Genomic DNA, 63,538 nt, shown 5'->3' with positions numbered 1-63,538 from the left:
TGATCTGCTGCTACATTTGTGGACCACAAACTCGAAGAAAACTTGAGGCCAGCTCTAAACCCTGACAAGACAATGGAACAGATTGACGAACTTATAATTGAAGGCTTCTTCTTCTTGATCTACTGTGGCCTGGCTTGTAACTAATTTGTACCTCACTTTTGACAAAGGCATCTGCCAAATGAATAAATGTAAGTGTAAATCTATGCCTTGTCTTTCATGTCTTAAGTAAAGTACCTTTAATTGCCTTGTGGTTGAAAGGTGATATACAATCTTGCCTTACCTTGCCGCAAAAGGCCTTTTGTTTTCTGTTGTTGCTACATAGATATTATCACTATAAAACAACAATGAACCAATACATTGTGTGAGCAACACAGATATTTCACTATGCCTGCCTATGAACATTTGTTTGTGAATTTCAGCTCGTGTTCTAAAATATGTCTTTGTCCTGTGTATATTTTACTATCAGTTAGTTAGTTAGTTAGTTAGTTAGTTAGTGAAAATGTCTCCTAGAGTGAAGTGGCAGCCAGTAAGCGTGTTGTCCATCAAAGAGTAAAACAATTAATTGAACGATATAGTGTTTTGAGACTAGCATTTGTTTTACTTTTTAATAAAATCAATATGAGGCCTAAAAGAAAATTCAGAATCAATCCAAAGTCCCAAGTATTCAAATTTATCAACTTTATTAAGTAAAGATCCATCAGTAAAACTAATAGACAACTCAGCAGATGAATGATTAAGTTTATACCTACCAAAAAACATACTACAATACTTCTGTTTGTTTAATATGAGATTGTTATTTAAAACATTTTTTTTATCAAAAGAACATTCTGACTGCAGAGAGCTTTGAATTTTAGTTATATCGGAGTCAGATGTGTATATAACCGTGTCATCTGTAACTGAATAGAGCAATTAAACCAAATTTTTGGAATCATTACTGGATCATTAATAAATATAGAGAAAAGTAAAGGTCCCAAAATAGATCCTTGTGGTACACTCCTTTCAACAATTAAATAATCTAATTGGCTGTGATGAAAAGAGACACACTGATGACGGTTGTGAGGGTAAGAATTAAACCAAAATAATGCCTGTTGAGAAACACCAATAGCATAAGGTTTATCAAGAAGAAGATAATGGTCAACCAAATTGAAAGTCTTGGTTAAATCAATAAAAACTGCACCTGTAAATTGACCTTTGTATAAAGATCATCATTGCATCATTGGTAAACTTTGAAAGGGCAGCAGTAGTAGAAAAATTCGAACAAAAGCCAGACTGAAAGGGGATAAAATATTGAGATTATTAATATACAGTGATAATTGATTAAAAATGAATTTTTCAAATATTTGGTAATTGGTTTATAATTATTAAGATCTAGTGGATCTCCTCCTTTATGAAGTGGAGTTATTTTAGCACATTTCCAAATACATGGAAGACTACAAGTAGATAGGGACATATACATCCTGATACACTATACTTCTATGCCATTGTTTCTCTGTGATCAGCCATTTTTATATTTATACAGCCAGTTATTTTAAGCTTCTCTTAGAAACATATACATTCCTGATTGTAAGGCTAAAGTCAATTTTTTATTTTGCCTTTTCAAAAAAAGTCACTCTTGAACTCCCCTCCCGTCCCCGCTATGGGTGCATCCGTGATTCCGGCCTGTAGGGGGAGCACGTTGGTGAAACACGTAGCACGTACAACCACAGATAGAGAACGAGTGACGTCAACACTCGACAACAACAAGAAGCTGAAAAACAAGGAAGTGAATGATTGTAAACCGTAATAAGGCCGTGACAAGATACGCAGAGCTCAGTTTAATCCGAAATTCCTCAGCCTCCGGATCAGTCGAGAACAATGAACAACAAAGGTATTTATCCGGACATTATTTAGTCAGCTGTTCGCTACATGACGTTGACGTTAAAGCGAGACATGAAGAGTCTCCGTTATGGCCATCTGAAGCGGGCTTCACGTTTAGCTACGTACACGACAATAAACTGACGTTTTCTGCATAGCAATGTAGCATTCACGTTGAGCTTTTATTACCTTTTTTATGATCAAATACGGTAATTGTTAATAATGAACGCTGAAATTAACCGTCACTGTGTATTACTATTTGTGGCCAGGTCACTTTTCAGTTGGCTAAACATGACTAAATACAGTCAAGGTTTTAAAAGCGAAGCTAACATGATTTCACTGTTTTGGTTCACCGTTTCCTCATGTTTTGTAAGACTCAAGCAAGGGACTCCAAATCTGTGTCAGTAATGTTAATAGCATTAATCCTTATAGTCCGTTTTTATTTGCTAATTTCCACGTTTATTTGCACGGTTATCTATATGTTTTATCTTTTTACTCTGCTATATGCATCTCATTTTTGCACCCGAGTTTTGATGCACCCGTACACTTCAGATGTAGGCCGGTGTTACACCGTATTTGGTGACCCATCAGATTATGTGACCTGCAGTGTTGGAAGATGTACTTAGAGCCTTTTACGTAAGTACAAGTGGCCTTATGAATACCACAATGTACAAATACTTCATTACAAGTAAAAATCCTGCCTTTAAAATCATACTTTAGTGAAAGTATAGAAGTGTTACTAGCTAAATTTACTTAAAGTACTAATTTTGCAGAAAATCGGGATAAGACTGATATATTAAAATGCTGCCTCTGCGTTGACTCATCAGTATTAATGATGTACTTTGCTAAATATATTTAATATATCAGATACTTTTACTCAAGTAAAAGATCTGAGTACTTCTTCCAACACTGCAGGTCACAGAATCTGATGGGTCACCAAATATGGTGTAACACTGGCAATTAATAATTATTTTCAATATTGATTAATCTACCACTTATTTTCTCCATTAATCATTTGATCTATAGAATTTTAGCAAATAGATGGAAAAAAGGCCCATCACATGTTTACCAGAGCTCATTGTGACATCTTAAGAGTTTTCTTTTGTTCACTAGAAGACAAAGAAAACCAGAAATTAGTCACATTTAAGAAATTAGAATCAGAGATTTTTTGCCATTTTTGTTTGCAAATTACTTAAACGATTAATCGATCATTAAAATGGTTGCAGATTAAGTTTGCATCGATCAACTAATTAATTAATTGACTAATCATTTAAGCTCTATATAGATATTTTATAATTTCATGTTTTTCTTTTTTTTTTCCAGTTTTACAGACTGGTCCTAAATACACCACATTTGCATTTTTTATATTTGGATTTGACAAACTTCAACCTGAAGTTGTGTACAGTTCCGTCATGTTAACATTAAAGGATTTATGAAATAATTTATCTTAGGGTCCCTTTTCTGTTTTTTTGTGGTGAAAATACATGTCACTTTAGACAATAAGTAATTTAACCGATTTAAAGAAACCTAATCGGCAACTATTTTGACAATCAATTAATCGATTCAGTAATTTTTTAAGCAAAAATGCCAAATGTTCATTAGTTCAAGCTTCTTAAATGTGACGATTAGCTGTTTTTCTTTGTCATATATTACAGTAAGTTGAATATCTTAAGGTTTTGGACTGTTAGTCTGGCAAAACAAGCAATTGAAGACATCACTATTTTGTAACATTTCATTGACAAAACCATTAATTGATTAACCAAAAAAATAATCAGCAGATTAATCAACTGTGAAACTATCATTAATTACAGACCTATGGACACAGTATGTGGAAAAATTCCCCTTTTAAGATTTTTCTATTGCTGATGAATCTCTGGTATTCCTCGCTGTAGTCTGCCAGTAAACATGTCTTTGTCGTGTCCTCTTTAGCATATTTTGCTATTTCTGAAAAACAGGTCTGACCTCGAAAATTCTTGTTTTACCGCTGAAACGTTTCACAACTCTTTACCACAAAAAACGCCACCACTCACTGAAAGTCAAATCTTGTTTTGCAGGTTCATATCCACAGCAGGCTGTGTACCCTCAGCAGAGCACTGCACCTGTATACCCTCCTGCTATGCAAATGTCTCCTCAGGCACCTCCTTACACAGACACACCACCTGCATACTCTGAGGTAACTATAGCATTTATAAGTCAAACGATAACACAAGCAACAAACACCACATGAACACCATTGTAAGAGTTAAAAATATTTTCAAACCTGTGTTTTTTTTTTTCACCTCTGTCTCTGCAGATATACCAGCCCAGATATGTGCTTCCACCTCAGGTGCCTGGTCAGGTGCCTCAGATGTCCTCTCACTACCCTGGTGCTCAGATGTTTATGCCCATGCAGCCACACATGTCTGTTGGGCCAGTGGGTCAAAATGTCCCCATGGCTTACTATCCCATGGGAGCTGTGTACCCCGCTGGCTCAACAGTGATGGTGGACAGCGCCTATGATGCTGGTGCTCGCTTCACAGCAGGCAGCAGTGTTTCCATCCCAGTGAGTATCCACCCAGTCAAGTGATTTAAAGGAGGCAGATTGATCGCAATTAGGATATTGTTGAGATTGCGGTATCATCTTATCTAATGCCTGGAGGACAGAATTAGCCAAATTCGTAAAGTTGATCAGCTCTCTATCTCTTGTTTGTGCTTATTTCTAGCCCCCACCTCCTGGACATCCCCCAAACGCAGCTCAGTTGGCTGCCATGCAGGGTGCCAACGTTATGATGACACAGCGCAAGAACAACTTCTTCCTGGGTGGATCCAGTGGAGGTTATACCATCTGGTAACAGCAACTCCTCAACTCCTCCTTCATGCCTAAACCGTGTCCCCGTCCCAAATGATGCCCCGGTTCTTTCCCCATCCCATACGCCTCCCTCTTCAGGCTGCTTGGCCATGCCACAATACTGATATCACCTAACGGAATGTAATATTTTAGAGCCCTTGTGTAAGGTACAGTACTCCACTTCTGACGTAGAGATCAAACGATGAATGCCACTGCCTGGAGAGGACAAATGCAAATTTTTAATGTTGTTGAATTCATTCCATAATCCTTCATTGGGTCTAACCTTTTTGGTCATTCCAGATAGGACCTCTTTCAGGCATCTGTATTTGTTCAAGAGACCTGGTCTCCTTTTGATTGAATGGATCACAAATTTACATTGAGATGTTCTTGTATACCTGTAAAGCTACGTAAATGAAATGTTGACATATCAGACCCGCATTAACTAGTTTAGCAGCTTTATGGTGAAAGTGAAACGCAGTTACAAAGTGGCAGTTAAAACGCAAAAAAGAAGCCTCCACTTGTCTTTTTTGAAAACTTTTAGTGTAGTTAAATTACTAGATGTGTAATAGTTCCATGTAAATACCAGTATGATGATCATGAGAAAATTACTTCTCAGCTATACAAAAAAAAAAAAGAAACTCAGCATCTTGGATGCTTTTTAGCTAGAATTGTCTTGTCTTTTGCACAGTATCCAAAATACCATGGCAAATTTGTTGCATAGTGAACTGTCTAACTGACAGATTATTACATTTAAATCACTTGTAAATTAAATAAATTAAATTAAAGCAAATAGTTCAAGAAAAGATTCCATGCAATATCCAAAGTGGTTTACTGTACCTTGTTGGGCAACTTGTAGATGAACATAGTCAAGTGCCAAAGAGCACTGGGGATAGCCCTAATTTAAAGCAAATTAACTTCAGTAAACTTAAAGGAAAGAAATTAAGTAAATCCAAATAGTAAGTTGAATGGGAAGGGGTGGTTGGTGTAACATTTTAGCTTTTTTTTTTTTTTTTTTTGTCTCCTGTTTCTATTTCACAGTCGGATACCCAGAGTTTATACACTAAATGTTTTAATGTACATATTTCAAGAACTCACCACCATTGTTTCTCTTAGTCTTTACACAAAGTATAATTTGGTATCATCAAACAGAGTCTTAAAGTATTTATTCACTGTAGAAACATAGGATAGCGTTGTGATAGCAGTAGTTTCTAGTCAACATTTTCAAAGGTTGAGGAGACTTTAATAAATATTCCATTGTTTCTTTTTTTTTTTTCCTTCATTACTTTTCCACATTTAAGTGATTTACAGAAGTAGTTAGGGTAATAAATTTGTTAGTATAACCAATGAGCTGGTTGTACCAAAGATTTGGTCTACAATGCACTTGTGTTTGGTTGTGACTTGAAATTTTAAACTTCACAATTTAAAAGCAAACATATCATCGAATAAACAGTCATGAGGTTGTCGGTTAGACCTTCAGTCTGACACGACGGCAATCGTTAGTTAACGTCACTTTAAGTGAGTCAATTGCATCTTTAAGTTGTTGCATACTTTTGCACCTTTGCTATGTACAAATTTGATTAAATACTTTTTATCTGAGATGCACTGCTAAAGCAAATCTTAAGAAGTTGCAGACAAGGGGCTACTCTCTTTTTTTATTCTGGTTTCATGTCTTTTTAAAGAAAGCTGTGAGATTTTTGAACATTTTTAGATTTTAAAGATGCTACTTACACATCAAATCTAGTCCATTTAAAAAAAAAAAAGAAAAAAAAAAAAAAGAAGTAACATCAAAACGCGTCATGTTGTTCAGAAGCCTGAACGTATATGCAGACTTTTTGCAATGAGGCTATATCACTGTCAGTATAATTCTTCATTTCCAGGACATTTGTGTGCTGCTAATGAAACTCCTTTTAGAATCTTTACATAATACGTTATCTTACAAACTTAAAAGTATCTGAAAGTAGGTAAGTCCAAGTACGGATACCATCAACTGATGTTTGTAGATATTCTTCATTTTGGTGTCTGGTAGCGTCAATGTGTCACTGGGTATCCGACATACCATATCAAGTTTTAACAGCTGTGGCCCCCCCCAGTAAAGACACGCTGTTGCTGTCAACCAACATTTAGTTATTTCAGTGTTATTGAGGTCAGAAAGACCAGCTGTCTGGGAAACCTGCTTCATTCATTGGATGAATCTCCTCTCAAGCAGCGCGTATGAAAAGCTACTCTACCAGACCGCGCATTTATTGTGCCATCATTCCACACAACGCTCCTGGGGAAGAGGCCACAGCTATTAAAACTTTTTTTAAAAAATTTTGATTAAAACAAAAATATTTTCTTTTTTTTTTCCTTCCATCTCTGCTCTGATTGTGTTTGTAAAGCAGCATAATGGTGGCTTTGTCCCAGCAATATGAAGTACTGTAAACTACAGCTGACCAGTAGATGCTATGCCAACCACAGCCAGCAAAAGGATTACTCTTTGTTGAAGGATTATGGACATTTATAGTTCAGGGATTCTCTTTACAATATTTTGTAAAATAGATGTATGTACTAAAGTGATGTGATGGACTTTGGTACACATTCTATCTTTTAAGATTACTAAAGGAGACGAGCGTCACTACAGTTTGCTGAGACATGTCAAAGATGGAATACTTTGAAAAAAAAAAAAAGAACTTAGGTGCACTTAACTTTTTTATACTAAACTTAAAATTTAAAATGTAAGTTTAGAATAAAGGTTATTTTGGAAATTTGAAAAGCTGCGAGTTTGTTTAATTTTATTCATATGTATGATGTATTAAAAAAACGGGGGCAGATATGTTGTGATTTTTAGCTTATATGTTGTCTTTTCACGGTCAGATTGCATCACAGGTATTTCATTGTTCAAGGTGAGTAAGATGATGATGATGATGATGACTTCGACTTACTTGGCCTTCATATTAACATCCCTAAAGATTTGTTGTAATTTTAGTCTGTAACCTGTACGAACAAACCAACAGTCACACCTAAATTTTTTTCCACTTTGATATAAAAGGTATTGAGTCAAAAATATGGATGTTTTTTTTTTTTTCCCCCGACCTAGCTGACACTCAGTTGCCAGTTACTCGTGTCCACCTACACACATCTGTTGCTGTTTAATCCAACAGCTCACAATAAAGCACACCTTTTATAAGCCTCATTATATTCAGTTCTTGTTGACACTGTGAGAGAGGATTTGACTCACATCTATGATAATCATTTTGCAGGTGTGGTGTGTTGTATTAGGATTAATAATACTGAGAGGTGTTCATATTTTGTCCACCTGAATTTATATCAGCTTAAAAAAACTTGACATAAGCTTCATAATTGTGAGTTTTTGTATGGGATTATATTGGGTGTACCTCTGTATTTACCAAGCTGGCGACTCAGTGTAACGTACAGCGTGTTCTCTTTGTCTATTCAAAGTCAAATTGTGGGCAGCGACGCACAATGTATAGTGACAGCAGTCTGAAAACAAGTTTTATTGCCTTCCATATTCATCTCAAACAAGGAAGTCATTAGTAACCATGTCTGGAACTATACAAAACAAAGCCAGGTACAATATTCATCAAATACAAACACAAAGTTTAGCTGTCTGGGACTCAGAAAAACAAGATATTTTCTGGCAAGCTTATAAAAAGAACTGCATAGAAAAACTATCATTTTTAAAAATCAATAAAAAAAGTAACTGCCCCAAACAGCACCAGAACATCTTATAGAGGGTGCGTGAGAGGGGGAGGAAAAAAAAAAAAAAAAGCACTGAGAAATACAGTATCTCTGAATAAAACAACATAGTGCAGATACTTGAAGAGATAAACAAACATTGCTGATAAATAGTGTAGCGGATGATCTAGTCTTACATTTTATTGCTACCGGAGTATTCACTGATCCGAGCGACTTTGACATTTTCAAATCCCACCACCTGTTTTCATGCCTAACTCTGCTAATCTGTGCACACCTGTTGCTCGTCACCTGCTCCACATCCATCAATATACACTTTTCCCCATTAATAATCTCTTCTTTGGTTTTACTTTTGCATCTCTGTGTTTTTTTTTAAGAATATAAAAATCTCAAGGTGTTTTCTCTGACCAGTGTGCAGCAAGTAGATAGTGAAAAAAAACATTACTTTTTCACTCTTCAGACTTTTTTTTTTTTCCTTCCTTCCTTCCTTCCTTAAGTCCCCACATCCACCAGGTTCATATGAAGTATTCCTTCTTTTCGCTCACAGCTTGGTTATTGTACTCCTCATCTGGGTCCTCTCCTGGAGCCAGTTCCCCCGTTGTCCTGTAGTCTCCCTTGTTATGGCAGAGATACCGGTAAAGCAGGGTGCCCAAAGCAGCCACCGTCAGCAGAATGAGAACAATAACCACTGGAGAAAAAAAAAAGGCATAATTTAAGAAAAAAAGAGACATAACTGCACAGTGGGACAACAAATAGATCAGAATAAAGTGTTACCTGCAATAACTGCAGAGTCTGTACTTGAGGGGACTGCTGTTGTTACCGCTGAGAAACAAACATTAAAACAAGGTTATAACTGAGAGGAAGTGCCTCACTGGTGAGTGGACGTCTCAGATGAATCCAGGCAGAGACTGTGTTTTTTTTTTTTTTTTTTTTTACACCAGTAATAGAAAACATTAAAACAAAAAAAAGTGTATAAGTTACCCTGAATCATAGTGGTGGCTGCTTGTGTGGGAAGTGATGTTAAAGGCTCCATATCTGATGCTGAAAGAAAAACAACAAGCAATACAATGTGTTGATAAAACAGCACAAACTATAAGGTCATGATATCAGAATACTTGGCTATGATTCAGCTTTTCAAAACCAATTCAGTACATTCAGAAAGAGATCTAAAAAAAAAAAAAACCCACAGCGTACTTACCCTCTGTTGTGTTTATGCCTGGGGAGATTGTTGTTAAAGGCGCCGTATCTGGAGTCGAAAGATAAAAAAGCATGTTAAAAATGTCCCATGGCTCTATCTTCGACTTGTGTAACTGTGCATAGCCGCTGGTCTGGCTGCGGAGGGCAATATTAAGTGTTGTGACACAGTAAATCAGATTATTAAGGGCTGGGACTGAAACAAACTTGTCAACTTCTTATTTATGTCTGAATACCCTGTGATGCAATGATTTAATCAGAGAACACGTTGTGCACAAGCTGGTGATTTTTTTTTTAATAATCAAAAAATCAAGTGTGAAAGACGCAGTGGTGGAAGAAGTATTCAGATCATTTACTTTAAGTAAAAGTACCAATACAGCAAAGTAAAAATACAACATTACAAGTAAAACTCCTGCATGATAAATCCTACTTATCAGCAGCTGATATATTACTGTATATGACATCATTAGATATTTAATATTGAAGCATCAGTGTGTGAGCAGCATTTAACTCTTGAACTACTTTATATACAGTTTGCTAGTTTAGTCCAGTGGTTCCCAACCTAGGGGTCGGGCCCCTCTAAACCGTCACCAGATAAATATGAGGGGTCGTGAGATGATTAATGGGTTCTGATACACAAATCTGTTTTCAGTTTTTTGGACTTTTTCCTCTAATCTTTGATTTTTGGTGAAATATTGGATCATTTGTACATTTATTAAATGAAACTATGTGAGAAGTTTAGAGGGAAAAATCACTATTTGGTGGAGCTGTTAACAACTCATAGACATCTGAAACGTGTCCCCCGACGACACACTGCTTTTTGTGAGACGTCAAAAGCCAAAAAGGTTGGAAACCACTGGTTTCATCTTTAACAATGTGTATTTTAAAAGCTTGTTATATTAGCTATTGTGTCAAATCTTCATCTGAAAAGTAACTAAAGCTGTCAGATAAACGTAGTGGAGTAGGAAGTAGGGCTGGGCGATATGGGCAAAATCAAATATCGGGATGAAACAATACACAACGAGATTTTTGATAAATGATCATCATTGATGTTGATATAATGACTAAGTCGGTAAAGGCAAATAATAGAACAGCTAGAACAGTCTGATAAGTCCAGAAAATTACATCACTTTACAGTCATGCAGCCTTTAAAACCAGGAAAAGACAACACCTATATCACATTACAATATCCAAAATCTAAGACCATATCTAGTCTCATATCACCATATCAATATAATTAAGATTATATTAAGCCCAGCCCTAGTAGAAAGTACAATATTTCTCTCTGAAATGTGGTGGGGTGGAAGTATGAATAAGCACCAAATGGAAATAGTAAAGCACCTAAAAACTGGACTTAAGTGCAGCACGTGAGTAAATGTATTTAGTTACTTTCCACCACTGGAAAGAAGACATTTAATAAAAACGTAATTGAAGTGAAGAAGAAAGGGGAACTTACCATTCATGGTTAGTTACTAGCTGGACAACTCTGTGGCTACCTGTAAGAAACACGCAGCGTTGTGAAAACCAAGAAACAACCACATATTGTTGACATTTCCGCAAACTTCTAAATCACGTTCAAGTAGGCCTGCATGTTAGACATTTTACTAAAAATGGAAAATGCCAGCCGTTCAACAGGTTTTCCTCCATTATCACCCGACATCAAACTTCACTGATCAGCTGTTTCTTTCTTTGTCTCCTTAAAGAGTAAACTTCTGACCTTTTAAGGGAAGACAAACACATCTTCACCCTTCATGAACTTAGCTTGCTTTGACACAAACTAACCCGGAGACAAACTCCACATGTGACCTACATTTTCAGGTAACGTATCCGCGATTTGAAATGAAAGAAGAAAAAAAAAAGCACATTGAACAATCAAGACATCACAGCTGTGGAGGAAGCTTACCTGGGCGCAGCCGAGCGCGTCACAAACCAACGAATCAAACGTGCTCACAAACTAAACTTTGACGGTGGAGAAAAGAAACGCACACTTGTGTCTAAAAGCTGCCTGAAGTTTGACTTTTAGACGCCGACTGACTCTGTTTTAAAAAAAGGCGTCTGAAACTGCGTCGGTGAAATACGGTAAGCAGTTATACTTTTTTCTCTCAGCGCTCGTGAGTCATGCGGCGCACGCTCTCGATTTCCGCCCCTCCCTTTCCTCTCGGTCTTCTCCGCGCGCGTCGAAGATCGTCTATAAACCAAGATGAATCACTTCCGAGTCAAAAAATGTGGAATGTGGAGAAAAACTTTCCACTACTTTGCTTGGAAATCTTTGTTTTTTGGGTTTTTTTTAAAAAGATCCCCTCCAGGTATGTTATAAGATGTATACAAATACTACTCTGCTTTGAATTATTGTTTGTGTCTTGTATTTTTCCACCGAAAAAAGTTAAATTACCTCATGAGAATCCTTCAATCCTTAATCCATATGTATTAAGACATAAAAAATACTCTGTTTGAAACAATAAGGTATGTCTGATATGATCCCTCATTAAAAAAATCCCCCAATCAATAAACATGCAAATATGTTTTATTTCAGAAGTTGAACTACTGAACACAAGATGTCCATTCTCAGTGTTTGTGCACTGTGGAGGCTTAAAGTTTTCACATCACACCGGTGTAGGTTGAATATCGGACCACAGTTTGCTTCCAAAGTAGTTGAGAGGTCACAAATTATGCTTGTGGGTTCACCTTTTCAAATCTGATTTTCAGTGAGCACAGAGGAACTTTCCACTTTCAGCAGATGAGTGTGAAAACAGCCTTTAAATGTCAAGCTCTGCACAGTGAAGCACAAACATCCAAGTGAAGTAAACACATTCTTGAGTGGAGGGGGTTACCTCAGTAGGATGTTTGTTGACTGATTGTGACAAAAAAAGAGGGAATTTGGCACTAAAAAGACAGTAACTTTGAAAGATATTGACTTGATTTGACTAATTTGGATGACTGAAGCTTCATATTAGCTTAAAATAAACTTTAAATACATTTTTGCACTAAAGGAGGATCACTTACATTGAAAGTGTGTTATGCAAAAACAAAATTCGTCATTGTTCATTTGGGCACCTGACTGTAATTTTAAGACAGACTTGAAAATACAGGGACACTGTCAATGTAATGTATGTCATTGTAAATTTAGTGCTTTTACCACTATGACAAACTGTCTGCTGTGAAAAAAGCCTATGTGGCTGTGTCTGTGTGGTACTTGTTACATGGCAACAAGAGCAGAGAAACACTCAGAAATGGAGCACAGGTGGCATCAGAGGTGGCAGATATGTTGTTAAATCTCTATCAGCTGATAATTGAACAAAAGCAGGTGATGGAGACGCTATTGTAAACTTTAATCCAATCATATCACAGCTTTTAAGGTCAGTACCTTTTCCATTTGGATTCAGCCACAAAAAATGCCAAAATATATGTGTTTAGTCCGTATTGTTAACAATGCTGTTGAGAAATGTGCAGCACAGTGCAGTCATTTCAGGTCAGAACAAGAGGCCTTTTTTGGGTCCCAAAATTAAAACAAAACATCTTTCATACTCCACACTCAAGCAGAGATGATATCTCTAATGACACCATCAGGGTTATACTCTCAGAGTTTATGAAGCTCCCTTGAAAGCCAAACGTGTTTTCACAGGCTGATGACAAATCAACTGATCTTTGTGTCTAAAAAAAAAAAAAAAAAAACAAGTGTATGTGCGATGATGTATGTCTACCATACTGGAGGAAGTCTGCAGACACTTGCCTGGCAGTGATACCAGATAATAAAGTTAGGCATCATTCCAAAAACACAGCATGAAGATGATGCATGGTTATACTGTATACTGACATTGCCCAGTCATAAAAGCAATGCTCCTTCTCTTCTGTTTTTGTGAACAAAAAAAACATCTTCCAGTCCGCCCACTCTCTGTTGTTGGCTTTAAACTAACTGTGTGACAAGTAATACAGAGCTCATGTCACAGAACAATAAACATCCGGATGTCTTGACAGTTAAAAGAAAGGGTTTTTGAAAGGGTTCACTGATTCAAATTTGCTTAAAACTACAAAGCAGAAATGAGCTTAATAGCTGTCATTCGATATTTTTTCTACTCTGTGGTTGATTTTAGTCGGCTTAGTCAGTTGACTTCACATTTCACAGAGAAGCAGGTGTTTCACTGTCACCCACGTAATCTGAGGAAGCAGCAGAGTAGTACCATAATAAACATTTGTGTTGTTACAGCTCAAGAAGTGAGATATTCGGGTCAGTTGACCACACCAAATTTCAGGAAGCTCACACCTGTTGTATTTCTTTTATAATGAATGAAGCATAAATAAAAACATACATTATGTTTTAACATATTGATCCAGTAGAGGCTAACCTCTCTTAGCCAGACTATTCCCGACATTTTAGCTCTGGAATTTGATATTACGCTCAGTTTTGTTTAGAATTTGGTCCAAATAAACCTTAGAGTATTTAAAATGATGGATACTCGTTGCAAAAAGCCATAACTCCCAGCTTGTCCAGTAATGCAAGTTATGTTGTTGACATTTTTAGAGCAGTGAAATCTGGGCTAAGTGAGACCTCGTTTCTCATTTTAGATCTCAGTGAGCAGAGCAGCAACCTCAGCTGTTGACAAGTTTGAAATTTAATGCATTTTTATTATTTAACTGAACATATTTCACAATAATTCCTATATATATGTATATATTAACCTTATATATGCGTATTAATCAATTCATTCAAATAGAAAAAATAGAAAAAGCTTTAGTATAAACATGATTCAAAAAAGATAGAAAGTAAGTTACATGTGGATTTATCTTCCTAGTGTGCAGCTAGTTCATAGATTCCAATTTTGTGAGTAAAAGTGATCAAACATACATTTATTTCAAGCTAAAATGGCAACAGAAGTTTTTAAAAAATAATGAATCTTAAGTAAATCCCTGCTATCAACTGGTTAAAATGGCAACGTGACAGTGAAGCGTAGCTTAGTTCCTTATGAAACTGACACCACAGCACAATACATCTGCATACAGTGACTATGCTGTAGTCAGTAAGTGTTTGAATAATGTAAACCTAGTAGTGTGTTAACTAGTATTCAGCTCATAAGATAAGTACTCTGATTTTAAAATGTACCTGCTTAGTGCAGAATATGATGCAATGAGTGGGATAATCACCCTGCTGTAATGTATCCATATTTGAAAGGATAATTAAGATGAAACAGATAAAACAGATGAAAGATGAAATTAAGTTTTGCCCATAATGTATATGGTGTGTGCAACTAATTCTAATAAAAGATACATTAAAAAAAACAAACTAACAGCAACAAGTCAACACGCAACATGTATCTGTGAAGCTCTGACGCCACAGTTGGATACTTGAGTGCGGCTGTCTCCAGATTTTTTTTCTCTTTTGCAGCTGTCGGCTTCAATCTCTTCAGGGCTATCCTGTTCAAAACAACATAGGGCAGACGCAGATGCATGAAAAACATCAATTAAGAATCAAAGGAACAAGATGAATTATATTATGTGACGGATTATATGCATTAAAATTGCACAAACCTTTTTCAAAGTGTAAGAACTTTAAACATCTGTGCTTTTTGAGTCATGTTTTTCTGCAGAAGCATCCTAGAGAGGGCACAAAAAAGAGTCATGACACAAAACAATGCATAGAGGAGGCCTGTACCACAGATCACCACATCTCATCTTTGTGCCAATCAAGAGACAAACCTTCTGAGCGTCAGGGTTAAACCCAGAAACTTCACCGTTCTTCAGTCTGCTTGGTTTAGGAGTGCTGAGTGTTACTGAGCTGTCGTCCCCTTCTTCAATGTGCAGCGGGTTGTTGTCTGCTGCAGACAGCTGGAGCTCCAAGCTCTCTGAATCACAGGAGTTGTTCAGTTCAGAGCTGCTATAACTCGGTGGAGCTTTCTCAGCACTCTTATTATCAGATTCTGCAGGAGGCTTTGGCTCAGACTCTTCTTCTTTCAGGCCCTTTTCCCCTTCCACCTGATTGCTGTCTGTGTCTGGCTTCAGCTCATTTCCAGCCGCCCCCGCTGCGCTGTCATCTTGTGCAGCAGGATCGCTTCGGCTGGATTCTGCGTCCAGATCCCTGGACATGGATTTTGGGGAGACTGCATGGAAGCTGCTCCCTCTGGGCAGTGAACTATGGCGAGGTTTGTCCGGGGACTTAAAACTAAATCTCCCAGTTTTAGGACTGAGGCTCCTGTGAAACTCAGAGAAGCTGGTCCTCCATTGCCTAGGTGACAGAGTTCGTCTCTTCAGGGAGCCATACCTGAAATATTTAGCGAGAGTAATATCAGATGAAAAGCAATGATTTGGATGTTTAGCTTCTCTCCCCAAATACAGACATGAGCTTATAAGAAGAATAATTCAACCTGGAATAGAAGCAAGTTCACTGGTATGCAATTTATCAGAGGACTCAGCTCAGTGCTGTGTGTGTACAGAAACCAAAGCATTGCGAATGGGAAAAATATAACAAATTATGTAGTAAATATTGGAGCTTTGGAGCCACAGTGCAACTGTTCCGCTGCAAAACATTTGGAATATCAACATTAAATGCCTTTAAGAGTTGGAAAAAAAACAACGTGTTAACATCAGTACTTTGGGAGAGGGCTGAGAAGAGACTGTGGGAGGTAATCTGTGAAATTTAGTGGAGCTTTAACCGTCATGAGTAAATGACATCATTTTGCAGCAAACTATGTCTTTTAAATTGCCAAGCATTAAAATAAAATGACTTCAAAACTCAAAGCTAAAAAGAAGAAACTAACCGTTGCAGCCCTTTCACAGTAAACACTTTGTCTGGATGCTGGGCCTGCAGCTCCTTCATCACATTGTGTAGATCAAGGTTGAGCTAAAAAAAAAAAAAAAAAAAGGAGAAAACACACTTTTTAAAATTGAGTGCTGTGTGCCAACTGAATTTAGTTGCTCAGCCAACTAAGAGCAAAACATACCTTGCTCATTTCCTTATAGAAGATGTCTCGTACATTTGATACGGCTGAGAAGACCGACACATAGCATCCGATGCGGCTAAAAAAAAAAAGAAAAACATCAAAACAAAACATTAGAAATGAGTATATCCACACTTATCATATGTTAACAGAAACTATTCTATCAGACCTGTCATTGAGTGCAGGGAGCTCATCTTTTAGCTCGTTGTTGATGTCTTCATAAACACTTTTGGCAGCGTTCAGCTCTTCCTCTGCCTGCAAGCAAGTGAAAGGAATTCATTTTCATGTATATTTTTGAACAAATGAAGGTTTAAATACACAGTGAAATGAGTCATTTTTTTCATGACCTTGTTTATCTTGACATCATCCTTCTTCTTAGCAGTCTGCAGTGCCTCCAGGTGGTGACGGGCAGAGTCGTAGTCGACCAGCTTTCTTCCCCTCTTGGCAACTTTCTCCTACAGATCGGAAAAGGCAGAAGATCCGGATGCATTATCTGTGTGATAGCGATAGTGTGTGTGTGTGTGTGTGTGGGAGAACTACATGCACGCCTATGTTGGTTTTCTACGTGTTTGCTCTCGGGCCTTTTGTCTGTCTGTGTGTTCGCTTCTGTTTGTTTGCACACTTAAGTGTCTCTTAACTTACCCTGACATCTGGGAATTGGCTCACATATGACTCCATGGTTCGTGCGGCCTGGTCTAATAGCTTCACCTCGTAGTCATTCCACAAGAGGTCCTCCCCCTTATTAAAAGGCGCAGCACAAATATTGCATTAATTATGTATGAAGAGAGGAGAAGAAAGGGGTTTTTTGGTCCCCTGGCAGTGTATGAATCTCACAGCTTTTGCACTTATAAAAGAAAAAATGTGCAGTGGTTCATACTGGCTTATCTTATTAGATTTTTACCTCAACAATGGCTCCTAAGTCGTCCTCTCCGACCCAGTCAGATTCATAAGCATCAAACAAAGACTGGGAAAGACGTCTTGAAGCTTCCCGCATGTCTGTAGAAAAGCAGAAGTGTCTATTTGAGACCTAGAAGAAACACACGCAATCTACAGTTCTGCAGCACGAAAGGATTTTTCACCTCTGACTGCATTAATGTAGGCCCTCAGATCCTTGAATATTCGGTTCCCGTCAGTCTGCAAACAGACAGAAAGGTTTTCAGGATGATTCACTGAGTGTATTCAATAAATCATCACAGTATTCCCACACATGTTGAAACAGCACTGGAGGGTTGTTTGTTTTGAACTGAAAGTATTTTTTTTATATATATATATACTGTAAATCTTTTTCAGTTGTTTAAACCTTTAAATCTGTTTTACTGTCCAAATAAACACACAAAAGTGACGCTGTACTCTATTCTGTTTATTAAGCAGGGGAATGATTACCTGCTGGTCAGTAAACTGTTGGATACAATGTTCAAACTGGTCATCTCTGGTCTCCACGGTCTTCCCCAGCTTTTGCAGTACCTACAATAACAAAAAGAGTACATATCTCAAAGCAACATCAATAAAGAGGTTATATCTTCTTCTCCTGTCATTTGGGAAACAAAAACTTGCAGAGTATTACCTTTTCTTTGCCTCTGCTCAGCTGTCTTTGGACTTTTTTAGTAAAGACGCCAGAGTTGCCCTTTTGACCAGCGCTGTCTGCCATTTTTTTTGTCTGTCTTTGTGTTTATTCCTGAGATGAAGGCAAACAGAGAAGAAAGAGTACATTATAAACTCTGGCCTGTAACACCATGACAAGTACAGCTCTGAAGAATTTAAAGAACAAATACTTTCCTCCTGAAAGTAATTTCAACATTTTTGATTGTATTTTATTAAATAAAATGATCCGCCCTCTCCAACCTCTCTGGCCTCTATAGTGATTTTTACATATGGACATCAATAGATAAGTCAGCATTCGGCTTTAATGTTGCACTCTGCCCAGTTTTCACACCTTTGCACTGTTTGATTCCTGTTTACAGACCACAGAAACAGTTTCACCTGTATACAGACAGTCCTTTTGTCTCTGAAGCTTGTTGTGTTGTTCTTCTGTGTAAGCACACTGAGAGCCACTTAACCGGAGTCAGATTCCTTGTATGTATCAACATAGTTGGCCAATAAAGATGATTCTGATTGAAAAACACCTGTGCTTTATCCTCAATTATATAATTCTACTATTATTTTTATTATTACTATATGAGTAGAAATATAAGTGGTGGCAACATATCTAACTCTACATTGCAAATCATAATGTCACTATAAGTACTACTATACCAATACTTATACTATTATTATTGTACTTTTAAATTATATGCTACAAATCATGGTACTCTGTTATGGATATTTCATAGTATTGTATTATTATTGTATGGTGTATATTACTTGTACTGCACAAATATTATGTATTTTCATGAATATTGTATCACTACTGGATTTGGATTTGTCATTAGTGACGAGAGTGATGAATATGAGAGTAATGTCTCACCTCATTGAGCAGAGTGAAAGTAGCAATACTACACAGTAAAAATAGTCCATTACAAGTAAAAGTCCAGCATTTAAAACTTGGGAATTGGTGAGTGTTATCAGAAATGTGTGCATAAAGGACAGATTCACAATTTTTCAAGTCTGCCTTCGAACAACAGTCAGGTGCTTAAATGAACACTGAAAGACATGTTTCTTACTGCAATTGTTCCTCCTGTTCATACTGGCTATTAAAAGATCTCCTTCAAATGTGCTTTCAATGTAAGTGAATCTAGAGTCCTTGTTTTAAGCAAAAATATATTTAAAGATTTGTCCGAGGATAATATGAAGCTTCATCCATTTGAGTTAGTCAAATAAAGTGGATATCTTCCTCATTTACAGCCTTTTTAGTAAAAAATTCCCTCTTTGTGTCATGGCGGACAGTGTTTTACTGTTCAGCTGCAGCGGAGGGATAGTAACAAAATGAGGAAATTTGGCACCAAAAAGACTGCGTGATATGTAAAATTATTATGTAAAATTAGATTTTAGTAACTAGCAGCCTAACTATAGCTGTCAGATAACTGTAATGGAATAAAATAATCTCTCTGAAATGGATGGCTGAATAGCTAGAATATGAAGTAACAGTAATGGTAAGTAAGTACCTCATCACTGTGATAAAAGTCCAGTACTTAATTAAAAAAAGTACTTAGTTACATTCCACCACTGGCCATGTTGATACAGATGACATTGGTTATTGTTGAGGAATGTCAAGTAATAAAATAATGATAATAAAGAAAGAAGAATACAACAATAAATAAATAGATAAATAAATTAACAAAAAAGTAAAACATCTAATTCATATCTCTTTAAAAAAAACTCTTGGAGTAAACTGTTTGTGCACATTTCTTATTATAAATAAATTTAATAAAGTCAATATAATGTCCAAATGTAATGATGAAAAGTTAAAAAGATGAACGAACTTTAGAGAAATTTGGGATTTATGGTTGTGAAACTTTCCATCACTGCCTCTCAATGACCGACGAAGGCTCCCTGCTGCTCTTAGTCTGCTGCTGCTCTAATAACTACAATACCCAGCGTCCCTTGCGGTGAAGCCATTCCTAGCAGTAGTATGGCAGCGGTGGACTTTAAACAGACGGTTTATTTTACTTTGGGTGTTGGGGGAGTGGTCTTATGACAAACTTTCATATTCCTGAGCTGCTCTCCGGCCTGCAGGACGTGATCATGGGCAGCACTCTCGCCAAATGTGCCGTCACAGACCTGAGCATCCAGTGGGCCGGCTGGGCTCTGGCTGCAGCCTTCAAAACAGAGAAGTTCTACGATTTGGCAGGTAAAGTTGAAAAAAAACAGGCGATCATTTCGATTTGCTGCCACGTGCTGACTACTTTTGCAGGCTGGTTTGTTATTCAGCTGAATTAATTGGTGTAAACTCGACTCGACAGAAAAGCGATTCACATTTAAGCCTTTGTCAGCAAATTAAACCGTAAGTGAGCTGTTGATTTTAAAAAGAAAGAAGTGTTTTTGCCTCTGCGATTAGAGGTTGAAGGGTCATCATTATAAAACCTGTGTTATCTAAAATAGATTTGTTGTGAAACAGCCCCAGAGCTCCTCCTTCAGCTTAACAAACGGCATATTGATCCAATCAGCTTAAAGCTTTAACTTAATGGTCCCGTGTCAGCAGGGGCGTGAAGAGGAAAAAAGGGGGCTTTTTGGGAGCCCAATCAAGAAGTGACACCCCAATATTGATTGCATTGGTATGCTGGTAACAGAACAAATCATAATGCATCTTTGTCACTACCTGGTCTCACTTTTTCATTGCTACAAAAAACTATTTCACCTCCAATTCAAACAGTCTAAACAGTGGTAAAAAAGTAAGTAATGTCATAATTAACACAGCTGTTAACAATGTTGATCAAATAAGAATTAATGTGTGCTCAAATTAATACTTAATATTCTTGTGCTTTCATTCTTTCACCGTCTCTGTAACATTCAGCAAGTTTTATTTAACATTTGTGGCAACTTCTGAGCATAAAAAGCTGCAGCCAATGAGGAAGTCACAGATTTCTGATTAATTAGGTCAAATATCTAAATACACCTATATAAAGTCAATTATCAAATCATTTGTTGCATGTAGAACAGCGTAGCTTACCTGTCGACACCGTTGACCTGATTTCTTTTTAAATTTGGCAAACGGATCACCTTGGCGCTTCTTATACGTCCTCTTGTGGTGCTCCACTGTGCGCTGTGGCTGTGTTTTTACCCTTGAACTTTGGAACCAATCATCTGCAGTTACCTGGGTAGAAGATTTATCGAACACGCCTTACTCTGTGACAAGTAGAGCCATCTGCCATGCGCATGTCCCAACCGCCCTGAGTCTGCAGTTTTATCACCGTCTCTTGTTTTTTTTTTTCCTCCAGGATCTGGCACATTTATACTACTTGCTCACCTGAGTCGAATCTGGGGAGGAGCCAAGTATATCCGTCAGAATGTGCAGACAGGGCTGGTGACAGCATGGGGACTCAGGTGAGTTGGCAGTATTGACCCCTCAGTATTATACATCCAGCGAGACCACTGAAACACGGTCACATAAAACTCCAGCAGATGCATGCAGAGATACCTCCTATATCTACTTGTTGCATTAAAACCCACAGAGTTTTGTATCAGTCCAGTCATGGAGGGTCACTGGCGAGGTCAGAGGAGGAACTAATGAATGTAAAACCTTACAGGCAAGTTAATGAATAATGCCTTGGTTAATGTGAACGGACGTTAACCTTGTTCTTTCTGCAGGCTGGGGACATTCCTCTTCATGCGGATCTTGAAGGACGGCCATGACCGCAGGTTCAACAATGTCAGAGACAGCCCAGGGACTTTCTTTGTATATTGGACCATTCAAGGTAATTGGAAGTGAGGTAAACGCTTTCCTCGCTGAAACTCTCATTACCATAGTCCTTGACCAACTGTTCGAAGGGAGGGGGGGTGGGGGGGTCCTGTATAAATCATTGTCTAGTTTAAAGCTTTTTATATGCATTTATTCTAGCTAGGAGCTGTTGGTTATGTTGGAGTTAAAGTAAGTTTACTGTATTTAGTACGTGCAGTATCAAGGCAGTCATTTTTTCCCTGTTTCTTTCAGCTCTCTGGGTATTTATGACCCTCCTGCCCACCCTCATGCTAAACAGTGAGAAGCGAGACGTGCCTCTGGGAACGAGGGACTACATTGGCTGGGCTGTATGGGGCCTTGGCTTTGCTACTGAGGCTATTGCTGACCAGCAGAAACTGCTTTTCAAGCGTGACCCAGATAATGCTGTAAGTTAAACAGACTTCATGAGTTGTTTCTCCAGACTGCATCAGAGTATAACAACTGTAGCGCCCAATTTACTTTTCTGCCTCCAGGGGAAGTTCATCCAGAGTGGGCTCTGGGCCTACAGCAGACACCCAAACTATTTTGGAGAGATCCTGCAGTGGTCGGGTCTGTGGCTCTCAGCTTCGTCGGTAATGCAGGGTCACCAGTACCTGAGCGTGGCATCACCTCTCTTTGTTTGGTTCTTGCTACGTTACGTCAGCGGCATCCCCATCCTGGAGAAGCAGGCCATGAAGAGATGGGGATCAGACCCAGCCTTCCAGGACTACATCAAGAACACTCCTCTTCTCTGGCCATGGCCTAGATTTTGATGTTAGACATTTGTTATAACATTTAAAACACTTTCTCAACTGTTGTGTACCAATAATTACCTCACAGAGTACATTATACACACTCAAGTCCAACAGAAATCACATTTAGCCATCCCTTTTTGCAGTCAAACATAATGTCAGTGTGTTTTTCAAAGGTACTGTTAATAGTTTTTCATTATTAAAAAGGAAGAAACAAAAGATCTTTGGGAAACTATCAGAAATGCTCCTTTTCATATTATCCGGCTGGAGGTGTGTCTGTTCGATTAACAGCAGCCGGCAGGCTGAGCTACAGCAGGAGGGACAAAGTAAACAAATTTGTGCCATAACTACAAGTCACGGGCATGCAGTGTGTTATTATCAGTGATGCTGAAGAGAAAAGGACCACACCAGCATCTAAACGGACCAAAATAACATTTGCACCTACATTTACATGCTGTTTAATGGGCTGCAGCTAATTAGCAATCTAGCCTGCGAACTGACATTAGCAAGGGGGTTTTTTTCACCAGTAAATGTTTGTCTGGTGACTCATTCAACGAGCTACGGTGGAGGACAAGACATATGTTCATGTTTGTAGGTTAGATAAGGAGACTTAAGCGGGAAAGATAATGTGGGTTGTTCAGTCTGTGGTTCTATATGTTGAGTAGCAGGATGCTATCAGGCTCAGTGTGACCGTTTGCTCTCCCTACACATAAACAGATAACTGTTCTGGTGAATTAATGCAGAAATGTACTCATTTCTCCCTTTTGAGTTTCCTCTCAATGTCTCAGGACATGATTTACAGAGCAGATGTGTGCTGTAGCAGACAAAACATGCAATCTAATTTCAGTTGGACTTTTGAGTGTTATTAATAAAACTCAATTATTTTAAAATGAGTATGTAGTTATAACTCACATTTGCTGTCACTTTGTAAGTATTCTTTTCAATAAATTCAAATGTATCACTACTGGTTTCCACAAATTATCTTCCTGTGTAAGATCAATAAGTGCATTTTATTGGATGGAGCAGGACTGACCTGTAAAACTACATTTATTTTGCCTTTTAGTCTCTACAGATTGAGAATCTCTACAATGAAGATTTCTGTTAAGATTCTCAATCATGTGAGATGTTGAATCATTAAACTGGTGGTTTTAAGGCGGAGTGTAGGAGGCCATCTTGGTCAAACTGGAACACCCATCAGTCCACATGATAATACACCACTTTCATTACGGTCTTGACATCCTCCCAGGCACTTTAAAGACCAATTCACACCGTGACTCATGTGATTACAGCAAATTTTATGACAGCTGGGTGAACTGATGACCCAGATGTGACTTTAACCACTCCCAAGGTGTGAATGAACATTTAGAGGTTAAATATCCAACTGCCAATTAAAACTGAAGCTTTTTGAATGACAGGCGAAACATCCAATACCAATTGTACCCCGACAGGACATTTAAGTACATGTTTCCTATACCGTTTCAGCCTCCAACTCAGATTTCAAAGTTAAAAAAAACAGCACTCAACATTCAAACAGAAAGGACACCAGACATTTTTTGTAAATGTTAGAAATGTATTTTATAAGTTACATGAATTTTAGAGTGTGTTTGTGTACAAAATTTGTGCCATGAGTTAATGAAATAATGCCGCGGTAACTGAACTGGCTAATTTTACAAAGCAACTGCCTTTTGCACAGAGTTTCTCATAAGCAACCTCCCACAGTACAAACATTATACAGTGCAATAAACACAGAGGGAGCTAAACTATCTGACCAAGAGCCAAGATTACAGCCTGACATAAACCAGTGGACAATGTTCCTGATGATCACTGGCAGTGCAGGATATACTGTAAAAAAAACACAAGGACAGTGAAGACTCTTTGTCCCCTTTCACAAACAACAGCACCCATGAGTCATGCTTGTAGGTGACGATTCAAAGAATTAGTTGATGTGAAAGGTCCTAAAACTACTGTTTGTAGTTGAAGTATAAAAGGATTATAAACATTTACAGCACAATTCTCTGGGGGGAGGACGGGGGTGAAGACAATCGAACTTGAATAGAGATAAAAATGAAATACAAACATCAAAACTAGAAGATCTTACAAGCACACAAACATTCAATTACAACCTAGATTGAAATGCCAAAGAATCAGCTCTTCAACTTCTGAGTGACACATGAGTTGAGAAGCGAGAGAAATGATTAAATTTAGAAGCGCCGAACGATAAAAACTGTGCATATACAGTAATATTTTCAACTATGCGCACATTTCTCTAAAAGATTACAAAGTAAGTACATTCTCATTTGTTAAAGAGGTGAACTGAGAATGTCGTGTTAAACATTTAGCAAGAATTGCAGCTCTAAAGACACACAAGTGTCCCCATAGATGAGGAAACCTGCTATTTGGTTCAAAAAAAGAATCCTTTTACAAACATGTAAAATTGTCAAAATACAACTCTTACCATTGTGAAATATTAAAAATGATTATAAGTATATGAAGGAAGACTAAGATGGAGGTGTTTATAGTTATTATCAAAGCAGTACCATGTTGTGTATTATGCATAGATGCAAAAAACGCTTTGCTCGTTTGTTATTGCAGTTTTAATGAAGGGTTAAGTGTAGCTGCTTTGGATTACTTCAGAAGTGGAGATGCAAAGAATTTCCCTTGGCGATTAAATCCGACTGCTGATTTGCTCTTGCTCCCAAATCTGCAACAAAGAGTGCACATAATGACGTTTAATGGAATTAGGAGTCAGTCAATAAAAGAGAGTCAATGAAGGATAATGAGATATTGTACAGTAGATTAACTTCAACAAAGATGTTTGAAGGAGTCAGCTACTCTTTAAATTTTAAAAAAAACGTTACAGCTTTTCAGCACACATCAGCGCCGAATAATCGTTACATTATGGTTTGTAAAAAAGAGTTAAAAAGCAGGAGCAGAGGCGGACTGTGCTTGTGTGTTTACCTGGGTGTCAGAGAGGATTTCATGCGCTGAGACAAGGAGCTGGAAGAGGGAGTTTTATTGAGCTGGTGCTCTGGAGTGGTCAGAGGTCCCAGCATGCTCACTGCAACAGATCAAACAGTCAATAATGCGATCTCAACCGTGCTCAGACTCATATTAAGTGCACTTCAGAACAACACACACACACACACACACACAAAAAAGTTTTGTGAGCCCGTACTTCTTTCAGGGGTGGCGTAGCAGTTTGCGTTCTCGATGATCAGGTGATCCAGGTTCGGATGCTCGTTTTCTGCCATCACAAACTGGCCCCAGTAATCCGCAGGCAGAGCCAACAGACGCTCCACAACCTGAACAGAAAGGGATTAGTAAAAAAAAATGCAAAAGGATCAAGGGCATTTCAGTGTGTTGCCTCATCCTCTTCCAACAATGGCGAGCTGGTTATGAAGATGCCTCGGGCAAGACGGAGGGGGATTACTGAAATTGGGATGATTTTCTGAAGTGTAACATACAGTTAAGAGCTTTTTAGTGGTGTCCATCTTTTGTAATAGTTCAGTCTCATACATTACACAATTTAAATAAATACATTTTGCTTGATATTGTGAGCTATTGATCACAATTTCTGTTAATCTACAGTGTAAATAACTTAAATATAAAGTCAAGAGGTTGTGATATGTAGCACAACAAGCTAACAAAAACTGGAAAATGAACTACATTCCTGCACATGCCACAGGGAACAACTCTCGGGAGACTAAAAACTGGCGCAACATGGGGAAGCATTTACTGTGAATCAGTCACCAAATTGACCAGGTCTGAAATCTTAAGAATAACTTTAAAGCTTTGTGCAGAAGTTATTATATTATATGATTTAGAATTGAAGAAACATGATATACAGTTATACATGATCAATCATTCAGGTGTACCTTGGGTTGTCGTTTGGTGTCCTGTAGGATCGTCATAGGGTCGGGGTTGGGGACAGTGTGACCCACAATAGTCGGACCAAAGACCCGAGCCAGGTTGCTGATGTCCATCTTAGTGTCCAGACTCTCTGCAACTCTGAAAGATTTTATAAAGATCCAGTTTAGATTATTCAACCTCTTTAATGATGGATATCTTTTTTTTTTCAAATTGATCAAAGTTTCTTTCATATTAAAATAAACTTTATTTCTCCAAGACAACAAATCATTGCCTTGTTTAAAATTCAGGAAATTAGATACAGTTGATGTGCTGGGAACACATTTTTGCCTAAAGCAAAACAATTAAATTTAGATGGTACAGCAAAATTCAAAAAAAGGTCAGACAGACTGGAGTGTTGTGTGAATATCAACATATCCCAAAACTGCTTTGATGGCTTGCATATTTCTGCTACAAATTCAGATCAAATACTTTTTAATTAGCTGTGTCGTGACACGCATGGCTCAGTTAGGTTTCCTAGTATTGTGTTCAGAAGCTGCTGACCTCTGAAGGTGACAGACTAAGAAAGCCAGCGTGTCTCTGTTGGGCTGCGGCAGGTCACCGATGGTTTGGTACATCAGAGCTATGCTGTTGTCGTCATCTGAAACCTCTGAGAGAGAGAGAGAACAAAGAAAACAGTTTTGTCAGCAGGGATAAAAACCTAGAGGTTGTGTGGATTTATGAACAACTTGAAAGAAAACTTATCAGACTCCAGCAACAAAACAAATACAAAAAAAAGGCTAACAAAGTGAAAGATCAATCTGTTTTTTTGTTCCAGGCTACTGCCCACCTGAAGTTTCCATCACTGCTCTGAAGAAATTGCAAAAACAAAGTAGACGCACTTATGAGACCTGCATTTAATGGGTCTGTTGGGGACATTTCTGCTGTTACACAGGTTGCATTATTTAAAGGGGACCCATTGTATTTTTCCTTATTTTCAGCCATATATATATAATGTTACAATGTCGGATGTTTATATTCAACGTGACCAAAGTTCCAAATAATGAGGTAAACATATGTAAAAGTAATCCTTGAGGCTTCAGACTACTCTGAATACAAGGCTCCCAACGGTTTTTTTCTACCTTCAAGACGAACTGACGGATCTTGTGATCGTGACCGATTTCCTTATATGGTCATCTGCTCCAGGCAAAGTGCGCCCACAAGTGCTACAGTGTGTGTTGGCGGGCTGCTCTCACAAGTGAGTTATATACAAATTGACATACAGTTGACAAGCACGGGGAAATTAGCTATAGAGACCAAAATCGTTTTTTTGCACCAGGCTGTAAACATGTTGCTGCTGTTAAATTGGGCATTTTAACATGAAGGTCTATGGGGACTGACTCGCTTTTGGAGCCAGCCTCAAGTGGCCATTTGGGGAACTGCAGTTTTTGGCACTTGCACATTGGCTTTACTTTTCAGCCCTGGAAGTTGCCACCTGGCTGCCAGTATAAGATAAATAAGGATTTTTTTTGAACTATGAATCATGCAAAGCTACTCTAGTGGAGTCCCAGAATAAAAATATAGAACAGAATATTAGCATAACAGGTCTCCTTTAAGGTCCTGCTATAAATTTCTTTTTATTTAGTCACACACACACATACCGGCTGCCTCCATGAAGGGACGGTTGAGGCGGAAGGTGAGAAGAGGCTCCTTGAGGTTCCTCAGAAAGTCCTTGAGGAGGCCAGTGATGGCATGGATATCGTCCACCTTGCTGAGCACAGGAACAGTTTTGCTACGGAGGAACTTCTCCTTCAGGTCCTTCACTGTGCGATCAGCACCAGACAAACGGTACAGTCCAGCCTAAAAAGGGAATAAAGGCAATTATTCACTATTTATTGTTGAATTTTTTTCCATAGAACTTTGGGATGTCGCTGCAGCCACTAGCAACCAAGAAATGGCTCTTCTGGCTCTAGCTTCATATTTCGCAAGAAAGCAAATAAGTATATTTTGCAAGATGTCAAACTATTCCTGTATGTTCTGCCTTTCCCACTATTTAAAAAGGAACAAATAACCAACATGCAAATTACCCACTTCCCTTAAAATCCCCCTTAAAAAATAGAGTTTTTGTCAGGTTTGGCCATGGAGCTAAGATATTTTATTGCAAAAGCAAAAAAAGAGAGAGAAAGAAGAGAATGTGAGACAGAAACAAAACAGTAAATTACAAAGACAGCGACACAGTCACACAACAATCAGCCAAAGTTAAGTCATTTTAAGTAGATTTGGAGCCGTAACACCACCCAATTACAATTTTAATCTCCCAGGAACACATTGTAAAATCTTATGTGAGACGGAAACAAAACAGTAAACAAGAAAGAAGAGACAGCGACACAGCCACACAGCCACACAAGCAATCAGCCGGAGTTAAGTCATTTTAAATAGATTTGGAGCCCTACCACTGCCCAATTACAATTTTAATCTCCCAGGAACAAATTGTAAAATCTTAGTTACAGCTCTCCGTCTCAGCTCAAGGGTACGCAATTAAAGATAACAACGGTTATGTGCGACTTAACTACCTTTTACATTTCTGCATGACATTAGGACAAAAGGACATCACTCACCTCGTGCAGCCCCCTTTGCTCGATCTCACTGATACAGTGGACTACGAGAGGAGGAATCATGGGCGACGTGTCAGAGACGTAGTCTGCAAGCACGCCCTGAAAACAGACGAGAAATGGGGTGAACTGTCAGTACTATGTACCTGCACATCAAGAGAGAAATCAGGTATAAAAAAATGAAATAAAATATTACACACCTCCCCGATTTTGACTGGTGTACCACCCAGGTTGGGAATACACGGCAGAGGGCAACGCTCGCGACACTCAGGGTGTGAGACCACCCTGCAGTCACGGCACTTCAGAGCAATCTTGCCAAACTTGATCCTCTTTCCACAGGGGACGCAGGATTCAGGCTTAATGACCTGTAAAAGACAACAGATGGCACTTAGGAGGGCTGGTAAAGATAGTGGGGCAACAGACACATTTATGTTCAGCTAAAGCTAAAAAACTGAACCTTGTTTTGGCAAAAAACTAAGTAATATATACTGCATACATAAGAACAAGGAACAGTTTGAAATCTTTCAATACTGATGCCAATGAGGTGCTGCACAGTCACCAAAATAAGCCTATAAAAGTACAATTTAAGAAATTAATTATACTACAATGCAAGAACCAGATGATGGACAAATAAGTAAACTTATTGCCATAATGGAAAAAGGAAGCAAAAAAATAAGTAGGTTGAAAATAACCAGAGTACCAGAACCTGAATCTAGCAGAAAATTATCTTTTCTTGTCCTTTTAAAGCACTCAATTCTCACAATTTTCTCACACAAATGGCATTCTTACAGTTTTGGAGACGAACTCGTGATGACGGACACCTCCGTGGCTCTGAGGAGTGCTGGGCTCAGCTTTTCTCTGTTCCTCAGGGTTGCAAGGCTGCTTGAAGATATCCTCAGACTTGACAGATTCAGAGTCCCACTCCATGGCAGCTGAACAGGAGAGATAAAAAAAAATAAATACCTGCGTGTTATATACCATGACCATTCTGCAGTTATGAGAAAATATACAGTTGAATCACTGCTGCAGCACATTTAAAGTATATTCAGACTCAAGGAACCTATCAAAATAAGAACATTGTGATTAATATGCAGATGAGCACAATCAGCTTTAATTAAGTTGTCATTTGATGTTTATCTGCATCACAACGGGGTCCTGATCGTATCTCGGTAATTGAGTTACGGTAAATTGATTTTGTGGTTGATAATTTGAAAGGAGCCTAAATTTTTCAGTTCCTCCAGCATGACTCAAAGTTTATAACGTTGCCATAATTTCATAACAGCCATATGCATTTAATAAATTTCATCTAATATTAATAGATTAATCTAGAGCAGAGTGACAACAATTTCACACTGATTTTCACTGCAAAAAGTATTGTATAATTATCCCCAAAAGGCTGAAAGAAAATTAGTCTCTTAGCCCTAAATTGATTTTTCAGTCTTACCAGTCTTTCTCCTGCTGCGAGTCCAATAGGGAACGGTCTCAATGGTAGAAACTGCCTCAACGGTCCCTCCATTCAGAGGCACAGTCACTGTGGTCTTTGTCAGAAGAGTCTCATTTCCCTGTCAGAACAACCACATACAACCATGTCAGAGCCCAACAATTATTCTTAAGACAAATTGCATCAGCTTTTGGTTCCCAATGACACAACATATTTCAGATTTCAGTCATGACAAAGTGATAAAGATATCCAGTCTGGAGCAAAGATCTTACCCTCTCTGAAGTTCTGCCTGTTGATCGAGACCTTTTGGAGGCCAGTGGAGGACCATCGACATGATTTCTGGAGGAGCGCTGAAATCCAGACAGCAGAAATTACATCTAAACCTCCAGAGAAGATAAAGCTATTCTTTCAAAAACAAACGTTTGAAAGAGAAAAAGTGCACAAGTACTTAACATACCCTCTTTTCTCGCTTCTTGAGTCGCACCGTCCTCACAGTGGAGGAGTCCCAATCCTGTCACAGATCAAGCACACCAAAACTTTGTTTAAAAATTACAGTTAAAGGAGAGTCTTTTAAATTGTTAAATATGGATTAAAACATGGCACTGAAAATCAAAGTACTTACAAGAGAGTCATCAGTTTTATCATAGCTGATATCTGATAAGATGGAAGCAGACTCATCTATCGTCATCAGTCTATAAGGAGCAAAAGAAAACGTGTGTTAGAGCTAGTCCGCAGTGTTCTCTACATGTGGAATTTATTTGAGCTGCCAACACATTTTTACTAATTGTTTTAATTATCATTTCATCCTTTAAAAAAAATCTAAATGGAAATGCAGTTGAAAGATTTTGAATAATTAACTGGATGCAAATAAGAGCAGTTAGAAATAACTCCCCAGTTTGAAGTTAGCTTGTGAAAACAATCTCGTATTGCATCTCAAATCTAAGTGTCAGATGTTCCCACGTGCAAATGATCCCCCCACTGGGTTAACCAGCAGGAATACTGACGCCTGTATTATATCATGTGGCTCGAACATCAGCTATTGTAGCAGACACAGCACTGATAAGGCAGGTTTCCAAAATAGAAACTCTGTTGGCCACAGACAAGAACTATAAAACATGTCTACACTATATAACTGTATGAGAGTTTTTCTTACCTTCGGCTGGTATTCAGGTTGGCTGCTGCCTGACAGTTTGTGTTCAGGAAGGCCAGAGCTGATCGCTGCTCCGCACTCAGCTGAATGCTGTTTGTGGATCCCTCGGTGGTCAGGAGGTCCCTGATCAACTGAATTTGACGGTCCTGCATTATAGAAACGCAAGCAGAGCACAAATGAAAAACTACTTGAACCAGATGATAAACTAACAAGAGTAGACTTACTATATCAAGATATGTTAGCAAACAAGGGTTGACATTTGCTCCGACATACCAACTTCTCACAATCAGCCTCAGCCTTTTGTCTGCGGCGGATCTCCACATCAACTTGATTGCGGGCATGTTTCAGTTTGACCTCCAAGGCTCCCCTCTCCGTTTCGGCTTTGGTGAGAATCTCTTTGCAAGAGTCAAGCTCCTGCTCTGACCTCAGCCATTTGCGACGGCAGTCATCAAAGTTTTGTGCCATCTGAATGAAGTCTGGGAAAGAGGATGGACATAGTAAGGTGGCAGGCATCCGTATAGGAACCTAAGGCATCTGTGTCAAATGATATATTGTAAAGATAAATAAAGAACCATAAACTACTCACTGGGTTCAATGTTCTCGTTCAGAATATCAGCTTGCATCCTCAGCTTATCATATAAGCTCTGGAGGCTCAGCACAGCCTCCATGATGTTCTATAGGTTCAGACCCTTAAAGGAAATACTTTACAGGTTAATTACATTTAACTCATAGGATAACATGGGTTATATAGACAGAGTTGGTGTATGGTTGCAATGTAGCTATATTAAGACATCTGACAAATTAAGAGGAAGTCAGACATAAACTTACAGCAAGTTACCGGTGTGTCCAAAAGTTTGGACTCACCTTCCCATTCACTTCAATGAAAAAGTGTGTCCAAACTTTTGACTGGTTACTGTAACTGCAATGAAAACAATGCATTAAAGTATCCAACACCCCCAAGTGTACGCACATGTTGATATCTAGATCTGCAACGATTAATTAGTCGCTTGAGTTAATCGATTAGCTGCCGACTATTTAATTAATCTGCGACTATTTTGATATTCAATCAACGTTAATCGTTTTGGGTCATTTTTTTTGACAATAATAAACTGATTATTTTTGGGTTGTGGACAAAACAAGACATTTGATGTAGCATCATTGGCTTTGGGAAACAGCGATCATGTTTTCACCATTTTCTGACATTTTATGGACCAAACAACTAGTTAATGGATGAATCAAGAAAATAATCGATAATGAATATAATCGTTAGTTGCAGCTCTATTGAAATATCGTTATATTACAAAATTTCATCTTCGAAAATAGAACTATTTTGATTCTATCCTACTACTTCTCCGGGGAATGACGTTACACACAATAAACCGTTTGATTGAAAAATAACACGGCGGTTACGTTGAGTCTGACGTTAGCGGTTAACGTTAACTTTTGTTTCCAACCCCACGTAAGCAAAAACAGATACCCAGCAGTTACTTACCGTTTCTGAGAAGATGTTGGACAGCAAAACCCTTTCGGTGAGGTTTATCAAACCGCTTAGTTCCTGTTCTTTTTCTTAGCGATCACCAGCGTTGCACCTTTGTCCGCATCCTGAGCGCGTTGCATTTCAAATTTCGCCTTTGGCCAATGAGCTGCCGCCTCACCGCGCTGCTGCGTCACTGCAGACAGAGAGGGAGGAGAAGTGACTTCCGTGTTCGTACTTTCAAATGTAAACCCATGTGTACTGCACTCACACAACATCTAGAAACGACAAAAATCGATAATTAAATGTTAGTTAAAATATATACGGTTATCAATTGGTTATCAATCTGTCACAATCAAAAACAAAAGAAAAAAATAGAGAATCAAGAAGAAGAAAAATGCTACACTTCCGGTCGCAACTTTCAAAATAAAATCCATACCAGCCATCTAGTCTCTTACAGTAGTTCTCAAAGTGGGGTCCGGGGATCCCCAGGAGACCTTGAGGGAGTATTAGAGGGTCCCCAGCAAAAAGGGGAATAATTGATTTTCACTATAATTCCTCCATAAGTAGCACAATGACAGAATGTACGACTATTCTGGTCACAGGTTTCATACACTTTCTGTAATAAAACATATAAAAACAAAAATTTTATCAAATGGGAGTCTGTGGTCTAATTTGTGTCACTTTAAGAGTCCTTGATATGAAAAAGTTTGACCACTGGTCTATGATATTAGCAGAGGGACTTTTTTTTTTTTCATGGAGCATGTAAGTGGAAAAATAACGACCACAGAAAGTCTGCCTAAGAGCTACTGCATGCAGTTGAGCTGGCAATGTTTGTATGCCACGCCTGTGAGGGAAAGGTGTCCTGCATCTATGGCTCTGTGTCAAAAACTGTTTTTCAAAAAAATGTTTTAAATGAGTGCATCCCTACAGCCATGTGTGGTTTGTCAAAGTGCCTGAATTTCTGTGGTGGAAGAAGAAGTACTCAGATACATAAGTAAAAGTAGTAATACCACAATGAAAAAATACTCAATTACAAGCACACTAAAAGTCCTACATTCATCTTACTTCATCATATCTTACTTTAGTAAAAGTCGGATACATAAGTATTGTAATCAATATGTACTTAAAGTATCAGAAGTGAAGGTACTATTTTTTCAAAATGGTCACATCTAGCACATCTAGAGTGTCATATTTGTTATACATGTATATATAAAATATGAATATTAAAACATGTGTAGTTCATGTGTACATGTCAGAAGCATTTTAACGTTGAGTTAGAGCAACACCTTACACGTAGTGTTGAATCTATATGAATCTCTATAACATGTTGTTATATATAACAAACTGATCATATATTTATGTATAAAATATTGATCTGAGAAGTAACTAGTAACTACAGCCGTGATATAAATGCAGTGGAGTAAAAAGTATAATATTTCCCTCTGAAATGTAGTGGAGTGGATGTCTAAACTAGCACAAAATCGAAATACGCAAGTAAAGTACAAGTACCTCAAAATTGTACTTAAGTACAGTGTCCCACCACTGCTGACTTTGACCAAGACACCTACCCCAATTACTCCTCTTTTAAATAAGTTATATTTATAGCCTGTATTTGTACACCATTGTGTTCATCTGTGGATATGAAATACTCTTAATTTGTGCTAAAATGTCTTTAAAGGTCTTTGAGCAATTAAAACACTGCAGCATTTCTCCAATTAAACGTTTTCTATCGTGTTCTACTCTACATTATTGTATCATCAAACACACTACTAGCTTAGATGATGAGCTTATGATCATTATAATAATTGAACTGACACATTATTTTTAATTAGCAAGGATCTAATTGGGTTATAGCAGCAAAATATAAAATGCGTATCAATAAAATTGGCTGTTGATGGTTCACTAAATATTATATCGTCTTATAATTACTGAATTTCGACTGTTAGGAATGCTGAAGCAGCTGAAGTCGCACGGTAGCCTATACCATCACACTGTCATGATTAATTTCTGAGCCAATCAATAGCCTATAAGGAGATTGGAAGAGGGCGAATTAACGAAGAGAGTGAGAGAGAGAGAGACAGACAGAGAGAGAGAGAGAGAGAGAGAGAGAGAGAGAGAGAGAGAGAGAGAGAGAGAGAGAGAGAGAGACCACTAACCCAGTGAGGACAAACTTGAAAGAAGCGGGGCATGCAGAAAAAGCTCCGCAAGACAACAGTGCAGCTGCTCGGCGGGTTTTGAGGCTACAGAGGCAGCGGAGCTTGTTGCGGATTACAATGATTGCCACAACTCAACAAAACATGACCACGGAGCTGGTATGTGTGTGTTCGTTCTTATTATTATTAATAATAATATTATTATTATTGTTTTATCCTCACTTCCTCAGATTCCTCAGATGTGTGAGTGTGTGCGCGCAGTGTGTGTGTGCGTGTGTGTGTGTGAAGAAGGGAGATCCTCTGGTGTGCAGTGGGGAATTCCTCGTGTATGGTCACTATGCATGCATGCAATAACCATCGATTAGTATTTTAGCCTTTTCGCACATTCAGAGTTTTTCCCACATCAATATCCGTCTCACTCTGTGCACTGCGGTGCAGGCTGCTGTAGTAACTCGACGTCCAGTCCTGCTTACTCTGTTGTCTCTCTGTCCCATGCAGACTTTTTATAGCATAATATCTGCATCAGTAACATGCTCATTTTTCAAATATTCAGACTTAAGTCCCAGCAGACTTTTCCCCCTACAGCTTGGACCTGCACAGGGTCTCAAAACTACAGCCTGCACTGTATGATTGATTATCCCTCTACTGTGTAGGTGTATTGTCATTGAACAAAGACTATAATCCAACATCTTCTATTTTCTGATCACATACTATGCATTTACTACTGCATTTAGTCAAATATCTTTAATGATCTGTAAATTATTATTTAATGCAGCTCTGCTATTCAATTGTAACATACATGTCAGCTCCAATGTGACTTTGAGACTTTCTCCGGTTTATTTATAAGGCAGTTCATCTTTGTTTGTATGTCAGAACTTGTGAACACACAGTGAATTTCACACATTACAGAGATTCATTGTTCGGATTTCATTCATTGGATTTTACATAATTCATAAGGCTTTTTATTGGCTTAAAGTGTATAGAATTCTTTAAAATATCAGTTAAATTTTTGATAGTGTTAAATGTTTGTATCTGAGTAATCATTACACTAAGATTTCATTGCATGACTAATATCTCTGCATAAAAAATATGCTTTATTTCCTTCTTTGTATAAAAGTTTCTTATTCTGTATTATCAGTCAATGTCCAGAAATCTTACTGTGGTGCTTCTGTTTCTGCACAGTGCAGTGCACAGTGCAAAAGCTTGCCAAGTTGACTAATTAACAAATCTAATCAAACTGTCACCCCTCTTGGGAAAGAGTTTCAATCATGAGATCATTAGTACACAGTTGCCCTGGTGGAGAAAGTGTTGTGTGAGAGAGTAGATAGGAGTAGTAAAAAATTATTAGTTTAATTATGTTTAATTGGTATGTAATATGATGCTGAGCACAGTGATGTTTGACGTGAAGTGACACACCGACCATTAGTTCTGTTACTCACATGCTAATGCGATGAAATCTTGGTGAAACACGCCTGAAGCGTCTGTGTGATAATCCTGCAGCATTGTTGTCTCCCCGAGGGGGCCACACACAGGGCTGCGGGGCGTACAGACAATCCATTACCTACAAATGTCGCAACATCTCATGTCACAGCCCCCAATCAATATGCTTTACACAGTGAAGCGATTAATGAGCTAAACCAGGTTTTGTTCATTTTGGGTTACAGTGTCTCACATGTGTCTCTGCTGAGTAAATGCAACGGTTAAGGGGATATCTCTGGGTGCTACTTATGTTTGTGTGTTGTAATATTAGACACATTGTGATACAGTGGGTGCAAAGTGCATTGCGGAGACCTTATAAATGTCTAATGATATCACACATTACCACATCCAACTAAAAAAGCAATGTCACAATTTCGTGCTAGAAAAACATAATACTTTTTGTTCTGGTTCAGTTAATCTAAAGGAGAAAATCACAGTGATTTAATTACTTTTTTTTTTTTTTTAAGGCAAATATGTTTTCATTCTTGACAGTGATAATGTGACAATATCTCATAGAAAATACATAGACTGTAAATCTTGAGCATATCATTTACTGATAGAGTATTTCTGTAGAGTCTCAGCCACCTGCAATACATATTCTGTCTCATATTCTACTATAACTGTACATCATGTCACACGCAGCTCTCCCGCATGTGTTTTACTGTCACTGCTTGTTTCCTAAGGCAGGAACACAGCCGCTATGAGTGGCCGGACATGCTGAGGAAAAGCTCCCTATACAGGACCCTTTTGTATAGTAATATTCTTATGCATGATGGGGAGCATGAAAAGAATAAGACAGTAGGGCAGCCTTGCAGCAGTAGAGGCTAAAGCGGCAGGTCTTTTATTTCACTAAGGCTTGTGCTGCATTGTCAGGCAATAGCCTCGAGGCCAAAAAAAAATCTGCCCAGTTAGTCCCATATGGTGTCTATACCACCTACTACTTTTTTTTTTTAAAAGATAAAAAACACCAGAAAGGAAGAAACGGTGGCGCAGTGAGTAGCAGCACAGATATTACTCTGGATGTGATGAAATATAGCCTGGATAGGAATCAATATCAAGCTGTAGTGTCTCATTACTTCAGCGGGTTGGTTACCATTTATTCCAAACTGGCTAAAGTTACAGCTTGCTCTAATGATGACCTTCATTCTAAATGAGGCAGTGAGAGATATTGACAAGGTAATACATACGTGGGTTACTTGCTAATCTACAGCTTTCCCTTGTGAGCAATTACAATGAATCATTAAAATCAGGTGCATGTAGGCTATATTGAGGGTTGTATGTGTCTGCCAATAGACCCCCCACCCCCCACCCCCCACCCCTTTTTATGGTGGCGGTTATATCTTTGATGCCTCTGCCAATGTCATGTATGTAATAAATATCATTGCCTGATGTTAAATTGGGGTTTAGAGGTATGTAAATCCACAGCCGGTATCCACAAACAGCCCACATTCGTTCCCTCATTCCTCTGCATGTGATTTATTGTTGGATTCTGTGCACCTCAAAGACACAGAAGATGGAGTTAAGGAGGTCTCCTGAGCCTAATTTATGAATTCTTAGCACCGCCTGGATTCTGCAACCTAGTTGTGGTACATGCTGTGCAGATTGAGTAAATGTGTTTGGCGTGGTTTGCTCTTTGAGGCTGCATTCTCAATCAATACAATTGGAATTGTTTGATTTTGTTTGCAGCGCTCTGAGAAAAAGGCGCCAGTTAGCTGGAATCTGTTTGTGCACAGTTTAATAAACGGCTCCAATCCGACAGGTATGATTTTTAAGTTGAAACGGTGGAAAGGTCAGAATAGGTCTAGGTATTCCACATGGATATGTCACACTTTGCAAGAAACAGTGCTTAACAGAGCTCGCCTATCTAAAAGTCTGCTTTACGGCTGTATCCCCTCTATTAATTGTTTCCCTCTGGACCTTGTGCAACTGTACACCTTATCGATTCCCTTATTTGGTTGAGTGAAAATCCCCGAGCTCTGCTGGCAAAAGTAAAAGCTCTCTTTTCTCTAATGCAGTTCTGCATGGTCGGCCAAAAAGCCATCTCAAGGGGATTCCTTCAGGAGAGTTATCCATAAACATAAGGACCTTTGATTTGCATTCTAGCACTCTTAGGTGTTTGACTGACACCTCATCTTGGCTTCCACTCTGACGCCCACGGGATCACGCCAGCTGAATAAAATAGATGGCTCACTGAGGAAGGTCTACGTGTGATTCATTTTTGATCAGCAGAAAACCTGCTCTGAGATATATTTGCTTGTCCATCAGGGTACTGACTGAAGTCTGGTCTGTCACCCGGCCCAGCTCATCATCTGTTCACCTGTGCCAGCAGTTTGTACTTTATTAGATTTCCTCGTACATTGTGACCAGCAGCCAGTCGTCACTATCAGCTTTGCCAGTGTTCACTCTGGGATTCTGCTCAGCGCGTCGGTACCCCATTTGCAAGTGTGACAAAACTCCTCGTTCACCCAAATGTGTGATACTCCCTGTCTGTCTTAACAACTATACAACCTTAATTGGAAGTGTGCTCTAATGTCTGGGCTCAAGGGAATGATAGGAGCTGTGCATTACATTAGGAGGATGTTTCAGCTCTCACGTTGCACAGAGTAATTAGAGAGAGGACTTGGAAATGAAAACACAATGTGATGGAATCAGTCAAGTGGAGAAATTTAATTTAAAGCGACATTTTCTACTATGAGATCTTGGAATCACTATATAATTCATTATATGTTTAAATGATATGTAACCATGATACAAACCCATTGCTATGCATGCAGTTTTCTACACTAAAGGCCCAGTTTGCTATGTTAAAATTCAGTCATACAGAAAGTGCTGAAGTTGCAGTATGATTCAGTATTGACTGTATACTCCCAAAGCCCCTGTAGACTACTGTAGGTTTCATTTCTGATGGAAGGATAATGATGGTTCACTGAGAGATTGCGTGCCGCGAGGGCAAGAGAATAAGATAAAAACAGTGTTAGAAAGGCTAGTAGATACAGAGCCTCGGACATCAATCACCTAGCTCTGGCCTACACCGAGGGTTCAAATATCACTTAAAAGTTATCCCTTCAGGTGCAACTGGTAGTGGTTTTTAATTTGAACATGTTATCATACTGCACCCAAGGAGATCTATTAAAGATGAGACCTTGGCAGGAGTCCTACGCTGGCAACCGGTCGAGATAAAGCAGACCTCATATGTCTTCCATTCATCTCAGAATAAAGTAAACCTGATTCCTTACAGTGAGGTGAAAGCTCCTGAAATGAATTCTGTGATTAAAAATGTGCATCAAGGATTTTACGCTATAATGAATTAGATGCCATATGGAGCCATAAAGGGAGTAAAGAAATCCCACTGATTCAGGTTCAACCGCAACAATCTTTAATCTTCTTGCAGAATTCATCATGTTGGACTACTCTGAAATGGGTTTTAAGACATTTTGACTCGAGTTATGTAAGTACACTATCAGTTTTTTTTAGCACTTTAATACACCAAGTGCCAGATGTTCAAGGAAGATAAAGAGATGTATGTTTGTGTGTGTGAAGAGGAAGTGCAGGTGGGGGTATTGAGGCAAGTGTGGCCGATATCACAGATTGAGGGGAAACTGGTGTCACCCAGGGAGCACGGAGGAGTAGCAATCTGTCGACCAGTGAACCGCTTAGATGCCCTCCTTCACTGCCCGCCTCCCCATGGCCTGGAGGAAGGTGATCGGGACAGGCGAGGCTGTGAGGGTTAAGCTAAAGGGGTGGCCAGCCATGAGGAAGGCTGAGTTTTATGGCTGCTCTGTGATTGAACTCTCACACTCCAGCAGGCATGTGGCTCCAGCAGCACCAGCCTCTCATTATGAGGGAGTGGAGCGCAGCCTGGGAACGCTATGCAATTGTGTTTAATTGTGACCGATACTTATGCCGGCTCAATCCATCAGTTCCCCCTGATCGCATATAGAGGGTACACAAGGACTTGAGTCTAAACTTTTTGTTTTGTTGTTTTTTTTTCTAAGTTTTGCTCTCTTGGTAGCTTTATTCATAACTCACCATATAGTTATACAGTCCCATCTTATTTTATTGCCTCATTAACAACTTCATCCAATGCTGTTGAATAAATCCTGATGTTCTGAAGTACCTCTTTGCAGATGAAGTAGCTTTTTCTTGAAAGCACACTATATTTTAAGACACCACACATTTCATGACAACTCTGCCACCAACCCCCCCCCCCCCCCCCCCCCCCCCCCCCCCCCCCCCCCCCCCCCCCATATTTTAACCATACCACATGCCCCATCAGTCATGTAGCAGGTGAAATGAGGCGATAGTGAGGAGAAATTATGGTGTGGCCAAAATTGCTACCACAATTATAGTCTAATTTTTCATATGCGACAATTTAATGCAGTTCTCATATGGAAAATTTGTGTAATTCAGCGAGATCTCTGTGAAGCTGAAGACTGGTCTCAATCCCCCCGAGGCTCACTGTACTGATATGCCTGTCGGGGAGAAATTTCTGTGAGACTGTGGAAATGAAGCAGCACTAATGTCCTCCCCCTCCTCGGCTGTGCTTGCATTCATCACTGTGTTTGTGTGGGTGTGTGTGTGTTTTTTTTTTCATGTCAGGACCTGGGGAGTTCAGACGGTCCTCCGCGGAACTGGAAGGGCATAGGAATCGCCATGGTGGTGATCCTGGCTGTCATGTCTTTGGTTATTCTCTCTGTCATCGTCCTCACGCCTGGTAAGAATGTTGAAAAAAGACATGACAAAAAGGGTGTGAAGAGATGAGGGGAAGAGTAGCAGAGTTAAAGGATAGGGCTTGCAATTTTTTTCTACATTTTTCTTATTGTCAACAAATCTCATGTGCAGAGCCGAACCAAACAATGGACTGATCTACTTATAAATATTGTGTGTGTATCCAAAGCCTGATATATTGTATTCCTCCATGCCATAGACCTCCTTTATGATCCAAAAACTATCGAAAATACAATGAGACATGTTCCTTCATGATGAAGAGTTTTGGGCACGTGAGTTTGTTTAGAAAAGTTTCAAAAGACTAATAACAACAAACATGTTTTCAGTCACCAGAGAGTAGCTCCATGTAAGGCACTGTGCATTTTGACTGTGTACTAAAGTTCTTTGAGGAATTTACAATGTCGTACAGAGTCAAGATTGTGATATGTAGCACAACAAGCTAGCAAAGCTCTGTAAACAGAACCACCTTCCTGCTTATGCTCAGTGGCCTTACACAGAACTTCTCTCCGGAGACTGAAAATCTGATCTGATGTCTTTTGAACCATTTCTAAACAAACATATATGCCCTTCCCAACTGAAAACATGTCACCCAGTGCAACGTTGAGGCTCATTGACATGTTTTTAATTGCCGGTTTGGCTCCGCACTCTGAGAATAAAAATATAGAAAATCACCAGTCACATCCTTTACGTTGTAATGTGGAGATTAGAAGAAGGCGTAATGCATAAACATATCAATAGTGACATTGAAAATGCAAAAACTGAATCCAAGACTTATGCAGAAAGCCAGGATGTAAGCCAGGCTGCAGACATGCTTAGAATTCACTTTTCTGTAAACAGGAGAGACTTTCTGATGAGATAACTAACTCTGCCTGTTTACTTTTGAAGATGAATCTCACATGTTACTCCGTTCCCATCTCACCATGGAGGATCTGGAGAGTGAAGATTTCAAAGTTCATGACCCCAGTGTGGCATGGTTGAATGGTAAGACTCCTGACTGACAAAGTGCTCTTGACAGCTTATAACCACTTTAGTTATCTAGTGTGAAACTGAGCCACTAGTTTGCACAAAAAAAGCAATTGTTGCTGCCTCTGTGGATTTCTGTCATCACTCTAATAACACAGGACCCTCTTCCCTGAACTGTCTTAACCCTGTCAGAACACGAAGTGGCTCTCCGCACCAGAGAGGGACACGTCCTGTCATTCAGCCTCAACAGCAATCTCACCACTACCCTGTTGGACAACAGCTCCCTGGTGAGTTGTAGCCATACAGCTTATGAGGACAGAGGACAGATTTCAGTATTGATTGGCTCATATCCACGGACAGCTGGACAAATTAACTGGCCAATAGAGAGGTGCTCCCAGATTGAGAGAGAGTGGCTTTAGAGCCCCACTGGTTCATGTTCCACAGTTGAGACAAAAAAAGATTTGGCTGACAATATCAGCTCATTTCTCCCCCAATCTGGCTTTTCTGTGAGCCCCTTCAAAGAGAATTTTCCAAGCAAGGGCATCATTTTGAACACCGCCTCTGCACGACACTGACAGACTTATATGGGTCATCACTGTGGAGCTTAAAGCAGGGTTGTGTTGTCAGGTTGAGAAGAAGTCTCTACGTGGTGTTGTGATATGGTGTGTCATCTCTGCTGCTCTTGTTAGTTCCAGAAAAAGATATTTGCTTGTGTGAACGCCAGCTGTTGGATTTCCCTACATAAATGAATAGCTGAGGCAATTTTAGCTAAATATAGTGTCAAAATACGAGATTAAGATTCACAGTGCACAAACAAAACTTTTTGTATATAGCACTTTTTAAAACCAGGGTTTCAACATGCTTTACAGTCACAAAAAAGATAATAAAATTCATCTGAATGAATATTTAAATCAAAGACAAGCAAAAAATGTTAAAGAATAAGAACAAATTAGGGCAAGGAAGCATTAATAAATGAGAAGGATTTTGAATTCTGTCCTGAATATTAAAGAGAGCCAGTGTAGTCAAGCCATCAGGGGTTAATATGGGAAAATTAGGGAGTTTTAGATAGTAATCCTGCAGCAGAATTTTGAAGTGATTGTAATCATGCTACAGCCTCATGGTTTCAACAAGTTTACAATTCATTATAACAGTCAAAACATGAGGAGATGAAACAATAGATGATGCATTTAAGCTGGTGGAAAGACAAGAAGGGGCTTAGTTTGAAGCGTTGCCAGATGTTAAAGTGTTGTACCAGAGGTTTAATATTATCATATCTTGAAGAAAATTATCATATGAGAGTCATAATCGAGAGAACAAATAGGTGTAAATGTGTAATTTTTAATCACATTTATTGAGACAAACACGTTTTTGACACCGCCTACATATCTAGACACATTGTTTAAAAAAAATAAAAAATTGCTGACATTGTTGTATGATGCGTGGAAGGGGGTAGTCTAGAGTTGTAGCCTATTCAGCACCTACATGGAAATTAAATAAGTAAGGTGTTTACCTTATTAGCTCAAGTTCCACATAGCCTACTGTTGTGCAATCTTCAAATAGGCTGCTCTATGTGTCCATAACTCCGTCGGTCTGATTCAGCACTCATTTTCTTCATTTTTTTCACATGGATGCAGCAGTAAACTATCTGGAATGACGTAGGATCCATATTTTGCTACCCTGATCATGTCGGGAAATTAATTAAAACGAGATAGCCTAGACTGTTTGTACACTGTTGGATATTATAAAACATATTATAAAGGCAGCAAGTTAAATGATAAAACTGATGCCAGAAAGAATTCACTGTGAGAAGTGGGGGTGATCATTCCTCGCTCCCATGTTCATAACAGTCATTAATTAAGGTTTCAGCAACTCTTGTCTGAATAAAGCCGTAGGGAACATGAGAAAAAACCATCACTTTAACAAATAGATGAAGCCAGTGATGCTACTTATTCCATGCCTGAATCAGCATAGCAATGATAAGAGACACAGTTAAACTGACAGATAAGCCTGTTAAGGGAGAATAACAGTGGACCCAAGATTGACCCTTGGGGAACTCCTCAGGTGAGAGCAGCACAATCTGATACTTAATCAGCAATGGATAGAAAGAAGTTATGATTAGATTAATGGGAATAAAACCCTTCAAGTGCGATACCAGATATCCTGACCCACTTCCCCCACAAGAGAGCAAATGAATGTTGCTGATTATCTAATTTTGCTCTTGTTTCCTACAGGACCTGACCACTACTAAATTCCAGGTGTCTGCAGACAAGAGGTTTGTCCTCTTGTCATATAACATTAGACTGGTAAGTTTTCTCTTTATGCCAAGTTGACTATTCCAAAAAGCACCATCAAGATTTTTACCTTCAGGGAACATTCAGATCCATAAATTATCCACTAATATCAAAGACAAGCTGTTATTCATGACAAACCGCTGCATGTCTAGCAGGCCACTAGTGACTGTGAAACAACGGTGACATGCATCTTAATCAGGGCCCCTCAGAAACAACAGAGAGAAGGAGTGTGAACATGAAGGAGGAGGTTGAGGAGAAGGGGTGTGTGTTTGTGTGTATGTGTGCTGATTTTTCTACTGCAGTAGTCCTTAGCTCCAAAACGCAGCCCGCCAAATGACTGGGATAACATATGGGGAGTTGAATATTTAAACTGGCTGATGGAGGAAGGTGCAGGGGGTTGAGGAAAGCTTTGAGTGAGTGATCAGCGTGAATTGGATGGTGGAAAGGCGGGGGAGGGGAGATCAAGGAGAGGAGGTAAAGTTGGAGTTGCAGTAATGAAATCGCCCCAGTAGTTCGGTGGGGAATTTTAATGAGAAGCTGGCGAGAATCACAACTGCAGGTGGTTTCAGATAAGTGCCAGGGTTAGACACAAAACACAAATCTTTCACTTTACTTTAGCACCATATAGCCCCATTCCTCCACCCGCCCCCCCACCAGCCGTCACACTCTGTAAATACCCGCACCATTAATAAATAGTTGACTCTTTCCTCAAAGGGCAGGCAAGTTGTGTAATGTGCTAGTAATCGCTGAGGGAAGAAAACAGAATTAGAAGGAAATAGAGCCCTCAGCACATTTCCCTTGCATTTTTATTAAAAATCTGAAAACAGATTTTACTGTTGTTTGGCTCTCTCGTACTCTCATTCGTTCAGTCCCTTCTCCCTCTCTGGGTTTCCTCTAAAGATCTGCTTCTGCTCTAATCACTGTGTGTCATATTTTCTGTGTGTGGGGGGAATGAGCCTGTTGCTGTGTTACGGCATTCGTCACACACACAGTGCATCCATTCTAACTGAATTATTGAGTGTTTAACATACGTTCCATCAGTTTTCAGTTATCTCAGTAGAGAAAGGGCTCAGCTCTTTGCCCAGTTTATGGGTTGCTTTGGTAGATTTATGCCATTTCATTAGCATACTTCCTTTGATATCTGCAGGCATTGTCTATTCTCATTTGTATGCTCAGTGTGTACGCACACTCAAAGAAATCAGCGACAGTGGGAATGCCACCTTGAATCATGTGAATATTTAGAAATGTGTATATGTGTGAGCATGGTTGTCATTTTATGCGTGGGGGCTATTCCTCCATTCTCCCCTTCTTTCTAGCTCCCTCCTTCTCTCTCCTGCTTCATCTTCATCGCCCTCACTCACTTTATTCTGTCTATCTCTGGGGGGATTTGTGCTGACTGAAGCAGTTTGCACCAGGCACCAGCTTTGCTGTTCGGAAGAGGAGCTGCTGAGAGTGGCAGAGAACCAGAGAGAAAAACAGGGAGAGCAGCAGGGAAAGCCACATGCAATGGAGGAGGGGGAGAAAAATGGGATATGTACAATTTTCCCAAATACACTGCCCAGTTAAAATCAATCAGAATGGCTATCAAAGAATAACAGAGATGCTATAAGACGAGTACTGCATTGGAGAGAAATGGATGAGCAGGCTGTGGGTAAAGTTAAAAGGCTTCTCTGGATTTTGTATTAGCTCTGGAGGCTTTAGGGAGGGTTTTGTGCCTGGTGGGTGAAAATAAATGGATTTTGATAAGGGGTTATACATAGAAGTGACTTAGGGATTTGACCATATAGGGACAACAGAAAGCAGATTCCCTACAAGAAAATGTCTTTTCTCAAAGCCTGTGTAAATTCAGCAGGTTTATGTGTGTGTGCATGAGAGAGGGGAGAAGGAGAAAGAGAAGACATACATATTTTTAAAAGAGCAATGGCCGGATAGTTTAGAGGAGATGGAGGTTTTTGGGATTGATGAGCTCAGTTGAACTGACTGGTGCCTGCCAAGACAGTGCAGTTTAGGGACAAATAAAATGCCAAGAGAGTCGTGTCTGCACTCTGCAGCAAACGCTGATGGGTGCTGGTATCAAAGGCAGCGCATTGTGGAGCTGCTAAGAAATGCTTGTAAGGCAGGAACAATGTTGAGAAGGAAAGATACTGCTATCTCTGTATTGTCTGTCTTGCAGCGCACACTAGATCCCAATAGCTGCGCTCATGCAAAGGGTGTTTTAATCATTGTGTTTTCTTTTGTCATTCGAGATTCAAGAGATTTATTTGTCACATGCATAGTTGCACATGTACAACAGCAGTGAAATAAAATTCCAACAAATGTGCAAATAACAAACCATGTAAATAGCAATTGTGCAAATAGCAAATGTAAAGCTATATAGCTGTATAAAAAATTCAATTAAAAAATATAAAGCTACATACAGGGAAAAGTAAAGGACTATAATAATAATAATATAAAGCTATATACAGGAGAAAATAACAGATTATCCCAGAATCTATATTTACATAATAAAAATAAGGTAAAAATAAAATAAGTAAGAAATATGGCAAGTTATAAACAATCTACAGTGTGTAGGGGACAATGGGCAAAACGCAAAGTGGTAAGGTAACGAAGGTGCTGAGCTGCAAAAAAAATACAGAGTGCAAAATACGTGCAGATGTGTGTTGTGTAGGTTTTAAGTGTTTATGGTCTGTATGGCCTGGGGGAAGAAGCTCCTTCTCAACCGCAGTCTTGGCCATTAGGGAGGGGAGAGGCTTGCCAGAGGGTAACTACTGAAATAGTTTGTGACTGGGGTGGTGAATCTCCTTAATGATCCAGTTTGCCCCAGACCTGCACTGCCTGGTGTAGATGTCCTGGAGGCAGGGAAGTGCTGTCCTGGTGATGCGTTCGACACACCGGATCACTCTGTGAAAGGCTTTGCTATTCTGAGAGCTGTAATTACCGTACCAGGCAGTGATGCTTCCAGAGAGTACAGACCCTACTGTTGCGGTGTACAAGGATTTCTGGAGCACTGTGGAAATCTTGGATTTCCTCAGCTGCCTGAGGTGATACAAGCCTTGCCTTGCCTTTTTCACTAGGGTGGTGATGTGTGTAGACCATGTCAGGTCCTCAGAGATGTGAACTCCAAGGTACCTTCAGGTGGTCACTTTCTCCACCGGAGTCCTGTAGATCCTGAGTGGTGTGAAATGGATCCCCTGCTTCTCCCTCCTGAAGTCTACCACCATCTCCTTGGTCTTGGAGACATTCAGGTCCAAGTTGTCCTTACACCATGATGACAGCACCTCCACATCGTCCAGATTGGCTGTCTCGTTGTTGTTTGAGATCAGGCCTACCACCACCATATCCATCCATGAATTTCACAATGATGTTGGAGCTGTGCGTGGCTATGCAATCATAGGTGTAAACAGAGTAGAGCAGAGGACTCAGGACACAGCCTTGGGGGCTGCCAGTGTTGAGGATTCAGATATTGGAGGTGCAGGTTTCAACCGTCACCACCTGTGGTCTGTCAGTCAGGAAGCTCTGGACCCCAAAGTGAGGAGCTCAACCCCAGGTCCCTGAGCTTGGTGACCAGTCTGGCGGTGGGAGGAACTATAGTATTAAACGCTGAACTGTAATCAATGAACAGCGAGCGCGCATAATTCCTATTGTCATGTTATCCCACGCTATTTTCTGAGTGTTTAATCTGTGTGTTGTGCCCCCCACCCCCGGTTTTGGCGGCATGGATCGGAGAACAGGCGGATAGTGAAAGGGGATGACAAGCAGAGCGATCTGGAGGATTTATGACATACTACTGGCAGCTACATTAGAATTCACTCTGCCGCTCTCTGACTGTTTATCACACCGACACACAATAACGTACGGTCTGTGCCGCCGGCTTCATGATGTTAAATCACGATCAGAATCACTGCATTCCTTAACAAATCATAAACAGCTGATTGAACATGGTGCTCATGGCAATGCTGCCCCCTTTGGTCTCGAAGAGTGAGAGCCCTGCTCTCTCTAAAACTCAAAATACTGTCAATTCTGGCTGTCAGCCAGTGCCGCTCCCCTCTCTGCATCCTTTCCTTCCTTCCTGTCTTTGTTTCTTTCTCTCTATCACCTTCCCTCACTTTTCCCTTCAGTGTTTGGTCAATCCATCCCTTCCTCTTCCTGTTCTTGCTGTTATATTTTGTTGTAACGCAGCTGTTTCCCTGTACACTGCCTTCCCCTCATGCTCACCGCAATCAGATTTCAATTTCATTTAGATAGCTTTAGAATTTATTTCCCCTCTTTTATCCCTGCAGCTTTAACCCTGCGTCACTCCACCCATGCATTTTCCAACAACAGACAAACAACACGGAAAGAAATCCAATTTCACTGCTAAGTGTGCTGTATAGAGGATGTGACATTTAATTTCTTTAGGGACTGCTTTTCTAGGAGGCTCAGGCTTTCAGAGGCCAATGGGCAAATAGCCTGCTTCCAACCCTTTGTTTGTAAAAAAAAAAAAAAGAATGGTAGAAATCAATATATTACATAGAATTCATCAGGTAATGCTTTGATCAATTGCGGTTAACACATACACACATACACACACACACAGTCATTGATTCTGGTCCTTAGTCTTCTTCGGCGTGTTAATTTAATTATTCATCGAGCTGCTGATGCTTTTGTCAGGGTTGAGACAGACTTGTCAGCCACAATAGATCTCAGTGGGAAGGATATTAGCTGTAATGATGCTATTTAATAAGAATGTCTGTCTTACTTTCTATACTTTCCTTTCCAATCTCATGTCTCGTTGTCTCTTTTACTAAGTCTTAAGGGTCCAAGTGATACAAATTTTTATTATTCAGATATGATCTCAGTAATGATGTAATATGGATGAAATTGTTACCAGGGGTTTAATAACTGATATAAATCAAGTCTGGTAATTTCAGTAACAATCAAAGCAATATTGAAACACTTAATGTGCTAAAAATGACCACAGATAATTACAGTAAGAGGCTGTTTTTTTTTAGATAAAAGAAAAACTCTAAATTATTATATATATAACTATTATCAACTAAATTATTTAAGGTGTGTTGAACATTTTTCTTTCTAATTTTGTAGCTTTATCATGTGTTGCTGCCATTTTATAAAAGCAATAAGCCACTTGATGCAGTGCTTTGCAGTGATTGTAGAAGAACCTAGAAAATGCAAACACAGCTTCCTGTTGCTTATTGCTCATGTTAAAGATTGGCCTCAGCAGTGTCCTTCATAACCTCTGTTTCATTTTCATTTAACCTTATTTATACATGTGTACGTATGAGCATGTGTGAGCACTAAAATGTGTGTGTTGTCATCTTAAGTGTGGCACACCTGTATGCATGATATCCTCTACCTCTTTCAGGTGTTCTCTCAGTCCTTCACAGCCTCCTATGCTATCTACAATGTGGCTAATGGGTAGGTGGAATCATGAATGCTAATGCATGGGCTGCACTGGGCATGAGCGTTACCAATGCAAGCAGACCTGAGGATTGAAAAAAAGTACTTCGTTCAAGTGTGTCTCATCCAATCAGAGCCTCGTGTTTCTGTCAGACATGCATTCATTCGTCAGTGATCCTTCCAGGTTCCATTTCCCAACATGAGGTTTGTACTGTACTTCAGATTTCACTGCTTGAGATTCATATACAGCATTAAATCAGTGATGAAACTCTGTGGTAGCTATGTGGATGATCCCTGGAACTTCTGAGGAATGGTTCTGCAAAGGATTTCAGGAGAGAGCTACAAAATTGATCATTGCCTGAGTATGCCTTGGAAGAAAAAGTGCAGCTAGAAATATGGGAAAAGAAATGTTGCACTCTTGCATGAATCAACCCTGTTCTCTGTTTGGTTTTCCCTCTCTGCATCTTGCTCTCTTGTCCTCACAGTGCAGTCTCTCTCTCGAGCAAAGCTCAAGGGCATGGATGGACCTCAGAGGGCTTTAAACAGGACAGTTGTCTCCTAATGGAGGGCTTATGTCTGAGCTGTGTGTGTGTTCCAGGGATCTGATGGAGCTTAACCCACCAGATATGGAGAAGGCAGTGCTACAATATGCCTCCTGGGGGCCACAGGGGAACCAGCTGGTAAGCCAGGCACTTCCTCATTCACCTGATCAATCTGTTTTTGTTTGTTGCCTGCATCTACTAACCTGTCAAAATGATTTAAAAACCCCTGCAGTCTATAATACTGTAGTCTGTCTATGAATGGAACCTCCTTTTGACATCATTTTCATAATGATAACATCAATGATACTGTGTCTTTGTGATTATGAGATGAACTCCAGCTGGGAGGTTATTGCAGCGACCGCTTTGCTATAATGGGTTTGTTTTACACTGATAATAAAATTCATCTACTTTCCCTGTATCGTAATTGGCGTCTGCTGCTATGTCGGTGCTCATCTGCAGCATATTAACTGGCAAGTAAAGATGTATTGGCTCTCACCCATGTGTGTGGGCCAATGATTCATTCATTCTTGGATGGCATCCGACGCTCGATTCATGCAGCCATCGATGAAGGCTGCAACCAAACTGTCTTTGATAATGGATTGGCACTGTCTGTCTGTGCTGCTCGTTCCAGGTTTATGTGTTTGACGGAGATATCTATTACAAGCCGAGTGTGACCAGCAAACCCCTGCGTCTCACATCTACTGACCAGGAGCAGAATGTGGTGAACGGGCTCTCTGACTGGACTTATGAGGGTAGGATTTAGTCCAGATTCATGAAAGAGTTGAAAAATCAGCCAAACCAAGTTGACAGCAATAGTCATGAAACACAGGTGTATGCTTTGAGTTTAAAAACGCTTTTTATCTTTTAAAACAGAGGAGGTTCTCTTGACATATGTTGCCCACTGGTGGTCTATGGACGGAGCCCGGCTGGCGTACCTCACCATCAACAACTCTGCCACACCTGTGATGGAAATACCCCACTTCTTAGGTGGTCTCTACCCCTCCAATGTGTTCTTCCCCTACCCCAAGGTGAAAACTAGTTCAAATAAAACTAATGCTGTGTCACAATTCTATACTACTTATTCAGTGCGTTTACATGCACACAAATATTCTGGTTTTGATCGCATTCTGGATATGGCATTAACATGAAACATGAGAAACCTGGTTATTCGTAACAGTTGCAGGTTTTTAATCATCTGTGTCCAGTTGTGTCTTTATTCCGCAAAATCTCAGCCACTCATTTCTCTACCTACAGAGAATGTGGAGAAACCTGGATAAGGTGTTTATGTGACAAAGTATCCTGGTTTCTATTGGAGTGCTCTAAGTGGCATATCCAGGTTTCTCAAAATCAGAATAAGGTTTCTAAAACCTGGATAAGAGGTGCGACACATAACCTGAATACTCCAAAAACCTGATCATAACCAGGATAATGGTGCGCATGTAAACACACTCACTGATTCTGAGCAGGTATTTAGAATTTAGTGTGTTTACACTGAAAATATTAAATATACTCAAAACAGACAGAATGGATACTAAATACGGTGGATTTGTGGGTGTGCTGTTGATTCACACTATTCTCCCACATTGCAATGCACAAAGGAAATGGAGGGAGTGCATACTGTATGGATTTGGGATGTAGCTTTAAGGATCACAATTTTTCAAGTCTGTCTTAAAACAATAGGGAGGTGCCCAAATGAACACTGAAACAGGTTTTGCTCGCTGTAATCCTTCCACCTGTTAATAATGACCATTACATTACTAATGAGCTTTCAATGCATGGGATGGGGTACAAAATCCACAGTCCTCCTTCCATGCAAAACTACTTCAGCCATCCAGATTAGTCAGATCAAGTGGATATATTTCAAAGTTACCGTCTTTTTTTTTTTTACTAAATTCCTTCTTCTCTTCTCAATCTTCTCAACTCCTGTTGAGCTGAGGATTGTAGCTGTCCAGGGAAAGACCAAGAGGGAATCTTGTATTGAAAAGATATCCACTTAATTTTCTTAACTCACACTGCTGAAGCTTCATATTAGCTTCAGATACACTTTTAATCACCCTTTAATGGCTAGTATGAACAGGAGGAATGATTACAGCAAGCAAAACATCCTTCAGCGTTGTAATAGGCACCTGACTGTTGTTTTAAGACAGACATGAAAAATTGTGAACCTCTCCTTTAAGTCTCCACAGCCATGCTAGTGACTGTGTGAGGATGCACTGAGGAGGCACAGCAGTGCTGCATGCTAATACCAGCATGCTAACATGCACACAATATTAACATGGTGATGTTAGTATTGTCATAAATATAATGTCACCATCTTAGTTTAGCGTGTTAGCATGGTAGCATTTCCCAATTAGCACTACAGAAAGTACTACCATAGAGTACAGTTGAGGCTGATGGGGATGACATTGGTTTTACAGGTATTTGTCTGAGCCTAATTTCATGGAAATCCATTTCATATTTATGGAGACATTTCACTCAAAACTACAACTCAACTGTACGGTGGCACTAGAGGAAAAGAAAGGGGATCATCATTTGGGATCCATGTATGTCTGTACCAAATTTTGTGCCAATTCATCTAATAGTTGTTAAGATATTTCAGTCTGGATCAAAGCAGTGGAAGAACAAACCGACCCACATTGCCATCCCTAGGCCCACACTGCTAGCATGTCTAATAAGATTTACAAAACTTACACATAACATTATTCATGAGTTCATTTGATCATGAGCATATTGATTTTTTTTTTTCTTTTACTTGTGCTCACAGGCCGGCTCAAGTATCCCATCAGTCAGTCTGTTTGTGGTGAATCTGTATGGTCCAGCTCACACTCTGGAGATGATGCCTCCTGACTCCCTCAGGACCAGGTAGTGCACATCTTTGTGAATAAAAGACCGAATAAACCTTTAGGACCTTAGGAGCTGCCTGTCATAAATGATTACATACTGTAGGTCCAGGTTCCTCTCCTCCTCATCACTGCTTCTTTTTTCCTTTGCACCACTCTCCAATCCTCGTTTATTATTTTCTGCATCAACTCTTCAGAGACAGCTACATCTCCATGGTGACTTGGATCAGCAGCACCCGCCTTGCGGTTCGTTGGCTGAATCGTGCCCAGAACCAATCAGTGCTCTGCGTGTGTGAGGCCACCACAGGGGCATGCTCAGAGGTGAGCGGTCATCAGTCGTTCCACATTAGTAATCCGAAGCGCCTTGGCTGCAATGTACAGCTTTAATAGAATTTCACTTCTTTTACACAGTGTTGGGAGTTAGGATTGATTTCCTTAAGCTCTCAAATCTCTGCTGGCAGGATTAATATTTAAGGTCATTTGCTGCATGAGAAGAATTTTCAGTGATGTACTGCAGTATTTTATTTCTTGTTCCCTTTCTGTAAACCCACACAGATTTCAGTTTACCCATTGCCAATTACCTATTAATGCCATATTTAATAATTAATAAACATAATAAGCTTTGTTTATGCAATGCTGTTAATATCAGCCTTAGATGTTCATGTGAGTGTGTTTTAAATAGTGTGACTAAGACATTTATTTATATTGTGTGATTTTAAATCCACAGAAACACAAAATGGCCATGGACATAATGCAAAACCAGCGGCAGGTACGCATTGCTTATGTTATTTATCATTATTTATTGTCTGCTTTATTTCTCTCGACTCAATATTTTCCTCTGGCTCAACAGGACGTGCCGTTGTTTTCTGCAGACGGCTCTGTGTTTTATACGATCCTGCCAGCAAAACAGGGCGCTCGTGGAGAGTTTCACCACATCGCCGGTCTGTCAGCCCAGGTCAGTTCGAGGGTAGTTAACTTTTACTCCCTCCTGTCATCCTCGAATAATTTCTGACAAAACTGGTCGTTAACATTTCAGTAGGAGGTCACATTAAACAGAGTGTGATTACAGATCTCCGCAGCACAGTGCCAATGCCTTCCTCCTCCTCCTCCTAATCCTCCTCCTCCTTCTCCCTCACTATCGAAGCAATTTGTTTGCATTTATTTTCTCCCTAATTATGCAAACAATTACTGAAACGCCATTTTATCTTAGGAGTTATTTCTCTCGTTAATACTTTCATGGTCGTTTGCCCTTTCCCTTTTCGAAGGAATTCAGTTCATTTCAATTAAATAACTCATCCCCCACAGGGCAAATTAAGAAAGTTTAATGATGCTTTTTTTTTTTTTAGAAACATAAGCAATGAAGGAGGAAATTACATCTGCTCCCTTTTTTCTTTCTCATTGAAGTATTAAGTTGTTTGAGTCCCACACCTTTAGGCCCAGAATTCACTCCCAATGTCAAAATAAACAATAATTAAAAAGTACTTTTCTGAACTCTCTCTGTAGCCATCAGTGTCTTCATTCGGTTTATGAACCTATCTTTCCCATCTTGTGACAGGCACTCGCTGTATCGCTGCACCTATTTTTATTCTGTATATGTGCCTGCTCCTACATTCATCTCTGTATTTCTCTGTAACGCAGCCTGCCATCCCTTCTGTCCCTCCTCGCTTCTTGACATCAGGGATCTGGGACGTCACCCTGCTCTGCGCCCTAGACGAGAAGGCTGGAAAGATGTACGTGAGAGCCACAGTGTGTGGAACGGGGTTGAATCATCCTTTATATCGCCTCACGCCTTCGTCAGCTCACAGCTCCTTACTATGAATGTACAAGTGACAAGAAGGGAGAGCAGAATAGCAACCACCATCATTAAAATAATCATTTCTTGCTGTAAGCTTAGAGCAAAGTCTAGATGCGTCAACTGCTGGGGAGCAAACTTCTTCATTTGGTGGGATTCTGGGAATGGTACACATCATTTAAGACAGTACAGTATAGTGTATAGCATTGATCTTGGTGAAACTGGCAAAAGAAATGTGTTTTCTTGAGGCATTTGAAGGGGACAAAGGATTACTTGCATTTGACCAGACCACATTATTGCTGAAATCTGTCTTTATCCTTCTGGGGGTAGAAACCCCTCATGAACACATTAACTGCAGTGTGAACGTCACGGAGAAGTAAACATAGTCAGTCGAAGATCTTTCAGTCCCAGACATCACAAACAAGTCATTCTCCTCTGCAATACTCTTCTTACATTAACAAAGAAGTGGTCAGCATAATGTACACTGATGTATATCCACTGTTCAAATAATTTAATCCAACATCTCTAGCGGTGCTTTAGAAATTAAATGGGATACGCCGACTTCATCAACACATTGAAATATGTAAATATATGCAGATAGATTCCTGTCATGAATAATTGATAACCTGGATAATTATGATGAAGTAAAGACACCCAAAGGTGATCAGCAGTTTTCAAATAGTGTTAATTAACTTGCTGTGTCTGTGGTTCATTTTTCTCATCAACAGTTATTTCCTGAGCACAGAAGAATCCAGACAAAGCAGACACCTTTACAGGTAAGCACACGTTCCTGTGGGAAATGCTCTAACTTTGACCTAATACTGATTCTATACAACGCTATAAACAGATACAATACTGTCATTATTGTAAGATACAATGTCTTGTGGAGACTTATGTGTTCTTATTTGTTGAGTTTTAAATTTTAAAACAGACTCCCTTTTATTCAGTAAAACTGAGGATTATGGGAATGCTATTCATTTTGAAAGTGTTTGGTCATAAACCTGTTTTTTTTTTTTTTTTTTAAATGACCTGAATGTGGCTCTAGAGAGAAAGTGAACGGATCACGAAAGTTATTACGATTCACCCTGAGGTGATCAGAGTCAGCTTTATTGGCCAAATATGTTTGAACCCAGAAAAATTTGATTCCAGTTTCTAGTGGAAACTCTCTCAGTGTGCTCAGATACAATGTACTGAAAGATACATACATACAGAAGACATGCAGCTAAACAAGTACAACAGGCTAACAGAGATAAACAGTATAAACATATAGCTGTTATGTACAGGCAAGTAGGTGAAAAAGAAGAAAATGGACAACAACATACATGCAATGTCTATACGGTCAAACTGTCACTGTAAACTTTGTACAGCAGTGCAAATAATATGGGTGATGTAATACGTTACATTAGGTGCATACACTGGGTTACGTACAGTATATGCATGTAGATATATACACATTTTTGTCCAGTATGTACAGTCATTTACAACAATTTGTACATGTTTATTGCACAATTTGAATCTAAACTGAATGTGATTTGCATATATGATTAGTCGATGTAATCGATTAGTGGTCAATTAATAGTACGGGGTTACTGCACAGAGAAACTTTGTTGTCAGTCCATCTCGTAGATGTTTCAAAGGATAAGTGAAAACTTAGATGTTCTGGTGGCGTCAAATGGTGAAGTCATTATTCGTCATCCTCTGGGGTCCTTGAATGTCTTTTCAAAATTTCCTGGCAATTCATTCAAGAGTTGTTGAGTTATTTCAGTCTGAACCAAAACAAACTGCGTCCATGCTGCTAGCATGGCTAAACATTCGAAGTACTCATTTTGTTCACACTCATTTTGTTGATGTGTGAAGTCTTTATTCTTGTGTGCTGTAGATGCTCAAGGCCAACAGCTGAATTCACGCATTTATAACAGAAAAAAACCCACTCAGATGACAAGGAAGATCCTCTGTGCTGCTGAGGCCCGAGTCACTGACACTTATGGTCCTACCTGTCTGTGATAAACACACTTGTCTGTACCCTCATCAACCTCACAGGTTTCATATGTTTTATTGGCTTACATAGCTTTGGGCTTCAGGAGACAGATCAGTATTATGGAGGAGGGAAGTTGTCTTGTTGAAACTGCCTGTGTGATTAATCCAGTATGAAATCTATAAGCAGCGGTGTGTAGAGGGACATCTAGAGACTGGGCACCGCCCAACAGGGCAATCAGTGTAACGGCTTTTATGTCTTACCTTACTGAACCCCATTTGTTCCCGAAAAGTCAGCTGCCTGACTAGTTTGTCTCTAGACACTGACACTTTTGCTTAATATCTTAGCAATCAATCGCCCCTCTCCCGGAGCAAATCAAACCGCTTTAGACTATCCAGTTCCTCTTAAGTGTTGTCAATAACCCTCCTCTCTTATTTCCAAGTGTGGACCTTGATGGAGTGTTTCAGCGCCAGTGCATCTCCTGTAACCTCATAGATGGGTGTCGCTTCTTTAAAGCTGAATTCAGCCCCAATCAAACCCACTTTATCCTCTACTGCTTAGGTAAATGAGACATACACTTACATGGGATGTGAAAGCTTCACACAGCTCTGACAGTTGGTTTTATAATGTTGTCATTTGAAAAACTCCCCAGGCCCGGGAATCCCTAAAGTGACACTTCACAGTACAAAGGACCCCTCCAGTGAGTGTTACATCTGCTTGTCTGACTAATGATGCAATTACACACATACACAGACACATAAAAACACACACACACATACACAAAGGCTGTCAGCAGCTTCACATGACAGCCTGTAGAGGGCGTTATATTCAAGCAGACCAGAATAGAGATTCATTAATGTCATGTTTGCGAACACTGCCCTCTGTCCGTGGCTCTCAGTTAGAGACATTTCTGCAGACATAATCTAGATTTGAGCCACAACCTCATGGGTTTCTGTGTCTATCTTAATGTTCAGGATAAAAAAATATGACACACTGGTGTTTTATCTCTTGTAGGATACGTTGTCTTGGAGGATAACGACGCTCTGTCTAAGGCCCTGGAGGACAAGAGCCTCCCTGAGACTCTGTTCAGGACACTTCCAGCTGACAACCATGGTACATCAAGAGAAACATTGGCTATATTTTTTTTTGTTTTGACTCTCACCTTATTAAATAACCAGTCTGCTCTCTAAACAAGAGGGTTGTGGTTAGATATACTAGATATTGGTTACACAAATACAACCACAAAGCAGTCACATAAACCATTTATTGCCTTTCTCGAGCAATTAAGCGGTCGGACTAAATTCAGCAGTGACAATTGAGCTCTGGCTGCTAGTATCTCAGCCTGGAAGGGACAAATATAATTAAATACCAACCAAAGCGGTAATTTCTTCTATTTGGTGATTAGATAATTAGTGTGAGTCATGCCCACCCTCCAGCACCAGCGCCAAGTGTTCCTTCAGAGAACAACTGTGTATATTTGTTCATGTTTTGTTCAAATTAGATTGTCTTTTTTTAGAGGTTCAGATGAGGCCCGAAATTCTTGTAGTTATCCTGATATGTAAACAGACATATGACCTTGTTCAACCCGTTTGCTCTCCTCAGATCTGCACCTGAAATTATCTCTACCTCAGGGTTACGAGGCCAACCTGCACCCTCTCCTCATCATTGTGTAAGTGTCATTGAACAAGTACGCTACGAGCTATTTTGTGTCAACTGTTTTGCAACCTATGATCCTTTAGCCCTTCCTTTACTCCTTAAAGCCAAACACCTGTCACCATACTAGCTGATCTTGTTCGTCTTGTCACTCAGAGACGGCCTTCCCGGCAGTCAGTCGGTGACGGAGGAATTTGCCCTCGACTGGCCTCATGTCCTCTCCAGCACGCACAATGTGGCCTTGGCCTGGGTGGACGGCAGGAGTGGGGTGGGCCGTGGGCAGAAGACCACCGCTGTGGATCCACGCAAGCTTGGCTCACTTAAAGTCAAAGATCATCTGGATGTTGTAGAGTCAGTACAGTTATGCAACAACATGACAGACAGACATGTCAGAGTGTGTGAAACTAACAGGCTTTTATGATGTTCCCACAGGTTGTTGATGCAGCTGCCTTATATTGATGATCGTCGGATGGCCCTCTATGGCAAGGTTACAGTATTTTCTAACTTTGGCAACTCAATATTCCAAATAACTCTTCCTACAAAGCTGTAGCGTGCTTTGTGTTTTTTAGCACTTTTCCATTTCTATCTACAGGCATTTGGTGGTTACTTGACTCTCAAGATGTTAGCTGCAACAGATAAGCTCTTCCAATGCACCGCCGCTGTGGCGCCGATAACTGACTTTAGGCTTTATAGTGAGTTGAGATCATGTCATTGACTATTTGTACAATGAGGTCATGGAAATTGCGATAAAACTCTAAAACAGTTCATGTTCTAAAGTAAAAGTTATTCCACTGTTTTCAGGTGCTGCCTTCTCAGAGAGATATCTAGGCCTTCCAGCAAAGGAGGAGCACGTTTACTCGGTGAGGCTCTGAAACCAATGCTCTGAACTGTGGATATACACTATCTTGCAAGTTTATTACCTAAAACATTATCTTCACAATGAGTATAATATTCAATTTTTGTTGTCTAATATTTTGTCCACCCCATTTATATCAATGAGGGTAGATTTAATAATATAAACATCTCTCAGTATAACACAATACAATTCAACTGCACCACAACAGCCTCTAAAATAACCATAAAGTTCACTAAAACAACAAAAACATTAAAGCCTTTATGACGGTGAGATTTATTTCAGGAATGTTGTAATAGACTGCATTACTTTTAGCCAGGTAGTGTTATCTCATAAACCACTTATATTGCGATGATATCTTTTCAGACTGCCTCTTTGCTGGAGGAGGTTAACAAGCTGAAAGATGAGAACTTCCTTATATTACATGGAACTGCAGATGGTAAGAGTTCATTCAATTTTATATGAACTTTTATATATTTTGAGTTTTCCTACTCCAGTTAATATGTTTGTGTATCTATGTGCCAAAGCGAGGGTACACTTCCAGCACAGCGCTGAGCTTCTGAGCCGACTGGTGAAGGTGGAAGCCAACTACTCGCTGCAGCTGTACCCCGACGAGGGCCACATCCTGAGAGAGCCGCGCAGCATCCAGCACTTCCAGCGGACAGTGGTGAACTACCTCCAAAGCTGCTTGAAGCACAGCGTCCTCTTAGATCCCGTAGATGACGAAGAGGAGGAAGATGACTGAGCCCAGAGTTCCCCTTCCCTTCTTCTTGAAGGACTCTTTTCAGACTGTATGCCATCTTACCTTGGGTCAGATTACCAGGCACAAGAGCACAGGAGTGGGGACCAAACACATCAGATCACCTCCTACAACTTCTGGAAAATTTGATGTACTGTATACCTTGTTGCACACAATTATTTCTGCTGTTATACTGTATGTTTTGAGGCCCTGTTTGTTTACAAAATTCACATGAGATGATGTGTTTTAGTAGGCTACTGATTCTGCCAAAAGTTTACAAAGTTTAGACATGCATGTCGTAATGGCTGCATGATGTGGAGTAGTTTACATTGCATTTTCTGTGTTTTGCAGGTCTAAATCTCACCCATCAGGGTTAAAAGTGCAAAATCTGCCAACAGCTGGGAACACACTAGAAGACTTACAGTACCAGTCAAAACCAGTTTGGACACACCTTCCCATTCACTTGAATGAGAAGGTGTGGCCAAACCCTTTGACTTGTACTGTAAATAATCCTTGTTGATGCTTTGAGAAGACTCAGCATCAGTGTTACACTTTTAATGGCTGCATAAAATGACTGAAGTTCCTTACAGGTTTCTGAATAAACCAGCTCAGACTATCACATTCAGATTTGTGCAGATTCCAGTCATACAAATCAAGCAACTGGGACAACTCCGATGTAAGAGATTTGAATCCTAAACTTTAAGATAAAGCTGTCCGTCATAACCAGCCCTACTGGTCACAGGCCAGCCCTACTGGTCACAAGCCAGTACATAATCTCCACAATCTTCAAGATGTCATTGTAAATTATTACAGGTATTTTGTACAGTGTGTTCCCAGCTTAGATAAAGTTAGATGAAGCTAGTTAGATTCTAAATGTGCCAAAAACATTTTGTGGACTTTATCCACGTGTTTTATTAGCGTTACTTGCATTACTGTGATTAAGAATGATTATGCAACTGAGATTATTTACACCACAAGCTCCGATTCAAGAATGACTGCAACAACAAACAAGCATAAATTTCTGTCTATGTACGTAGGTCTGTTTATCAACTGTATATGTAAGAACGGTATGTTTCTGTTTTGATACATCTCTGCATTTGAATCATTTCTTGTACTGTATATTGCAGAATTAAATTTCATTGGACAAACTGTTGAGCAATTGCTTTACAGTCCACAAAGGCCTGACCATAAAACTATCAACCAAACCATAATGGTGAGCTGCATGCAGATGTTTTGGAAATGAATGCCCTTGACTCTAAACAACAGGCTACTCCTTTTTTTCCAACAATCCTTGACAATAAAGATTGAACTTATGGTTTTACAGCAAAAATGTACTTTGGTTTCATTAACCTTCATGGCTATATTCTAAACTGAGCCATTTGGGAGGATAATTTTTAAAAAAAGTATCATGTGCTAACCAACTTTGATCCCTGAAAACTACAGCTCTGGCATTCGCAGCAAATATTATCTGCAATTATTACTCTAAAGGGCTACAAAGATCAGCGGCCGCTGATATTCATTTAAAGTGTCTGCCAATACTGATAATCGTCAGAGATTAGACCATCATTAAATTCAGAAAATCAGGTCACTTCATCTCCATTGTAATGTCCCTCATTGACCTTGTTACCACATTTTGATACTGTAGAGACTTTTAGGTCTATAGGAGCCACATGTAAGATGCACCAGTGAAGAGAGAAGACTTTAAAAGACGGGTTCACAATTTTTCAAGTCTGTCGTAAAACAACAGTCAGGAGCCCAAATGAACATTAAAATAGGTTTTTCTTGTTATAATCATCCCTCCTGTTGATACTGGCCATTAGAAGATCCCTTCATAATGCACTTACAATGTAAGTGATGGGGGCAAAAATCCACAAACCTCCTTCTGAGCAAAAATGTATTTAAAGTTTAGTCCCTCTTTTTGTTACTATGCTTCCACTGCAGCTCAACAGGGAAACACTGTCCAAGGAAACACAAACAGGGAATTTGATGCTAAAAAGACTGTAAATGTGGCAGATATCCACTTGATATTATTAACTCAGATTGATGAAGCCTCATATAAGCTTCAGATAAACTTTTAAATGCATTTTTGCACAAAATGACTGTGTGGACAAACTGTGGATTTTGGCCTCCATCACTTACATTGAGAGCACAGTTGAAGGGGATCTTTTAACAGCCAGTATGAACAGGAGGAATGATTACAGCAAGGAAAACCTCTTCACTGTTCATATGAGAACCTGACTGTTGTTTTAAGACAGACTCGAAAAATTGTGAACCTATCCTTTAAATAATGGATTGTTGGAAAGGGATCGTTGGACCAGGTACTTTATCAACAGTAGTCAGTATCATATTAGTTTTTCTGCAACCATATGGAACAATAGTGTGAGACTCATTCATTTTTTTATAAACAGCTTTATAGAAACAAATACACAACAAGTTAACAGTATCTTGTGTCTACAAACACACCAGGGGGACTAAAGGTTGTTATAAAAAATAAATACTTAATTAAATATCTTGTAAAGCTTACAATATTTATACATTTTAGCAGCTTTTTTTGTTTCAGATATTGAATAAATGTGTTGTTTGATATTGACAGTCACCTCTGAAAAGTTTGGCTTTTGCTTAAGAATACTGATTTGTGAATATAAAATTTGGTCAAAATAGAAAGTGAATTACTCAAATAGAATTGCGAACAGAGATTCTCGTCATATTCATTGAATTCAAATAATACATTTTCCCAAAGTAATGTGAAGTCAGGGTAGATATGATCAGCAATAAACCGTGTCAATTTACTCCACAGTTGTTTTGTATGCTGGCAATGTTCCAGCGTTTCTCTGAGCTTTCCACAAAAGGTTCAACTTCCATCAATGTCTGAGTTTCTGCAAATAATGATTAGCTGGATAAAACCTGTGAAGCATTTTAAAAGACACCTCTTTGACTCATGATAATAGCAAAACTCAAATGTGGACCAATATGATAAAGCAGAGGGTGTACTTATGATGTCTTGT

The 63,538-nt window shown here is 39.4% G+C and overlaps 5 protein-coding genes across 7 annotated transcripts; 3 read left to right on the top strand and 2 right to left on the bottom strand.

The window, feature by feature from the left end:
* The first annotated feature begins 1,720 nt into the window (after positions 1-1,720).
* dazap2 (DAZ associated protein 2) lies at positions 1,721-8,432 on the top strand. Its single transcript, XM_044352782.1, has 4 exons — positions 1,721-1,867; positions 3,909-4,027; positions 4,148-4,396; positions 4,557-8,432. Exons 1-4 carry the CDS (start codon positions 1,855-1,857, stop codon positions 4,683-4,685), a joined length of 510 nt encoding a protein of 169 aa, XP_044208717.1. The 5' UTR covers positions 1,721-1,854; the 3' UTR covers positions 4,686-8,432.
* A 6,508-nt stretch (positions 8,433-14,940) lies between these two features.
* bin2a (bridging integrator 2a) lies at positions 14,941-21,363 on the bottom strand. Of its 3 annotated transcripts, none has more exons than XM_044352779.1 (13): positions 21,104-21,363; positions 18,062-18,172; positions 17,881-17,961; positions 17,577-17,631; positions 17,399-17,493; positions 17,140-17,235; positions 16,845-16,952; positions 16,667-16,752; positions 16,501-16,576; positions 16,318-16,400; positions 15,260-15,821; positions 15,092-15,157; positions 14,941-14,977 (listed from the first exon to the last, which is right to left on the bottom strand). In XM_044352779.1, the coding sequence occupies exons 2-12, from the start codon at positions 18,143-18,145 to the stop codon at positions 15,113-15,115; spliced, it is 1,371 nt and encodes a 456-aa protein (XP_044208714.1). In that variant the 5' UTR covers positions 18,146-18,172; positions 21,104-21,363; the 3' UTR covers positions 14,941-14,977; positions 15,092-15,112. The 3 variants fall into 3 exon arrangements, with proteins under 3 accessions (XP_044208714.1, XP_044208713.1, XP_044208715.1); XM_044352778.1 differs by having other exon boundaries at positions 14,941-14,987; positions 15,101-15,157; XM_044352780.1 differs by lacking the exon at positions 21,104-21,363 and adding an exon at positions 20,137-20,215 and having other exon boundaries at positions 14,941-14,987; positions 15,101-15,157.
* On the top strand, positions 19,871-23,564 carry si:ch211-210c8.6. Its single transcript, XM_044352781.1, has 5 exons — positions 19,871-20,284; positions 21,372-21,477; positions 21,742-21,848; positions 22,085-22,257; positions 22,345-23,564. Exons 1-5 carry the CDS (start codon positions 20,128-20,130, stop codon positions 22,621-22,623), a joined length of 822 nt encoding a protein of 273 aa, XP_044208716.1. The 5' UTR covers positions 19,871-20,127; the 3' UTR covers positions 22,624-23,564.
* Positions 23,565-25,178: 1,614 nt separating this feature from the next.
* racgap1 (Rac GTPase activating protein 1) lies at positions 25,179-33,315 on the bottom strand. Its single transcript, XM_044352776.1, has 17 exons — positions 33,144-33,315; positions 32,238-32,340; positions 31,925-32,127; positions 31,655-31,797; positions 31,124-31,193; positions 30,959-31,012; positions 30,774-30,851; positions 30,505-30,622; positions 29,850-29,992; positions 29,261-29,425; positions 29,067-29,162; positions 28,110-28,308; positions 27,013-27,118; positions 26,478-26,610; positions 25,778-25,904; positions 25,561-25,660; positions 25,179-25,303 (listed from the first exon to the last, which is right to left on the bottom strand). The coding sequence occupies exons 2-17, from the start codon at positions 32,317-32,319 to the stop codon at positions 25,228-25,230; spliced, it is 1,893 nt and encodes a 630-aa protein (XP_044208711.1). The 5' UTR covers positions 32,320-32,340; positions 33,144-33,315; the 3' UTR covers positions 25,179-25,227.
* A 1,982-nt stretch (positions 33,316-35,297) lies between these two features.
* LOC122983134 (inactive dipeptidyl peptidase 10) lies at positions 35,298-61,849 on the top strand. The gene is given in 26 exon segments (XM_044352909.1): positions 35,298-35,355; positions 35,358-35,440; positions 41,360-41,474; positions 42,374-42,469; positions 42,644-42,738; positions 44,683-44,754; positions 50,105-50,157; positions 50,738-50,819; positions 51,313-51,433; positions 51,555-51,709; positions 53,446-53,543; positions 53,719-53,842; positions 54,249-54,290; positions 54,372-54,476; positions 55,160-55,251; positions 56,042-56,089; positions 57,731-57,849; positions 57,941-57,988; positions 58,303-58,401; positions 58,891-58,957; positions 59,098-59,292; positions 59,374-59,428; positions 59,534-59,633; positions 59,743-59,801; positions 60,161-60,233; positions 60,322-61,849. Coding segments are annotated over 26 exon segments (2,454 nt in total). The 5' UTR covers positions 35,298-35,315; the 3' UTR covers positions 60,540-61,849.
* The last annotated feature ends 1,689 nt before the right edge of the window (positions 61,850-63,538 follow it).

The sequence above is a fragment of the Thunnus albacares genome, chromosome 5, assembly GCF_914725855.1.
Source record: "Thunnus albacares chromosome 5, fThuAlb1.1, whole genome shotgun sequence".
NCBI lineage: Eukaryota > Metazoa > Chordata > Actinopteri > Scombriformes > Scombridae > Thunnus > Thunnus albacares.
This window is presented reverse-complemented; position numbering and strand designations above follow the sequence as displayed.

What these genes read in the sequence shown, in the direction of transcription:
- racgap1 (XM_044352776.1), bottom strand. Translation starts at nt 32,319, where the DNA reads ATGGAGGCTGTGCTGAGCCTCCAGAGCTTATATGATAAGCTGAGGATG. An exon ending in AGCAAAGGGGGCTGCACGAG is followed by an intron (nt 28,309 to 29,066) that starts GTGAGTGATGTC and finishes TTCCCTTTTTAG; the next exon opens with GCTGGACTGTACCGTTTGTC. An exon ending in TCCCTTCATGGAGGCAGCCG is followed by an intron (nt 27,119 to 28,109) that starts GTATGTGTGTGT and finishes TCTCTCTCTCAG; the next exon opens with AGGTTTCAGATGACGACAAC.
- dazap2 (XM_044352782.1), top strand. An exon ending in CACCACCTGCATACTCTGAG is followed by an intron (nt 4,028 to 4,147) that starts GTAACTATAGCA and finishes CTGTCTCTGCAG; the next exon opens with ATATACCAGCCCAGATATGT. An exon ending in GCAGCAGTGTTTCCATCCCA is followed by an intron (nt 4,397 to 4,556) that starts GTGAGTATCCAC and finishes GCTTATTTCTAG; the next exon opens with CCCCCACCTCCTGGACATCC.
- bin2a (XM_044352779.1), bottom strand. Translation starts at nt 18,145, where the DNA reads ATGGCAGACAGCGCTGGTCAAAAGGGCAACTCTGGCGTCTTTACTAAA. An exon ending in TGAGCAGAGGCAAAGAAAAG is followed by an intron (nt 17,962 to 18,061) that starts GTAATACTCTGC and finishes TTGTTATTGTAG; the next exon opens with GTACTGCAAAAGCTGGGGAA. An exon ending in CTACATTAATGCAGTCAGAG is followed by an intron (nt 17,494 to 17,576) that starts GTGAAAAATCCT and finishes GCTTTTCTACAG; the next exon opens with ACATGCGGGAAGCTTCAAGA.
- si:ch211-210c8.6 (XM_044352781.1), top strand. Translation starts at nt 20,128, where the DNA reads ATGACAAACTTTCATATTCCTGAGCTGCTCTCCGGCCTGCAGGACGTG. An exon ending in TGTATATTGGACCATTCAAG is followed by an intron (nt 21,849 to 22,084) that starts GTAATTGGAAGT and finishes TGTTTCTTTCAG; the next exon opens with CTCTCTGGGTATTTATGACC. An exon ending in AGCGTGACCCAGATAATGCT is followed by an intron (nt 22,258 to 22,344) that starts GTAAGTTAAACA and finishes TTCTGCCTCCAG; the next exon opens with GGGAAGTTCATCCAGAGTGG.